The following is a 69,637-nucleotide window of genomic DNA, read 5'->3' on the forward strand; positions in this document are numbered from 1 at the left end:
GGTGATGGCAGGGCTCCGTAGCTCCAAGCCTGCACAGGGCAGTCCTGGCTAGCCCTGCTTGGCTGTGCACCACAGAAAGGAGTTTTGGAATGTGATTAAGCAGCGTGCAGCCATCACAGCTCTGTGGGGATAGCTGACAGTAAGGAACAAGATCAGATAGGTGCTGTGTCCCCTCCACCTGCCCAGCTTCCTAGCCTGGATTCTGGATTCAGCCATCAGCCTGGTCTGGCAGCAGTTCCTCCTGCCCTCTGTGCGGGAATGTGCTGCCCGAAGGACTCAGGTGGCTGGTGGGAAGCACCACACTGCATGTGTGTGTGTGTCCTGCCTGCTATAAATGCTTGCTCTATGCAGTCATTAGATGATATTTATGGCCCTTATTAAGCTGGAGGGGGGAAGGAAAAAACTCTGATACGTGCAGCGAGAACTTGAACTCGCTCGGATGTGCAGACAGCAGGCGCCATCCGCGCACGGAGCCTCGACTCCAGCAGCAGCCCCGCGAGGGCCGAGCTCCGTGCCTGCAGCGGCTGCACAGGCCGGGGGTGTTCCCGGCAGACACGGCACCATCCTGGGCAGCTGGCAGGGAAAATTCCTCTTTCTGTGCCTACTGACCATGTCCAGTGTTGGCATCCACAGCGGGGGACGAGTGCGTGGTGCCGTCCCAAAGGGCCCCTCTTGGTGTGCTGGGCCCCTCCAGTGCCACGGGAGCAATGCTCAGCCCGCAGCTCCTAGAGCATGAGCTCTCTGTGCCCGCAGCACACGCAATTGATTGTCCCGGCGTGCCGTGCCTTGCCTGGCTGTAACACGAGCGCTGTGGTGCGTAGGCCACCTCCCTGCAGGAGCCCTCCTGGGGGGCATGCTCAGCCCCCCCGTGCCCTCGGTGCCGGCCGTGCTGCCCCCAGTGCCGCATCGGAGCCGGGAGTGGAGATGCCCGCGTGTGCGGGAGACCTCCCTGTGCGGCTGCGACTTTGTAGCTGTGGATTTGTAGCCTGGCTGCTTCCGAGCTCAGCATGGAATACACTCTACAATTTTTAATTTGCCAAAAAAGCCCTCTTTTTAGTTTACAGGGACAGAAGGGGGACTTTTATGTGCAATCTGTACAGCTCTCCAGAAAGCACTTACATTTATGATGTTCATGAAATTTATAGCCAGTTGGCAGTGCTGCTCTCTCCTCTCCTCTCCACCAGCCACCCTGGCAGGATGGCAGACTATAATAAGCAAGCCACACATTCAAGTGGCATAAAAGGCATTTCTACAAGTTAGCCTCCTGCCCAGTCTTATAAACTCTAACAAGTCTCTAACAAGTAGGCAGGATCTCTTTATACCCAGGGAGAAAAACCCTTTTCAGAAATGGCCTTTTCACAAAGCCCACACCTTTCTTCTAATTAAGGTTAAATAGCTCCATGTTTTCTGGCCAATTTCATTCTTTCCCCTTATTCCCCTCTTAACAAGGCAGCCTTTAAAAAGACATCACTAATTGGTGTCTGCTTCTCACATACCATGCGTGCTTTGATAGTCAGTTAGAAAGCCTTCCCCATCGATCAAACTTCCCCTGAAAGGCTGCTAATGTGCTCCATGTGTCTGCCGCAGGACAAAGCCAAGCGGCGGGTCCCCGGCTCCCCGCTCCTCCCGGCCCCGTTCCCACCCCCCGGCACCGGGGGTGCTCGGCCGGGGCCGCCCCCGGCACCCCCAGCCCGGCCGCCCTGGGAACCGCCCGGCCCCGGCGCGGCTCCGCGACGTGTGTGGCAATTCGGAAATTAATGGGGAGTGGTTAAATGTTAAGGGTAGGATCTGAAACGGAGCGGGTGAGAGAGCAATTGGCATGCTGATGAGGCTGGAGCGCGGCCAGCCAGCGTGCCTGCGAATCCCAGTCTCCCCAGTGCCTTCTGGGCTGTAAAGTGGGAGCTTTCCGGGGAGGGGGACGCTGCCCTCGCTGGGGGCACAGCTCCTCTTCGGCCCCGGCTGGCTCTGGGAGGAGGCAGCGGGGCTCCTGGGCACTGCTGATTCACCCACACGGGCTGTGTCCACCGCTGGTGCGATCCGCTGCTGGCCGGTCCCGGAGGAGGTGGGGGGCAGCAGGCAGAACCCCCCCGCCCCGCTCCTCCAGCCCTGACTCCCCTGCCATGAGGCTGCTCTTTCAGCCCGTGTCCCAGGGAAGGTGCCCTGCCATGGGGTCACAGAATGGCGTGGGTTGGAAGGGACCTTAAAAAACATCCAATTCCATCCCCCCTGCCCTGGGCAGGGACCCCTCCCACCAGCCCAGGCTGCCCCCGGCCCCATCCAGCCTGGCCTTGGGCACTGCCAGGGATGGGGCACCCACAGCTCCTCTGGGCAGCCTGGGCCAGGGCCTCACCACTGTCATAGTGAAGAATTTCCTCCTTATGTCTAATCTAAACCTACCCTCTTTTAGTTTGAAGCCATTACCCCTTGCCCTATCCCTACACCCCCAACACAGAGCCTCAGCTCCCTTTAGGCCCTGTCAGGCCACTGGGAGGTCTCCCCAGAGCCTTCTCTTCTCCAGGCTGAACAACCCCAACTCCCTCAGCCTGCCTTCACATGCAAGATGCTCCAGCCCCTTGATCATCTTGGTGGCCTCCTCTAGACCTGCTCCAACAGCTCCATGCCCCTGGCCCAATGTGGCTGTCACCCACGCTGACGTGTACCAGGCTGTCCCCCAGGAGCTGTGCCCAGCCCCATTGTGCCTCTGAGCCATGGGCAGGACAAAGCTCCTGTCCTGTGCTGCTCCACAGCGTCCCATGGCACTGAGGGCTTACTTTTGGGTGTCTGGAGGAGATGCACCCCCCGCTGGGTTCCTGAGCTTGTGGGCTTGTGTCTGGGGTGGGAGAGACCCAGTGTCTTTCCAGAGGGGGTGGCATCAGCGTGCGCTGGACAGGAGCCCTGGGCAGGATCTCCTGTGCAGGAGGCCAGAGAAGCAGGCAGGGGAGACCAGCTGGGAGCAGGCTGGGCATGCAGGGTCACCCCAGGGCTTTGCCACACTGCTGTTGTGCCTGCAAACATCCCTCCAGTCCCCCGTGCCCAATAAATGCCAGGTCACTTAGGACGAGTTACCTTTCCCAGCTGTAACTCACTGCACGGCTGCCAGACCCTAGCTGAAGGCTTCACTCTGCAGGTCTGGAGGTCCCTGGTGGGGCTGTTAAGCTCAGCCTTGTCTTCCAGCCTGGGCACAGGGGCTTTTCCTGGGGCAGGAGCCAAGGATTCCCAGAGGAGGCTTCTGCGGGTGCCAGCCAAAACCAGGCATCTCGCCGGCATCGCTGCGTGACAGGCACGGGCTTGGCCCGAGGCACTCTGCAGAGCAGCAACCCATGGCTGTGCCGCAGTGACAAGGTGACGGGGTGTCCCCTGAGGACAGACACAGGGACACACACACACACACACACACACACACTCACACTCACCAAGGATTTCTCACTGGTGATTTGTGCTACTGAAGCCAAGGAGGAGGGAGATGGTTGGCGGCCAGACGCTGGCTCCTTCCCAATGCTCAGTGGGGCTTGTCAACACCATAGGTTGTGCAGATGGAGGCTTGCCAGGCAACATTGTCCCCAAGCCTCTCAGGCAGGCTGCAGGTGTCTTTCTGCCTCTGTAGCCAGAGACATCAGCAGGTGAGACGGGCAGCAACGTGCCGTGGTTTTGGAAAGCCTCCTGCATGCCTGCAGCCCTGCCGTTCCTCCCCAGCCCCTTGTGAGCTGGGCAAAGTGAGGGATTACCTGGCTTCTTACAGCTTCATCCCCGTTCTTCTGCCATGATACAGCCCAGGAGCAGAAGATGTTCCAGGACTTTGCTGCCCTTCCCCTTGGTGGTGTGCCAGCACCAAGGGCATCTCCCCGCTGCCCTCCTCGGCCAGCTGGAACATGGCACGGCCACTGCCTCGGGAAGCCTGCCAGGGCCTCTGCCCCTGGCCATGGCACGTGTGCTGGTGCAAAGCTCGCTGCAACAGCACTGCTGGCAGCCCCTCACAGTGGTTAAGAGGTGTGCAGGGTTATCTGTGTGTGTTTTCCACCCTGCAGCCCTTTGTTCAGTTCCCGCTGCTTCCCCGGCTCCGCTCAGGCTGCTGAGCACACAGGTTTGCCCCTAGCAGGGCATGTTCAGCTTCCCGGCATTCAGCTCCCCCACCCAGCACAGACCTGTGGCTTGGACCAGCCCTTCTGTATCAGCTGGGATGTCTGGTGGCATGAAGTGGGGCTGGCATATTGCTACCATGCTGCTCTGTCCCCCAAAGCATGCAGAGCCCTATGAGCCATGTCAGCCCCTCGGGTCTCTGGGGATGGATGTGCCCCCTTTTGCCAGTGCTGCAGGGCACAGAGGGTGAGCACGCATCGGGAAAGCCTGGGGTGCGGGGTCCCCTGATTGCACAGCACAGGGTGACCCCTGGCACGGGGACAGTGATGGGATGCTGATGCAGACAGGCAGGGTGTCTGTGCTGCCAGCCCCAGCCAGATGGCCTGGTCGTGGTCCAGCGCTGTAGAGGACAGGAGCAGCCAAGTCCCTTGCTCCTTGGGGACATGCGGGTTGGCTGAGCAGCACAAGGGGCTGTTTGGGGGTTGCCTGTCACCCTCACGCAGACGGACAGCTCTTCCAAAGCCAGGTCCTGCTCATCAGGAAAACCAGCTTCCCACCCAGCTGTGAGGATGCTGGCAGGACATCTGACGTCGGGTCTGGGGATGCCTTTTCTCCTTAATCTCTCCTGAGGCATCGATGGATCCCAACTTTCACCCCGCCAACTCCATTTTCACAGAAGAACCTGGCCAGTGGGACCCTGCAGGGCTTAGACCCCCAAGTAACTCAGGTAATGGGGCTATCTGAGCACCTACACACCTCATTGCACAATGGGCTGATCCCCCGGTATCAGCCACGCTGCCTGAACATCTGTGCTTCAGCACAGAGCCGCCACACTTGGGATGCAGGCACCACACGGCACCAGCTCCCTGGGGACTGGAGCTGGCAGGGCTTGGGATCGGAGATGTCCTCATGTTGGGCTGTTGTAATGAAGTGTCTGGGGACAGGGACGCGAAGGCGTCACCCACCTGGGTGGCGCTGGGGTTGTTGAGACAAAGTAATTACGCTGCTGATAGCAGGGGTTGCAAATGAGAGGTGTGACTCAGCCGCTCAGCGAAGGCACCTGGTGCAATTCAAGAAGCTCAGGGGGCCCCGAGCTGCCTCCTTGGGGCTGGCAGAGGTGACACAGGATCCACGGGAAACCTGCGTCCTTCTGGCGTGACAGATGGCGTCCAGGTGGGTGACGCCAGGGTGCCTGGGGGTGTCACCAGCACGGCGCTACGGGGAGCACCAGAGCTCATAGGTGCTTGGGATGTGTGGCACGTAGCCAGCCCTCCCGAACCTGCACGTGTATATTTCAGACAGCTGCCCCTCCATGCCTCAGTTTCCCCAGTTGTATTAGGGGACCACGTGGCCTTGTTGTCACTGGTCTGACTGTCCCTGCAGGCAGAGCTTGCCCTTGCCTTGCTGGGGCTCCTTGCTGGGTCTCCTTGCCCCAGCGGTGTCCAGCCTCGGACTGAATCGCCCCCAGGCACCCATTCCCTCCCAGCCTGTGCTAACGATGTGCCTCCTTTCTAAATATATCTCCTGCAGCTTCTGCTTCCAGTTGCCGGCCCTTAGTCCGTCTTTCACAGCAAGATTAAGGAGCCCTTAGTATCTGGGACTGGGTTGCTCCCGGCCACTATGTGGATGGGGAAAGTGTGGCAGGGGGTGACCAAAAGGCAGCCAGAAAGCTTCTTGCAAGCTGGGAAGAGCCCCTGGTGCTCCTTTGGAGAGAGGGCAGGCTGCTCTCTCCATGTGTCCAAGCTGTCTGCACAAGCAGAAGTGGCCTCACCATGCTCGAGCCCTGTGTGGCAGCCCACCAAGAGCCCCTCGGGCAGTGCCCCCAGCCCCGAGCCAAGAGGGGCAGAAACACTGCTGGGCCAGCACTGGGCACATGGAAAGGCAACGTGGGAGAAAAATGCAAAAATCCATCAATGGCAGTAAACAAAATGGGAGAGACATTCGCCTGAAGTGCAGCACTTGGAGCTAGGCTGGGCCTGAAGCCCCCTTCTGGCCCCCAGCCCCTCTCTGCCAAGCCCTGCGCAGCGGCTGTTGACCCCCAGCTCCTGCAGCACTCCCTGGCCCCAGTGCTTACTGGCCCCAGCCAAGGAAGGCAGGGACATTGATGCCACCCTTCACCTTCATCTTCCTTCCCTCCTGCTGGTCCCCCTTTTGCTGAGCCTCACCCCATTTGATCACCACATCACCACCAGTGATAAGGGGCACAACTGACAGCTGACACCGGGGTCTGGGAGCATCGGCACCAGGAGGTGGGGGCTGGACAGGGTCCCCCTGGGGCTGCTGTCGGCCCTGACAAGGAGCCCCCAGGGCCAGGGAAGGGCCAGCTGAGGGGAGGAGAGCTGGGACTTCCCTACCAGCCAGCATAAAGCTGATTCCCCGAAAAGCACTGGAACAATTAATCAAACAAGCTATTGCAAGCAAGTGGCAGATAACAAGGAAATGGCTAACAACCAGCCCAGGTTTATCACGAGCAGCGTGTCGCACAACCTCATCTCCTCGTACAAGGGAGCAGCAGGTGGGGAGAGGCTGGGTGCCAGAGCCTGCGCTCGGGTGGCTCGGCCTGGGAGAGCCCAGGCTTACTTCGGCATGACCCAGGGCTGCCGGGCTAAAGTAAGGCTCCTGTACCGAGGTCCAGACACTCCCCAGATACCATTTTTCTCTGCCTGGACACCTTCATTCCCAAGCTGTGGGTGCACGGGGTGGAAAGGATTGCATCCCTACCCCACCACAGTGTTACAGAGTTGGGGTTTCAGCTCTCCCATGGAGAACACAAGGCAGTGCAGAGAATGAAGCGCGTGCAGTTCTGCCACTGTCCCAGGGAGTGAAATGTTCAAACACAAATCTCACCGAGCAGTGCAGCCTCTCCAGGGAACGTCCATGTCTGCCTGAGTGAGGGGACCAGCGGTGACGGGCAGGCTTTTGGGCAGAAGGAGGGGGAGGACATGTTTGTGCCACCCCAGGTCGCTGCTTCACAGAGAAGGGAGGGCAGCCTGCAGGCACTGCCCATGGTGAGCCGCGTTTGGTGATGCCAGGGGCTGCAGCACAGGGACAGGGAGGCAGGGGGAAGCCAGGGCATGTCGGCAGTGAGCCCTCTGCTCCTTGAAATGAGGGAGGTTTCCTTCAGCCCCATGGTGCCGTCCTGGCTCTGCCCATGGGCCACGGTGACACAGCTGGGGTTGCACGGGCAGTCACCCATCAGAGCAGGGCCACGCTTGCAGTGATGGGAGAAAGCCACAGGGGAGCCGTGGGGCCAGACAGATATTCCTCGAGCATGTCTGTGCCATGTCACACCTATGGGGGTCTGATGTCCCCCAGCACGAGCGTGGTGGTCCTCGGAGAGAGATGATGGTCTGCAAAGAGCTGATGGGCATCTTTGGGCTTCCACGTTCTGCTGGAGCACCCGGCTCCTGCGGGGTGCTTTTGGAGCAAATGAGCTCCTGGTGGCCCACCCAGGCCAAGCTGAGCACCCAGTGTCCACCGAGAGCAGGACATGGACAAGATGCTGGGTGAGAAGTTTCTGCAGGAACAGGGAGGATCCACAGCTGCTGTCCGCAGACAGAAGGGCCTCAGGGTCTCCTGCACTATCAGCAGTGGCCACCCAGGAGGTCTGGCAAGCACAGGCCCTCACAGGGTGTTTGTACGGAGGGCTGTGGGTCATAGAATCATAGAATCATAGAATATCCTGAGTTGGAAGGGACCCTTAAGGATCATCAAGTCCAACTCTTGACACCGCACAGGTCTACCCAAAAGTTCAGACCATGTGCCTAAGTGCACAGTCCAATCTCTTCTTAAATTCAGACAGGCTCGGTGCAGTGACCACTTCCCTGGGGAGCCTGTTCCAGTGTGCAACCGCCCTCTCTGTGAAGAACCCCCTCCTGATGTCAAGCCTAAATTTCCCCTGCCTCAGCTTAACCCCGTTCCCGCGGGTCCTGTCACTAGTGTTAATGGAGAAAAGGTCTCCTGCCTCTCGACACCCCCTTACGAGGAAGTTGTAGACTGTGATGAGGTCTCCCCTCAGCCTTCTCTTCTCCAGGCTGAACAGGCCCAGTGACCTCAGCCGTTCCTCATACGTCTTCCCCTCCAGGCCTTTCACCATCTTCGTAGCCCTCCTCTGGACACTTTCCAACAGTTTCATGTCCTTTTTATACTGTGGTGCCCAGAACTGCACACAGTACTCGAGGTGAGGCCGCACCAGCGCAGAGTAGAGCGGGACAATCACCTCCCTTGACCTACTAGCGATGCCGTGCTTGATGCACCCCAGGACACGGTTGGCCCTCCTGGCTGCCAGGGCACACTGCTGGCTCATATTCAACTTGCTGTCTACCACGACCCCCAGATCCCTCTCTTCTAGGCTGCTCTCCAGCGTCTCATCGCCCAGTCTGTACGTGCAGCCAGGGTTTCCCCGTCCCAGGTACAGGACCCGGCACTTGCTCTTATTGAACTTCATGCGGTTGGTGATCGCCCAGCTCTCCAACCTGTCCAGATCCCTCTGTAAGGCCTTTACGCCCTCATTCGAGTCCACAACTCCTCCAAGTTTGGTGTCATCAGCAAACTTGCTCAAAATACCCTCTATTCCTACATCCAGATCATTTATAAAAATATTGAAAAGTACTGGCCCTAAAATGGAGCCTTGAGGGACCCCACTGGTGACCGCCCGCCAGCCTGACGCAGCCCCATTTACCATAACCCTTTGGGCCCTGCCCGTTAGCCAATTGCTCACCCATCGTATGATGTTTTTATTTAGCTGTATGGTGGACATTTTGTCCAGTAGGATCCTATGGGAAACCGTGTCAAAAGCCTTGCTGAAGTCCAAAAAAATCACATCAGCTGGTTTCCCTTGGTCCACCATACGGGTGATCTTATCATAAAAGGAAATCAGGTTAGTTAGGCAGGACCTACCCTTCACTGGGTACCAATGCTGGCTGGGACCAATGACTGCTTTGTCCCCCAGGTGCGCCTCAATAAGTTCGAGAACCATCTTCTCCATGATTTTACCAGGCACTGACGTGAGACTGACAGGCCTGTAATTGCTAGGGTCTTCTTTCTGACCCTTCTTGAAAATCGGCACAACATTTGCCAGCTTCCAGCCTACCGGGACCTCTCCAAATTCCCAGGATCGTTGAAAAATAATTGAGAGAGGTTCCGCGATGACGTCCACCAGCTCTTTCAGCACCCAGGGATGAATCCCATCCGGACCCATGGACTTGTAGGGATCCAGGTGGAGTATCAAATCCCGCACACGTTCAGGGTCAGTTGGGAGTTTGTCATCCCCACCGTCCCGGTCCACCAGCTCAGGGTACCCTGGGTCCCGAAGCCCATCATCGGCATTGAAGACAGAGGCAAAGAAGGCATCATCCCTATCTCAAGCACTTTCGGGTTAGGCTGCAGAAATAATGGCAGAGCAGTTACTGTGAGGAGACACCTACCAGCCAGGCAAGGACCCGCATGTTCGGTATGGCCCAAAGAAACTGGGGCAAATGAAGGAGCAGCTATTTATGGTAGGTTTTAAAGAAAAGTTCATGTGTCCTGGAGTAGGGATGGAAGCTTCTCCATTAAGAGTCATTTATGGTGGGCCTAGGTCAGCCATGGCATGGGGGTGTCAAGCAGAGGGCAACTGTCCCAAAGGGTGCCCATGGTACAGAGTGCCTCCTGAAGGCACAGAGCCAGCAGCAGCATCTTCAGAGAGCCACGAGAGCAAGGAACACTCGGCCCTGCTAGCACGGTGCCCCAGGCAGAGGGCTTTGAGAGCTTTGCGCAGGGCCATGCTCTGGGACCCTCCAGCCTCACCCCATCCCGGGCAGATGGCATGAGAAGAATGCAGCTGTGGAGAGACAACCAAAGCCACACGAGGCCCTGCTGAGGGAAACATTCGGTGTTTGCCTGCCCCATGGCATCAGTACGGCTTTTAGCTGGGAAACTCTTTGCAGATCAGGCAGCCTCGTCATCAGGACAAGGAGGTCCCTGCCCCCAGTGATGGACCCCATCCAGGTGGAACTGGGCCTGGACAGGATGAGCTCTGTGTGTGCCCAAGCAGCAAGGACAGGGAGGCAGCCTGCTCTCCTGGCCCCCAGCTTGCTGCTCCACAAAGCCGTGTCCTGGGCCAGCTCCTCTTCTTTCTGATCATGCCTGAGCTCAGCAGGGGGACAAGACTCAGGTGGTAACTCGGGGAGTGGGAAATGCTCAGGGCTGGTGAGGGAGGGATATCTGATCTGCTCAGGTACAGGTGATGGAGCCAACACCCTGAAAAGGCTCGTTGGCTTTGGCTGGCAGGGGTTTACTACTTCATATGCGTGTGTGCATAAAGCGAATGTCAGTGCAAGGAGGCACTGAAAGACTGAAGTGCTGCTGATACCAGTGTCCGTGATAACGCTGCCACCATGGGCGGACACAAGCCCTGCCAGCAGGCAGCGACCCCGCTCCCCTGTGGGTCTGGAGAGGCTCAGCCTGCGCCTGCCTTCCTGCTGCAGCTGCCCAGCCACGAACACCACAGCCACACAGCTCCCAGAGCGCTTTTGGAAGGCAGAAATTGTGTCAGCACCCCAAGAAATCCCTGGCATCGGTGAGCGCAGTGCTGTCCGCGTGCACTGGTGGGGGCGAAGTCAGCCCTTGGTGCTCCTGCTCCCATCCCTCTGGCCGTGTGCTCCCCTCCTGCCCCCCACTCGCTGCCACCAGCGCAGGAGGTGGAGGCTCCTCGCTGCCGCCCGGAGCAGCGCGCTCCGAAGTTTCTTCCAAGACTCACACCAGGGCTGCTTCTCTGCATGTGTGGTCCCTTGGACTGCGCCGCGCTCATAAATAAATAAGGGGAAAAGTTCTTAATCTTCATTCGAAAGCTCCCGGTATCACAATGCTGCTGCACAAAAGCCATCTTATTAGCCCCAAGTGCAAAATGCTGCCTTTTCTTGCAGAAGCTCATTAATTGCAGGTCACCATTCAACAAGAAAGATGAGGCACTTGAGTTCTTCAGGCTCTCATTAGCCACAGAGCTGAACAGTATGTGTGAAATTAACAGTCACCTGAGTACCTCTATAATTTCATAATTATTAGGCCTAATGGGTTAGTCTCTGCCAAATGGCTTTAACTCCTTCCTAACCAAAGCAGGGAATTGCGTGAGGAGCCAAGGTTGGCGTATTTCACGAGTTTTATAACCATTTAACAGCTTTCTTGTGGAAATAATAATAAGGAGGGGAAGTTTCCAGGATCATGTACTGTTTGCATTTTTTAACATATGTTTAGCTTTTAATTATTCATATACAGTGCGCCAAGGAAGCAGATAGCCTGTATCCCGGAGAGTGGGTGAAAGAGCTTTCTCTGCAAAGGGATTTTAATTGGTTTTAAAATGTGTTCTGCGTGTGTGTTTATATTTGCGTGTGTGAGAGAGAGTTGAGCCTTTGGTTTCTCCTCTCCTTGATGATTACATTACATTATTTCCCATCTCTTACATTTTTATTTATCTTAGGCTTAAAAAGCAAAATCAGAGCCGAGATTTTGTCTCTGCATTTGAACTCAAGGATCTTGGAAATGGCACTGCCTTTTCATGGGGATTTTCTCCTACTTGAAACCGGCTTAGAGGAGAAGCCGGAGGGAAGGCTGCTCTCACCTCCACCTCGCTAATTGTTTTCCTTGCTTTCCACCTCACAGGCAGGAGTGTGGGCACCTCGTGCCTGGCACAGCACAGCCCCCCACGCTTGGGGTGAGCTGGTGGGGGCTCTGCTCCCTGTGGGAACCCCCCAGCCCTCCCCAGCACCACAGGATTTGGTTCTGGTGAACCACATGGCACCTTCCAACACCCCTGCACCCAGCGCCAGATGGGTCACACTGGGAATGTCGCGGTCTCCTCCGGCACCCTTTCAGCCTCGACAGGACTCAGCAGTGATGTGGGGCACAGGCCACATGTGGCCAGGAAACCCAGGAACCACGGAGTTGTTTAAAATCCCCTTTAGTCCCTTTTCTTTGCATGAGATGACTCAGCTCTGGAGACAGAGGGCTGTGCTGGTGCCCACCCATATTTCTCACCGTGTGTCCAGGACCAAAGGTAGAAAACAATGATGGGGCACTTGGGCTGGCAGGGACTCATACAGCTGAGCTCAGGCAATGGACTCAGCTGTAAGCCCCTGAGAAATCTGGTAACAACCTGTGGGCCAGATGTTACTGTGCTGGCAGGAGGTGGTCGAGACCTGGGGGGAACGATGGGGGACAGCCCCTCACGTGCACCTCCCCATCTCCGGGGGATTCCTGGGGTCACCCCAAAGCAACACAGGACCCCGCTGGGCACAGAGGCAGAGGACAGCCTCCCCCTGCTGGGAGGGGATGCTCCAGCCCCGACTCTCTCGTCGGGAGGTTTGGGGCTCTTCTGACTCTCACTGTTCGTTTTGCAGGAGCTGAGGGAGCCTCGAGGCTCCCCTGGGACTGGTGTGGGACCTCACGATGCCTGTGAGCAGGGGTGGGTTTCTCAGGACCCCTTTCAAGCTGGGAACCAGCTGGAACAGCCGCAGCCCATCAGAAGAGGCAGAGGCTGGGAGGGGAGAGGGCCTGGGGGCTCAGGTGGGTGCCAGCCCCAGCCCCCCGGCCAACCCCTCCATCCTGGTGCTCGATTTCCTGAGCTGCTGGCGCTGGAGATGAAGGCTGGGAGGAGGGAGGGTCCCTCTTCACTCAGGTGCTGCAGAAATGTCTCCTTCGATGATATTTCACCTTACCTCTCCTTGCCACATCTGTCAACTTCTGCTAATTACCGAGTTTGCTATCACCCTCCGCACTGATGTGAAGGGTAGGAAAAAGAGAAAAAGGAGGTTAAGGGATTCTACAATTATAAATGATGTCTGGCAGGCTAAGGTACCATATAATGCATTATAAGCACTTAAAAAGCTAACCCATTCTGTCTTCTTTCTTTGGCATAAATAATGGCTTTTTTATGAATAAATCATGCAGCCAAGGTCTCTGAAAATAGCAGGAACCTGGAGCAGAATGTCTCCATCCTCATTTTTGCTAGGACAGCAGAGAAGTCAGCAATCCACTCCATCACCGCTGATAAACTGGGGCGAGCGCAACTCCCAGTAATGAAATAGTGAGATAAAGTTTCGGGAGGGTGAGCGGGGCAGGGGGATTTTTCTGCCAAAGCACCGATCGCACCCGGGCTCCAAATGAAGCATAATGGACTCTTAGGAGATAAGCATTTTTTCCTGCCCCATGAATAAAGCAAGACCTCATAACTCATAGACAGGCAAAGCTGCCAGCAACTTAAAAGTGCTTCCTTCTGCTTCTGGTTTGTGTTTCCTTTTAATGAAGCTCCTCCGAGCCGAGGGGGGGCTTAGAAGTGGGGCTGGAAGCGCGCCCTGCCTTTGCGTGTGTGCAGTCCGGCTGGCGGCCGGCACCACCCGGCCCTCGGCACCATGGCTCGCGGCCGCGGCGGGGGGCTGCCAGCCTCCAGGGGGGCAGTGGGGCACAGGGGGGGGGCTGCAGACCCCTGGCTCTCCAGGGGTGGGCACGCACGTGTCCCCCTTGCCAAGCCCTGCCTGGCTCCCTGGCTGGGGGTGTCCCTCTCCGGCCACCCGCAGGGATGGGGGCACGGCACGGTGCTGGGGAGGTCTTGTGGCCCCCTCCTGAGCCCCAGCTCGGGTGCCCAAGAGCACGCAGCCCACAAGGAGCCCCCGGGCAGGGGGACACTGGTGTGGGTCCTGCCCTGTGCCTGGAGGAAGGTGGCACAGTGAGGAGTGGTCACTACCCCCAGGATGCCGGGGGGGTGGGGACATGGGTGTCACCCTTCAGCTTGCACCCAGACAGGAGCAGCCCGCGCTCCCTTTGGGGACATTTTTACTGCTGGCTTCACCACCCCAGGACTGGGAACATGTGTGCAATCAAGCCCTTGCCATGCAGGGCAGGGCAGCTGGCCAGGAGGAGCAGTGAGAGGGGCTGGTGCTCGCCGTGCAGAGCAGGTTTGCTCCTACTGCAGGTGCTCTGCAGCTGCCAGGTGTGTTCGTGGCCAGGGGCTGTGCACCAGAGCTGCACACACACAGGGGCTGAGCACCTGGACACAAAGCTGAATGCCAGCAGAGGCCTCTGCCTCGTCCACCTGGCTGTGCCCCCCCCGGCTTTGGAAAAGGCAATGCACTGCCACAGCACAAGGCACATCACCAGCACTGCTCCCCAGGCCTGTGCAGGCAGCGCTCTGTGGCTCCGCATTAAAGTCTGCACCACGGCAGCAGCACAGGGCAGCCAGGAAGGCCGTGAGCCCGCAGACTCACTGGCTATTAATCAGCCGGCCACAAGCCCCGAAGCCCTGCTCTCAGGTCTGTGGATTAAATTACGGCGTGGTGAGGAGCCGGAGGGCACCGGCCCCGCTGCTGTGGGAGCTGGGGCTGCGCTCGGGGCAGCGCTGAGCAACGCTGCCACAGCCAGCACGGGCAAAGCTGCCCTGAGAGGAGGATTTGGGGTCGATGGAGGGAAGAAGCGGTGGAAAAAAAAAAAAAACTGTTAGGAAAATGGGTAGGGCTGTACTTAGCAGGGACAAAGCCTGGCCTGTGTCCTTGGAGGGGGATGGAGATGCAGCACCGCAAGCTGACGCTCCCAGGGGATAGCGTGGTGGGGACAGCAGAAGCCCGGCAGGGACAGCAAATGGGCACCGAGCGGCCAGACCTGACCCAAAGGCCTCTTGTGTCCCTGCATGGGTGGCCCTGGGGTGCCTGTGGCACTGCTGCTCCTGGCAGGCTGCATCTGTCTCTGCACGGAGCTGAGGGCCCCTATCGAGCCCCCCCGGGACGAGCAGCCCCCGCTCTCCAAGCTCTGGTCCCAGGGGACACCTCGCCGTGCCCCATGCCCTGCACCGCGGGCACACAGCGCTGCCGGCACCAGCTGCCAGCCAGGCTCCAGCTGGGGCTCGATGGGCTTCGAGCTGCCTCTGACCCCACTGGGCTTTCCCAGCAGATCTCTCCCTCTCTCCCTTCTGGCCCTCACTGCGGGGGAATTCAGGTTTCCTGGGGACAGCCCAGCGGGAGGCTCCTCGCTCCTCCTCCGGGTCTCCCAGCCTGCAGCTCGCTGTCAGCAGCACTCGCGGCGTTCCCATGCCGAGGAGGCGCAGGGGAGGCTGCAGCAGGGGAAGAAGCTCGCCTGCCCTCCCGCTGCCTCCTCCGTCCTGCCTGCGCACGCAGCCCCCGGGCCAGGTGGTTGGGTTGCTTCCTTGGGCTTAATTCAGCAAAAGCAGCTTGTGATGTTTCTCCTTCTCCCTGGGGTGGGCTGCTCATTTTTGCCCCATAAGACAATGCCCTCTTTGAAAAACAAAGAAATTATAAAGTACATATGAACATATGGTAACATATATTCTAGGCTGCCTATGTGGCCAATTTTCTGTATGTTACCATATGGTGCCGCGTATTTAGCAAAAATATAACTTGACTGTTTCTCTTTCCATATGGGGATTCTTTTGCCTTAATTAATAACATTGAGCAAAAACTCTTTCTAAGGTTTCCAAGATTTCTGCAAGGGAATATCTTATGACAGACACATGCTCCTGAAGGCTTTCCTCCTCGTTTGTCTCTAGCCTTCTGTCCTCATCCTCTTCCACATGCTTTGAGGGCGGCTGTGGATACATCTGCCCACGGGATGTGGATCTGCGCCCAGCCTCGGCTCTGCCCTGTGTCCCGTGGGTGCCCACAGGCACCGCTGTCCCCTCCCCAGGGCCTGGCACTCAGCCCTGGTGACAAAGCAGCGCCGTGCCTGGGTCCCCCGGCTCGCCCAGGGGCTCTGAGGAGCTGAGCTGACGATGCACGGGGGTAGTGGGGAGGCCGCTGGTGCAGCCGAGCGAGCATTCGTGGCCACTCGGGGACTGCTTTCTTCACAGAGTAGGAAGCAGCACACTTCTGCAGCTCTCCAAGTAAGCCTCTCAAGTGCCAGTTATCTCATGCAATAGCAAAATGTGTCAAAGCATCCTCTCAGGACAAGCCTGCCGCCAGCAATGGTGAGCAGGAACCAGTCCCAGCTCCACCGTGGCACCCTGGTTGCCTGGTGGATGAAGGCAAACCTGTCCCCAAGGCTATGTCCCAGGCACGCAGGGCCCTGAGGATGCTCTGCTCTGGTGCCCTCAGCCCGCCCCGACTTCCCCCCTCCTGGATCCACGAGGCCGATGTCCCCGTGCCACTGCCTGGTGCTACTGGGCTGCAGGGAGGGGACGGGGCTGTGGAGACCCCTGGCTGGGCGTGAGGGAGGTGGGGGCACCCGGTCTTCCTGCACCTTCCCTGCTCAGCACCCAGCACAGCCCCTGTGGAGGTGTTTCTGTGGCAAAAAAAAGAAAGCTTTGCGGTCAGTGGGAAGCACAACCTCCTCGCTGGGCTGCCATGGGGCCCTGGCTCCTCACATCTCAGCGCTCTGCCTGAGGATGTGACCAGCGGCTCCTCCAAGCCCTCCTGCCCCTGCTCCGTCCATTTCCCCATTTCCCACCCTGCTCCCCCCAGCACTGCCCCCACCCACCCATGGCCCTGCAGCACTGCAGGATGCCCACAGGCCCACAGGGAGGGGATGTTTTTTGAGTCCTTTGGAGGACAGGGCCTGGGCAAGGATCGCCAAAGAGCGATCTCTTGCGAACCCTTCCCAGGCTGCAGGAGAGGCAGCCGTTCTTGTCTCTCCTCGTGCAGAAGGAAGGGCTCTCATGGACCTTGTGCTTCTGACAAGGTCTCAGAGGGCTCCCTGGGTAGCCGGGGAAGATGTGTGTGCAGTGGCCACATCAGCAGGTGGGTTAGCTCCTGGTCTCTCAGCCTTGTTCGCCATCCCCAGAGCTTTCCTCCTCATGACCCTGGGCTTAAATCCCGCTCAGGCTTAAATCCCACCCAACCCACTGCCATCTGTTGTGCTCTTCATGTCCACCCCAGGTCCATCCTGGCTGAGGGTCTCCATGGTGGTCCCTGCAGACCAGGACGTGAGGAGAGCATTCGGAGCCGTGGTCCCTGCAGCCGTGGGTGCAGCTCCCCCCTGCCACAGCCGCGGGAGCTGGGCACCGCCAGCACCTTGCCTGCAGCTGCTCCCGGCTCAGGGCCGTGCAGCTGCTCGTGGTCCTCCTCCAGCATTTCCTCCCAAGCCCCAGAGCAAGACAGGGGGTGGGACATGTGCAGAGCATCTTCATAGCCAGATGGAAATCATCCATAGCCTGAGAGGGGACTGCTGTGTCCTGCCAGGGACTGTGCATGGTCAGCGGCCCCTCCGTTTGCAGCAGGGCTTTGAGCTCCTGGCTGGGAAGGCACAGCCACAGCCAGGGCACCAGGGCATCATCAGCTGGCTTCCTAAACCTGTGTGGTAGCTGGCTGCATCCCCACATGCCATGCCAGAGGTACCAGGGGTGCTCCTGGGATCAGCCTTGCAGGGAGGAAGCCACCACCCAGAGGCGTTGGCTTCTGCACTGCCGTTGAGTTTTGGTAAGGTGCCAGGCACACGGGGGTTTCCAGGGCCCTGGGAGAAAAGTGGAGGTTGGCCCAATATTTTAAAAGGGGAAACAGGACGACACAGGTAATTACAGGTCTGTCATCCTGACATTGATCCCAGGCAAAATAATGGGATGGCTGATATGGAATGCAATGAATAACGAATCAGAAAGGGTGATATAATTAATGCCAATCAACAGGGATTTATGGAAAATAGATCCTGTCAAACCAAGCTGATGTCTTTCTTCCTGTTTTTTGTGTGTGTTTTTTTTTTTCCCTTTTTTTTTAAAAACTGGGTTTAGAAGTTTCCCTGTTGAGGTAGTGGGGTTCACTGAGGACACAGGTAACAGCAGCAGGGCACCTGGGCACAGCGTGAAGTTTCCTCACAAGGCTATGAAAATGTGGGGGCTTCGGGTGAGGCAATACTGGGCTGGAGAGCTCCCAGTTTGTGTGGACACCACAGGCTGTGCATGGTCCCACGGGGGACTCTTCTCCTTGGCAGGTCCCACTGGATGCCAGGATCCCAGCAGCGCCCGCTGGGGTCCAACCATGATGCAAAATCCGGGCAGGGACCCTGGGGCTGGCAGCCCGAGGGTGAAGGTGCTGCTCGTGGTGAAGGTGCATCCTGGCTTCGTGTCTCTGGAGCAGCAGGAGCACCAGTGACATGGAGGAGCTGGTGCTGTGCCTCTGACACGCGCTTCTGCTGGGCACCCCTGGAGTCCCCATCCCTTGTGCACGAGTGAGAGAGTGGTGCTGGAGGGCAGCCTCACCTCTCGCAGCACGCGGAGGTGCTGCAGCACTCCACGGGACACCAGGGCAGCTTGTGCTTGGGCATTCGGTCCTGGTGGACTTTGGTTTGGATCAGGATTGAACCAAAGTTTTGCTCTGGCCTTGGAGCCCCTTGCTCCTGCAGACTGCTGAGCTCCCCCTGCCTGGCAGAGACCTGCACCGGCTGGCTCATGGCCACCACCACATCCTCACCAGGCCCTGCAGCCCCTGCGGATGCCTTCAGTGGGCACCGGGAGCTGCAGTGCAGGGCTCCTCATGGGGCACGCTGGGCAGCTTTGCCTCAAGCAGTTTCCTAAGGAAAGCTGTGAGAAGAACGCAGCCCCATGTGCCCCCCAGATAACACCACGGGTCTGCTCCTTCATGCCCACCCAGCCATTCAGCCCCGTGTGACAAACGGGTCCCCAGGGTGGCACTGCGTGCTGTGCTGGAGCCTGTGAGCTGGGGACAACACCGGACCCACCAGAGCAGAGTGGAAGATGCTCAGCCAGCAGCCAGTGGGGGTGGCTGAATGTCACCTGGCTCAGGGACTCGGAGCAGGGGTCCAGGAGGCCTGGCCCATTCCTTGGTCCCCAGGTGCTGCCCTCCCTGCACAGCCCATGGAGAAACCACCTGAAAATCTGCAGGAGGAGGACGGGCATGGGGTTTTGGAGGGGACCTCTCGGCTCAGCGGCAATGTTCTGCTTTGGGCCTCTGAGAGACCCTCAGATGGGTTTAAGCTTCTCCAGCCTGCTTGGATGAGTGGTGAGGAGCCCCTCGGGTGGCTGAGTCCTGCTTTTGGGAACAGCTGAGGGGTCTGGGAGCAAAGACCCACCCCTGAACTGAGACACATTGCCCCAAGACCCTAAATCACTGCCAAAACCAGGAGCTGCATCCACTTGGGAAGTTTCAGGAATTTTTCCTGGGGCAGGAAATGAATTCACCCACTGAAGGGGACGTTCCAGCCCAAACAGCCCAGGCAGCTGCACAGAAGGGGATTTCTGGGGCTGCACCCAGGGAACCTCCCACAGGGCAGTGGGTGCACGGCGCGGGCATCCCTGTGCCCTGGGCAGGGCAGGGCTGGCCATGACGCTGCAGCTGGCCACTAGCCTCAAAAAATATTGGCACATTCAGTAAATGGATCTATTTGCAGGCTGCCAAGGAGTATCTCCAGAGGCGTTGGCCAGCGAGGATTGCCTGGACCCCCCGGAGCCCAGCAGGGGGACAAGCCCTGCTTCCGCAGACATCGCGGCTTCTCTGTGGGTGTCCCCAGGTCCCTCCAGTCCAGCAGAGTCCCCGCCATCCCAGCCCAGACACACGCAAGCACCGAAGCCAGCAGCCCAGCCTTGTAATATTTAAAACAATTTTATTCATGAAAATATGCTGTACAATGCACTATACACAGTTCTTTACATTGCCACATACACAAACTCTAATAGCACAACCAAGAAAGTTACCATTGCCTACGATAGATGCGTGGTGAGAGATGACGCCTGTCAGAGACCCTCCCCCCCAGTCTGTACAGTTATAAATACGAGGGAAAGGACGGACCGAAGCCGCCGTATGAAGCAAACCGGTGCCCCCCCCCCAGCATCCCCTCGATGCCGGCTCCTGGCTCCAGGCAGGGCTGGGGCTCGGTGGGTGCAGGGCCAGGAGCAGCGGGTGCTCCTTGCCCCATGGGCTGTCCCGTGGGGCACGGACGGGGCTTGGGGGACAGGAGGGGCTGCGGGGGGGAGGGCTGGAGCTGGGCGAGGTGGGAGGCGATGGGCTGGTGCTTGGAGAGCTGTTGGTGGAGGTTCCAGAGTGAAACCCAGCCCTGATTTCCATCCGGCAGCAGCACAGGCAGGGGGGTGCTGGGAGCATCCAGGCTCGCCAGAGCTCTGCCGGCACCATGGGCATCATCAGCTCCCCCCACGCCATGGTCCAAGCACCCAGGTCCAGCCCATCCCCGTCCCCTCCACCCAGAGCCCCCCAGCTCCTGCCCACCCCTCCCCGGGTTGCTTTTTGGGGGCCCCACTCCCCGCCGCCTGCTGTCCCTCGCACCGCACCGCACAACGACTGTACACACGACGCTTACCAACACGACTCCACCGCACACACGACAACCCCACGGTCACGAACCACAAAGACAGCTTCGCAATGGGACCTGCCCCGGGGGTGCACGCCCGGGGCCACCGCGCCGCGGGGCAGGGGGAGGCGAGCAGGGCCGGGGCTGGGGGCTCTTCTCTTCCTGCTGGTGTGGAGGGGGGGTCCCTGGGCACGGGCACCCCCGCCTGCAAACGCCCACGTGCCGGGTGCTGGTGAGCTGCTGGGTGTGCCCATCATGCAGACACCCCCCCTGTTTCTCCCCTGCTCGGGGGGCACACAGGGCAGGACCCCCACTCTCTCCCATGGCAGCCCCAGTGCCTTCCCTGCCTCTCCTCGCCAGCTCCTTCACACCCCCATGCAGAGCTGGGGGGCTGGGTACTAAATAGCCATTTGCAATCGCAATCGGTTTCTGATGATTTAAATACGCCTGAAACAAGAGGTGGTGTATAAAACGAATGATCCTGACCCAAAGAATAATTCTTTTTAAAAAAGCATTCAAGAAAGATTATATATAATAGAATATATTAAATTCTGTACATGATCAAATAATGTAAACATAATTAATTAACCTGTAAGAATGTCTTTAGAGACTATGCCCGCTGTGTGCCCAGGGCGGAGGTGAGCGGTGGCACGTGGGGCTCCCCTGGCACGCTCTGCCACAGACCCAGGGCCAGGAGAGGAGCAGGGGGTGCCCACCCACGGGTCCCCTTGCCCCAGCTCCGAGCAGCCGTGCTGTCCCTGTGGCTTGGTGGGACCCAGCACCGACACCGCGGTGGGAAGGGAAGAGCCGGGCTGGGAAGACGCGCTGGTTCCGCACAGCAGCCCTCGCTGCTTCCCAGGGGCATGGTGTACCAGAGAGCCTGCAGTGCCCAGGAGGAAGACAAATCTCATGGGACAGAGCAGCGGCTCCCACTGCCCTCTCCTCCCAGCCCCTCCATCTCCCCTGGACCGTGCTCCTGCCTGGCTGCCCCCCTCCAGAAACCCCGGGCTCAGCAGGGCAGGACGCAGCGGTCCAAGGGCTCAGCCTTGCTCCATTCGAATTGTGGTCCCTGTCCCCACCGAGCACCAGCCCCTGGTAGACTGGTGCACCGGGGCTGACCTCTTGCTGACTCCTCCAGCCCATCTGCCCAGACCACCTCTCCAGCACCAGCGAGCTCTTGGGGCAGGAGCTCCTCCTGAAGCCAGTAACGACCCCAGGAGCTCCTGTCCCAGCTGTGAGCCCCATGGCACCTCCCTGAGCTCTGCCCATGGGGCCAGCAGTGTGGGTCACACTGGCCTGGGAACCTGGGGAGGTGAGGGCAGGGTGGGCACGACGTCCCCCCTCTCACACACAGACAGAAACACAGCCAGGGTGACCCACACCACGCCTCCTGCTTCTGCCCACGGCCCCAGCATCCAACACCACGGCCAAGCCAAGCCAGGACATGCGATGGGCGCGGCCCCCACTGGGCACACACTACCCCTGGCCTCTCTCCTCTCCCTAAGCTCGACCCTTCCTTCCAATGCAATAACTCAATGGCAAAAGAGTGCATGAAATCAAATAAATATGCCCCCCTCCCCGACCCTGTGACTCCCCCTGGCCTGCGCTGGCACAGGGCACGTGGCTAGCAGCACGTCCTCTGGCACAGCCACCGCGGCACAGCCCACACCAGTGACCATGGCACTGCAGCACAACCACGGCACTGCAGTGTAACCGTGGCACTGCAGCACGACCACGGCACTGCAGCATGACCATTGCATTGCAGCATGACTGCGGCACTGCAGTGTAACTGTGGCACTACAGCATGACCTCTGGCTTGCACAGTGCACGTGTGCTGCTGCAGCTTGCACACCCTTCCCTCCATCACCGACCCTTCCTGTTGCTTGGTAGACAAACCTGCCAGAAGCGCAGCAGCAGAGGGGGCCTGGGCGCACGGGTAGCACTCAGGTCCCCAGAAGTGTTTTGGGGGTGATGAACTCCCCGGCCCGGGGCAGGCTCCCTTCTCCTGACACTTCTACTTGGAGGACTCGCTTCCTAAGGTGGCTCTGAGAAAAGGGTCCCCTTCTGGAACATGACGCGCACAGAGCAGGTCCCTGCACCACCAGCTGCCCCTGCTCCACCACCCAGCCCCAGGACCTCCGGCACAGGGCTGAGCCAAGCCGGCACCGGTGTTCGGACCCCCTGGAGAGGGCTTCCCCTCCCGCTGCCCTGCCCGCCCTGGGACTGCCTGGCTCCACCGCTCCTGCCTGCCCCGTGTCCCCTGGCGCCGCCGTGCCCGTCTGGGGCCGGCCCCTGCCCCGTCTCAACGTTTGACCCTAGGGTTTGTGTTTCATCGCAAGTTTGACCCGATGGCTCTAGCCCATCTGAACAAATAAAGGCAGAAGAGAAAGGAAAAAAAAAAGTTTGTCTCGGCGTTCCCCTCGCGACGTCTTGGTGGCGGGCGCCCAGGCGGGCATCACCCGGGCACCCAGCTCTGGTTCGTGGGCTGCGGGCCCCCGGGCAACACGGGCACGTTGAGCGCGTTCTGCGGCGGAAGCGCCGAGTCGAAGTTGAAGTCCATCTCGTCGCTGTCCATGAAGTCATTCAGGATGATGGACTCCACGTCACACTCCAGGCTCCCGTTGAACATGTCCAGGTCCAGGTCTGCTGGGAACCTGTCTTGGCCCAACACGGGGGGGTGGACAGCCCCCGGGTAGGGGCCCTGCAGCGAATCCAGCAAGCTCATGTGTGCCCCTTGGTTAGTAGCGTAGGAATGCAGGTGCCCGTGGTGCGGCATGGCCGTCATGCTGCACGTGTCACTGGGCAGGCTCATAAGGCTGACAGGATTGGCTAAGGCACTGGTGTTGACCGCAGGGTGGTGGCTGGCTGGTGACGGGTGGTACAAAGCGCTGCTCTTCATGAGCGAGGCCGAGTGGGCCGGGTAGGAGGACAAGCCCTGCTCCCCGCCGCCGCACAGCAGCGGGGTCTGTCTGTGGCCACGGGCCGGCACCATGGGGCCAGCCTGCGGCAAGGGCAGGTCCCCCGGGACCATGCTCTCCTTGTGCGCGTAGGAGATGGAGGAGAGCAGGTCCTGCAGCGAGGCGTTCCTGTAGGAGCTGACGGGCGAGAAGGTGGCCTGCTTGTTCTCCTGGATGGTCTGCATGGGCAGGCGGCGCATGAGGCTCATGGCCGGCTGGCTGTAGATGGTCCCGCAGTACGTGTTGGTGGCAGCCCCCATGCTGGAGCACTTGGAGTTGAAGGTGAAGCTGGAGCTCCGCTGCCGCAGGGCGGCCGGGGGCAGCTGCTGCGAAGGGCTCATGCTGTAGCCGTCCTGCAGGTCCTCCAGCAAGCTCTCCCCGAGGCTCTCGTTCAGGCTGATGGTGCCAGTCAGGTCGGTCAGCCGGGGCAGCTCCACGGAGCAGCGGGCGCTCAGGGAAGGAGACATGGTGCTGGAGGGGCTGGGGTACATCAGCGGGGAGGACGGAGTGCCATCGTCCTCCTCCAGCTCGTCAGGCTCGTGGTTGGACATGATGGGCGAGAGGCGCCCGCTCAGCGTGCTGGCCGAGGAGTTGGCCCGCGTCCTGAAGTCCGCCCAGGCATCGTACTCGTCGCTGGCATGGGACGCGGGGCTCTCCGACCACTTGGCCTGCTGGGAGGACGGGCTGTCCTCCCCGCGCTCCTGCGTCACCTGCAGCTGCTTCTTCTTGCTGGCCTTCCCCTTGATGCGCAGGAACTTGCTGTTGTTGTCCATCGAGACCGCCCGCCGCCGGGGCGTCTTCCCTGTCTTGCCGCCCTCGGGGTTCAGCATCCACCAGGAGCTCTTGCCCGTGCCCTCGTTCTGCACGCGGATGAAGCGGGTGTGCAGGGACAGGTTGTGCCGGATGGAGTTCTGTGGGGACACAAGCAGAGGGGGCGGTCAGACGTGGCCGGGGGCAAGGGCAGCTGAGGGGGGCGGGGGGGGGGGAAAGGGCTCCATCTCCTGGGGCTGTCTGGGCCAGAGGGGCAGAGGCAGCTGCAGCAGGGGCAGATTCAGGCCCCGCTCTGCACCGAAGACAGCGAGGTCCATGCAGGGGTTCCTCTCTTCTCCATCCCTCCTGCCCCCACCACCCACGTGCCCAGCAGAGCCCAGCAGCACTCCCAGCCCACAGGGAGCAGCAGCAGCAGCAGCCGCCTGCTGCCCCCACCACCCCACACCCTGCACCTCCACCAGCTCCATCGGGGATGCCCTCCACCGGGTGCACACCCTTGGGTGCCAGCCCCCTGCACCCTGCCCGAGCCCGCTCCCAGCAGTGAGCTCCGAGAGGCACTGGTGCCACAGTGTGGGGGCTCTGCAAGCCCAGCTTCATCCCCACGGGCACGCTCTGCCCACATCCACAGCCCCTCGGGGTGATGGGTTGGGTGGTCCTGGGTCCTTCCTAGTGCCGGGCAGGGGAGGAGAGGGACCAAGGACACGTGCTGATCTTTGCAGCCCCCAGGGAGCCGCTGCAGCTCCCTGCTTTCCCCAGGAGGACAGAGGGATGCGGAGGGGGAAGGAACCAAGGTGCTGGGGAGAAAGTTTGGTGCCGTCGCCAGCGTACAGTGGAATACTAATGAAGAGGCGAGTGAGCTCCAGCCTCATCTATCATATTATGTAATGGCTTACTTCTCTGCACTTCATTTATTTGGAGATTGCTCCCAGGCTGGCTCCTCGCCAGCAGCCACCAAATCCAAGTCTACAGAAATCAATCTCGCGCTGACTGATTAAGCCGTGTTTAGAACTAATTGCTCCTTCGTGTGTGGGGAGAATAAATTACGGGCTTTAATTTCACATCTTTAAAATGCAACTGCAGGTATGGGCTAGCCATTAACCCCTTCCTGCATGGCCCCACGCGCAGCTGGGGAGGGGGCAGGCGGTGGCTGGGACAGCTCTGGGACAGGCTGGGACGCGGCAGTGGCTGCCCGCACCACCCACCAGCACCTCCAGCTGCAGCAAAGGGAGCAGGGCAGAGAGAGCTCCCCCTGCCCCTCTTGCCCCTCCCTGGGGACACCTGATGGCCCAAGCTCCCCTCCGTGTAACCGCACCGCAGTGCAAGCTGCAGGGGACCACAGTAGAGCATGTGGTTTTCACCAGGTTTGCAGAGCCAGCAGCCAGCTTGGCCCCGTGGTGCCACCTCGCACGCACGTGTGGACACCTGGGGACAGGGACACCTGAGGATGGGGACACTTGGAGTTGGGGAGCAGGACCGGCTGGATGCTCCCAGGGGGCCAAGAACGGCCCCGCTTCTGCCCTGCCATGCAGGTGATGTAGCAGCCCTCAACTGCCCTGCACAGAGCAGGGACAGGGACCAATTTCTGGGGTCCTTGCCTTCCTCTCAGCTGGCCATGGGGGACAGTCAGCACGGGGCCAGCCTCCTCCCCAGCTCCTGCCTGCCTCTTGCTCTCAGCTCAGGGCAGGACCCCCAGGGGCACCTGCACCACCCATGCCCAGGCTGGCATCAGGCAGGGACCTGGCTGGAGGGAGGAGGCTGGCAGGGGGAGAGGAGGTGAGGCTGCTGCCTCTTCTGCAGCAGAGCTTCATTAAGAGCCAAAAGACAGCAGCAATTAAGCGCGAGGCACAGCGAGTCCGGCTCTCTCCTCATTAGCACCCCAACACGCCAGGCCCTGGGTGCAGGGCGCAGGGCAGGGGCAGGCAGGAGCTGATTAGCAGCGGTGGGCAGGGAGCTGCTGCCACCACCCCGCTGCCCCTGCCACCCCACTGCCACCCACAGCACCCAACCCCGGGCCTGATCGCCTGCCCCAAAACGTGGGGCTCAGCGGGGCAGGGACATGCAGGGGACATCGCAGCCTGCAGGGCCGGCAGCCTTCATGTCAGCACCTGCCTGGGGCGTACCGGGGCTCTGGCAGGTTTTGGCAGGGCGCAGGGGTGCATACAAAGGCCAATGCCATTCGCAGGGACCCCACCTGCACTGCTCTGCCCTGCTTTGTCCTGTATCACCTCTCTGCCCAGCCTGCGCCCCCTCCCTGTCCCCACATGTGCCAGCTACACCCCTGCACATCCAACACCCCATGCCCCTCGCCAAGGCTCAGCATCCTGCCCCCCAACAGCCCCACGGCAGAGGGCAGGGACCCCCCATCTCCAAAGCTCATCCGCAGCATGCCAGGGCTCCCCCCAGCCACAGCAGGCCCCTGCCATCTCAGGCAGCAGCCTGGAGGGGCAGGAGGCGCCCTGGGCTGTGCACCTCGCTGCCCAAACGCTGCAGGCAGCCCCAAGCCCTGTGCACCCTGGGGTGGGGCGATGCCAGGGGCTGCCCCAGTGCTGCATTGCCCCGAGCCCGGCTGCCGGGGCTGCTCCCTGTGCCCTGGTCCGGGGCGGGTGGGTGCTCCCTTGGAGCATCCTCACCCCCTTCTCCGCCGAGCCTCATTGTCAGGGGAACAGGCAGTGTGAAATCGGTCTGATTAGCAATTAGTCCCATTGTAAAAGGATTAGCCGGACCCCATTGTCTGGATGAGTGACTCGACTGGCAATTTGCATCTAGCAGCGCTGGGAGCGTTTTCCCTGCGTCCTTTTGACCGGCCAGGGGCTGCCTGCGGGGGGCCGTGCCCGGCAAAACCCGGGGGGCTGGGGAAGACCTGGGGGGGACTCCCCTTGCAAGGACCCCCAGCACCCAGCTGCTGCCCACATGCCTGTTCCTGCCCTGCAACCCCTCCAGCCTTGGGGGGCTGCAGGCTTTGGGGTGTGGGGGTGTGGGGGGCTGACATCCCACAGGGGTGCACAGGGTATGGCACAAGTGCAACCCAAGCGAGAGCAGGAGCGCACAAGGCCCAGCTGGGCACAGGGCTGGCACTGCCAGGCAGGGCCCATAGTGCCGAGGGTGCCACCCCACACCCCCATCCCCTGTCCCGGGGAGGAGCCGCTGGGAGCCAGCACTTGGCTCCCAGGAAACCCAGCAGAGACATCAGCTGCGTTGCAGCACCCTGAGCCATGCCACAGCTGTGCCAAGCCCCTGGGAAGGGCCAGATCCAATATCATTTGGGGCACCCACCCTGCAGGACCCCAACTCGCTGACTTTGGGGTCAAGAGCAGATTGTGGGCACTTTCCCCCATGGAGAGCTGGGCAGCAGGCATCCGAGGGACCTCTCTGGAGCCACCTGTGAGTTTGCGCCAAGAGCTCGGGCAAACTGGGGCTCATCTGCAACATGCTCACTTGCCCTGTCCCTGCCACGGTTCCCGCTCCTGTGTGCTGTCCCCAGCACTGTCCCTTGGCCTGCCACCCTTCCATCCATCACCTGGGGACGTTCTGAGCAAAACCTCAAAAGTCCAACACCACAAAAACCCCAAATCCAGCCCTGTCCTGCATGTCCTGCACCCTCCTGTGGCCCCACACACTGGCCACATCTGCCCTGTCTGCAGCTGCAGCCCACTAATGAGCCCGGTGCCTGGCGGGGCCTCGCACGAAGGCTATTGGGAGGAAGCAGTGTAGGGCCACTAACGAGCACTCTGCCACCCGCTCTCCGGCAGCATGAGTGTGGCTCCGGGGGTTAATTGATGCTTATTTACTCCTCACACACAAAAATTGCCAGTATTGGAGGAAATATTTGCAGGGGCAGAGGCTGCCGACAGCCTTGATGGTGCCCTGTCCCGGGGGGGATGCCACGCAGGGGTGACGGAGAGACTGGAGGTGGCACAGGGCGCTCGCTGCCAGGTGACAGCAGCACAAGGCATCGTCCTCCCACGGGTGACAGCACAGCCCACACCAGCACTGAGGCACCGTTATGCCCTGGGCAGCCACCAATCTCCTGCCACCGTCCCCTGGGGACAGCCAAGCCCCACTGCCTGCCACCAATGTCACCGTGCCCCCCGCTGCCCCAGCGTGGGCACAGCCCCTGCGCTCAGCCCACCAGCCCTGGCACCGCTGCGGCGCATCCCGCGCGCAGCCCACGCCTGCCTGGCGAGCAGATGGCAGCGGCTCAGTGCGGCAGCACCGTGTGCCAGGGGGTGGCTGCGCCCCCGGTGCCCGCGGCACCTCCTGCCACCGAGCACTGCTAGGTGACGGCACAGAGCAGGGACACCACCCCTGTCACTGCTCCCTTCTTCCATAATGAATTTTCCAGCCTCTGCCCCATTCTCCCAGTGCCCACCCGCTGGCAGCCGGCAGCCCCCCATCGGGTGGGAAGCGGTGTGGCTGCACGTGCTCCGTGCTGCCCCATAGCAGCCGGCACTACTGCCCCATAGCACCCCCTGCCAGCTGCCCCACAGCCACACAGCCAGCCCCTGATGCTGCCCCGCAGCACCCCAAGCTGTGCCCTGCAGCTGTCTCTGCAGAATCCTATAGCACCCTACAGCCACCCCCCGCAACGCCCCACAACACCCCCATGGGGACCCAGGGCCCTCCCCAGCCCGTCCTTCCCCCGAGCACTGCTCCTGCAGCCGGGCAGGGCAGAGGGGGCTCAGGGGGGAACGGGCACCCCCGGGAAGGGCACTTGGGGGGCAGAGCGAGGCCGCCAGCCTCCCCGGGGAGCCCCACGCCGTGCGGGGGCAGCCGCCCACCACGGGGGTCTCGCCGGCGGCTGCCGAGCGGAGGCGAGCAAATTCGGGTCAGCGCACCGCTGAGCAGAGCCGGGCTGACTGCTGCTAATTGAAGCAGGCGCCCATTAGAGGCGTGACGGGCCATGGCCATCCCCAGCCCTCTGCCGCAGGTGGCTGGCATGTGAGGAGGCCGGCGGCAGCCTGGAGGCCATGAGCGCGGCTGGCGTTGGGCCTCGCCTGCCTCCCGTGTTATGGGAAGTGCAAGGATGTCAGGCGAAGCCCGGCCGGCATCTTGTTAGGGGCCGCTAATCACCCCTGGGGGAGGGGGGGGCAGAGGGGCCGCTGGGGCTCGGGGGGGGGCCCAGCCACTTGCCCTGCTGTGCCCCCCTCGCTACCCCATGGGCCTGGCATGGCCTGAGCCTCGTGGCTGGCTCCGTGCCTCCCTCCCATCCTGGCCATGAGCGGTGCCAGCTATTTTCAAACTATCAGGAGAAGGCACTGACCCAAACCCAGCCATGGCCCCCACCCACCCCCAATTGCCCCCCATGCCCAGCGTTTGCCCCACAGCCTCCAGCAGCAGCCTCCACGCAGCGTGGGGACACGCTGGGAGCCCCAGGCGGGTGCCAGAGCCCCCCAGGCGGGTGCCAAACCCCGGATAAACAGCACAGGCTGCTGGGTTCGGCCCTTCCCTCACACCAGGGCTGCCCAAAGGGGACGTGGGGGCAGCGGGGGGCAGGTCGGCCTCTGCCAGCCTCATCACGGGAGGCTCCTTGTGGCGGCAGCGGCGGCAGCAGGGGAGGCAGGCATGGGGCGGCCGCGCATCCCCCTCCCAGCCCTGGTTACCGCCGCTGCCAAACAGCTGGTTGCTACGAGTTGTGCGGTGGGAGTGTGTCCGTCGCCATGGCAGCCGATTTATTTTATTTTAGCCAGCTGCTGCCGCTCCGTGCCCCCTCTGAAAAGCATCCTCCCCGTGCCCCCACCTCGTCCCCAGCGCTGAGAGCCCCCTGTGGTGGGGCAGTCTCTCCCCGCTGCCCCCAGGGCACAAGCACAGCGCCAGCATCCTCCCTGCTCGGCGATGAGGCTCAGGGGACAAGGCCGGGTGCAAGGGGACAGCGCCAGGTGATGCTGGAGGCAGCGCCCGGGTGCCCGAATGTGGGGCTGAGGGTACCTGGGGATGCATGCAGGGGTGCCCTGGGGCTGGTGGAGCTGCCCAGGAGCTGCCCAGGGCTGGGACAGGGAGGACCCAGCCTCAGCCAAGGCAGGCACAGAGGAAGCTGAGCCCACCCCGGCTGCCACCCAAAGGGTCCAAGTGAGCAGGTGAGCCCCCCAGGGCAGCTCCTGCAGCCCGGCCCAGGGTGTGCTCCGCTCCTCCTTTGGCTTCTCCTGGAACAGACCCAAAACCCACCAAGGGCCTCCCCAGGGCCACTTCCTCCTCCAGCCACAGCCTCTCCCTGGTGTGTTGAGGCCAGGAGGGGCCAAAACAGCCCCCATGCTGCTGGGACCATCCCTACACTGCTGGGCTCTGCTGCGGTGCATGCTGAGGGAGGAACCTGCACCACCACCATCCTGCGCTGCTGCACCACCTCTGATCCCCGAGCACCTCGGGGCCGCCCTGTGCGTTCCCTGAGGGCTCATTAGATCACCGCAGGACAGACTTGGATAATTAATGTGGTGCTCCTGGGGCGGCTGGTGCAGGGCTGGGTCCCCCAGGTGTGTCTCTGAGCCCTGGCTGTGGGTCCGTGCCCACAGGATGCAGCCCGGTCCCGCGGTGATGCTGTGGGGTGAGCAGCAGCAGCAGGGGTGGCTGCAGGTGATGGGGCGGGCACGGGGTCAGGCCACACTCCCTTTGTATCCCCCTGGCGGTGCTGCCCACCCAGTCCCACACGCGGCACCAAGCCAGCCCCAGAGCAAACCACATCCTCCCCCGGCACCCCACAAATTCCACACGCTGGGAAATCCCACCAGCACTGCTTCCCCAGGGACCCAACACACAGAGCCATGCTTTCACCCCGCAACAAGACTCCCCAGAGCTGGAGAAGCCCCGGTGCCTCCCTCCGGGGTCCCAAGGGCGCCGGCACCACCAGGGATGCCATGCACGGTGCCTGCCTCCTGCAGGAGGCAGCGAGGCTCCCAGCCTTCAGGGGCTGCTGCGTCCCCACCAGCACCCCAGCCCCGGCCTGCCCGGACCCCTCCATCGCGCCACACCGGCTGGGACGCTTTGGAAAGACCCTCTCCACCATCAGCCACTTATCCAGTAATACTCTAATTACACCCCAGAGTTGGCCACCAAAATAGCTGCAGTAAATCACACGGAGCTGCCATGTAATTTTTGCATGAAATTACAGTATTTTTTCCCCTGGGTTCAATTTCCTCCACACCAAGTTCTTACCGCAGCCAAATAATTAAAGCAGCCACGCTCCCTTTTCCTCGGGTACCGTTTCAACTCCCCGCTGGCTGCCCCCAAGCCAGGTACCAGGGCGCAGCTGGATGGGGACAGAGCTGCAAACCCCCCCCCCCCCAAAAAAAAAAAAAACATTTTGGGGGTTCTCCCAAGGGAACCACAGGACCCAGCCATGCGGTGTTCCTGCTTTCTGGGCTGTGATATACTCCGGAGTTGGACTGCACTCAAAGGTGGCCCAGGAAGCTGGGCACAGGGCCATGCACCAGGGCACACAAGTCTCCAAGGACCCACAGGAGGGAGCCTGCCCTGCTCTGCATCTGCCCGGCCTCACCACAGCCCCTTGGTCCCCTGGGACCCCCATGGTGGGGGTGCTCAGAGCAGCAGCAAGTCCTTGCTCCTGCGGAACCAAACCTTCTTGTCCATCGAAATGTCCTCCTGCTCCATCCCTGATGTCCTCCCTGCACCGTTCCCAATGTCCTGCTCCAACCACGATATCCTCCTTGCTCCATCCCAAATACCCTGCTCCATCCCCAGTGTCTTCCTGCACCACCCCTGATGTCCTGCTTCTGGAGGCGAGGGGATGGTTTGGCCATGCCAGCAGGGATTGCCAGCAAGCTGGGAGCACTGGGAGCACTGGGAGCACTGGGAGCACTGGGATCACCATCACTGTCAGCCTGCGGCAGATAGGCACCAGGCAGGTGGCTGGGGCTGCGGGGACATCCCTGCCTTGGATCCCTCCTGGTGAAACACATTCTGTGCCCCAGCCTTATTCCTGTTAAGATGACCTGGTTGTTGAAGAGCCCGGAGCAGATACCTGTGTGGGTCTGAGCCCCACGGGTGCGCAGGGGAGGGCTGGGGATGCCGAGCCTTTGGGTTAGAGGAGAGAACATTTGGCACGGGGCCTGGCTGCACGGCGCAGAAATGTGAAATGCTGCACGAAGTCCCTATTTGACAAATGTCTGTGAAAATCATGCGCAATTCCCAGCCAGTGGCAGTGCCGGGTCCCCCTGCTCTGTCCCCGCCGCCCCCCTTCTGTCCCCGCTCCCTGCCCAGCTCCGCCTGCTGCACGTCGCAGCCCCGGCACCCTGCGGGCTGGCTGCGGCCCCAGCCGGTGACAGGGCTCCAGAAAAGAGCGGTGGAAAATCTGGAGGCAAAATGTCACCAGCAGCCCCGCTGCAGCCGGCACCCCCAGCATGGCCCCATCTGCCCCATTTCCCCCCCACCTGCACCAGCCTGACCACACATCAGCCCAGCCAGCCCCACGCCCACACTGGCACACGCAGCACCGCAGGTAGCCTACACCAAAAAAAAAAACAAACACAAAGTACATCCCCCCAAACCCCCACATCTCCCTTTTTTCCATCGCTACCCCCGGTGTGTGGAACATGGGGGGCACAAAGGTGGTGGCCATGCCACCACCGCCGCCCACGCAGGATGGGCAGAACGGGGCAGGCAAATGTGGCACAGGTGAGCTGTCACCGAGCACGGTGCCGCAGGGACCCGAGGGACATCGAGCATCTCCCAGCCGCACACAGCTCCTGCTGGGAGAGGGGGCGACACCGGGGGAGTCCCAGAGCCCCCTTGCCGCGAGCATCCTGCCGGGACGAGACAGGCGACACGCTCGGCGGGTCAATGTCACCTCGGCGGGTCAAGGCCACTGCGGGACCACAGGGAGATGGGGACGCTGCGGCCCCAGCAGCCCCGGGGAGGTGGGATGTCACCCCCAGTGCCGGGGATGTCACTGACTGGCAGCGGGACGTCACTGCGTCACCCCACGCACGTGTGCCCCTGGCAAGACCCCCACGTGGCACACACCCCCCCCCCCGTGCATCCCCTCCCCACCCGGCCCCCCCTCGCCCACGTGTGCGTGCACAGGCGCACAGCCGGCGGTGCGTTGCGGTGACTCAGCTGCCCCCCGGCAGCAGCTTGCCTTGCACCTGCTAATTGCGGCCCCCCCGCCGCCCCCGCAGCTCCTCGCGCCGGGGTCTCGCCAGCCCGCGCTTACTCACGGCGGGGGGGGGGGGCCTCCCCCATGCACATCAGCTGCCGAGCCCGGGGCGGGCAGGGGGCTCACGGCCCCCCCGTGTCCCCATGAGAGCGGGGACCTGTGCCATTTGTTGTGCAGGCGCTCTGCGCAAGGTGGGGGCAGCACCACAGGCTCCAGTTTCCTCCCAGTACAACCAGCCTGGGGCTCTGGAGGGGGGTTTGCAGCTGAGGATGGAGCCCCCCAGTGCCCTCCCTGAGGCTGCTGCTCCAGACCTGGCTGCAAGCAGGCGCACACCGGTGAACACAAAAAGGGAAACACCATTGACCCAGAGCCTTTTTTCAGCCTCTTTTGGCTTTTCACCATTTGGGAACACCAACTCACCACAAGCCCAGCGGTGCCAGGATGGAACATGGGGTGGGACACGGGATGGACACCACGTCCCTGAGCCACCTCTCCCCTTCCACCTCCAAGCTGCTGGACTCCCAAGCACGAGGCAGAGCCGCTGCCGGGCCACGTGCTTCATCTTCCCCCCGGGTCCCAAAAACACAACCCTGGAGCCTGCCAGCCCGTCCCCACCACATGGCCATGGCCACCCACAGCCCCCACAGCCACAGCCTAGGCACAGCCTGGGCACTGCCCTCACCCCTTGCTCCTCACCCCTCGGCCCTCACCCCTCACCCCTCGCCCCTCGCCCCGCTTTTGGGGCTGTGCCGGGTGCTCCCCGCGCCGCCCGCCCGGCTGCGGATGCTGGGTTGCCCGGGCAACGGCTGATGACATCGCGGGATGCAGGGGAACTCTGCTCGAGGTGCTCGGGATGCCATCGCTGTTGCCAGGGAAACGGCGGGGCCGGCGACATCCCGCAGGTACCTGAGGGTGACAGGGGGGTCCCCCTGCACGAAGCCCCCCAGCACCAGTGCATCCCGCAGTGCCCGGCCGGGGGCTTTGCTCCCACCCCCCAGCATCCCTGGACTGGGCTCATAAGTACCAGGAACATGACGAGATTTCCCCAGATGCCCCAAACTTCCCCAGCTGTAAACCCCAGATACATGTGGGTGGGGACATGCCATCCCCCCAAGCAGGGTGCCACCCCCCAGATGCTACAGGGTGACAAGAAATCCACGGGGAAGTCTCTGGGCTGCACTCGCAGCCACGCAGGGACGCAGCAAAGCAGAAGGGGCAGGGGAAGAGCTGTGCACAACACTTGCTCCCCCAGAGGAGCCCCCGAAATTCCCCTCTGGGGTGAACCTGCAGCATCAGCAGCGCGAGCAGGATGCGGACACACCTGGGCAGGCGGCAGCATCCCCACGGGATGCTGCAGAGCAACAGGAGCACAACAATTCCCCTCCTGCCGCTCCCGCAGGAGCTCGGCAGCGCTACCTGCCATGGCAAGAATTGCATCAGCCGGAGCCTGCCCGAGCCACCGGCCCTGCCCCAGCCCTGTGGGGCCGCCCCGAGCTCTGCCGTGGGTGCTGCAGTGGGGCCAGGTCCCCCTCGCCCACCTGGAGGAGCCAGCGCCCTCGGGGCTGTTCCTGGTGCAGACAGGGCTCTGCAGAGCACAGTACCCCAGAAACCTGCCCGGCCTCTGTGTGGCACAGCCCGCCTGCCAACCAGCACCAGGGGTGACAAAATGCCTGGCAAAGGGACAGGAGGAACCAGAACGGGGCCACGAGGAGCACGCAGGCCCCGGAGTGCAGGGAGAGGCAGAACCACGCAGGTTTCAGCCCCATCCAGCCCTTGTGGTCGCTAATTTGGGCTTTAGGGTTCTGCATGGTGGGGCGGGAGCGGGGCAAGTGCTGCAGTAGGGCTGGGGGGCAGTTGTGGGGCAGCTGGGGGCTGGAGAGGGGAAGGGCAGTGAGGAGGAGGAAGATGAGGCTGGGATAGGGGGGGGAAGCCCTGGAAACTCCCCCAGCACTGCGGGGAGGCAGCTGCCACCAGGGCGATGCCACCCACTTGCTCCTGCCCAGCGCGCACCAGGGGATGGCCGTGAGGGGACACGGGGACCCCGACCGCTGGGGGCTGGGGGGGAGCCCGGTGACATCCGGGCGTCTCCCGGGGGACCTGGCAGCCCTTCAGTCGGGCTCCATCCCCGCGGGGGCCCCCACCCGCTCCCACGCGCTGCCGGCCTCCCGGCTGCGTGACACCGAGCTCTAATTGAATTAGACGCTGCTGCCTGGGCAGAGCAGCCTGCAAACCATCCTCGAATTCCTGGGCACGGCGCCCGCTCGCTGTCTGCGAGCCGCCCCCCCTCCTCCCCCTGCAGTGACCCAGAAGCGAGGAGCCTGCGGCCCCCCAGGGCGGGCGGGAGAAGGGGTCCGGCTGGCCTCGGGGGGGGGGCTCGTTAAGCAGATAATTAGCGTGGTCGGAGGGCGCAGCGCCCGTGGCCCCGCCGGGGTCAGATGTGCGGGGCTGGCCGGTGAGGCAGCGCGTCCCCGCGCCAGCTTCCTCCACTACAGAATGTACCGAGGGCTGTGGCGGCCCCAGCCAGGGACACGATGTGCTCCCCGCTCCCGGCCCTGTTTTTCCTGGCCGGCCTCCTGCTCCGCTGCCGGCGGGGCGGCCAAGCGCCGGGGCTCAATGCAGCCTTTGTTCGCCCCGCCGTCACCTCCTTTCACACCTCCGGCCCCCCGCCGCCTGCCCCCCGCGACCATCCCCAGCCACTCGTCCCCTTTCCGAGGCTCGGGGTGGAGGTGCTGCCACTGGGGATGCTCGGCATCTCCAAAAACGCGGGCAGCACCACGCCGTGCCAGAGCCCAGCGGCTGCAGCCCCTGCGGGGGAAGGCAGCACCGGGCCCCTGCTCCTGCCCATGGCCTCATCCTGCTCCAGGCCCCCTGGGTCCATCCAAAAGTCGCCCACCCGCAGGGGGGACCAGCGGGAGGCTGGGTGCACCCTGCAAGCCCCCAGATCCACATGAGGTCGTGCACAGCAGCTGGTGCAGCTCCAGGCTCTCTGCACACTTCCTGAAGTCAAATCAAAGCGTGGCCCCAAACCACCCCCATCCCATCCAACCCCACAGGGGCTGCCTCCTCTCTGCCCTTTGCCACTTTTCTCTCTCTCTCGTTTTTTTTTTTTTTTTTTTTTTTTTTTTTGCAAATGGGCCAAATTTGACCCAAATTTGCTTTTCCTACTCAGAAAAGCCTCCCCACCAGCAAAGGGTCCCCAACTGGCTCTAAACCCAGCTCCACGCCCCCATCCCTGCATCTGCCAGCTGGGCACAGTGAGGCCGGGCACAACCCCACCAGGATAAAGCCCAAACACGGGGGCACAGCTGCCCCCACGGGCCCTGCCAGGGGTGCAGGGGTGGCGACGAGGAGGACCCACACCCCCGTGAGCACCCCGGGGCACGCCAGTGCAGGAGGTGCAAGGACATGCTGGGCTCGTGTGGCACCAAAATCTTCATGGGGCTGGCACCAAGCATCCTCGCCAAGCCTCGCAGACAGCCTGGAGGCATCCCTCCTGCCCCCCCAGAAGCCCCTCTCTCCCCATTTTGCTGCTGCCGCCCCCCTGGCAGGGGGGGGCTTTCCTGCAGCCGTCTGGCAGCTAAGCCCCTGTCGCCACGGGGGCATTAGCAGCAGCGCTGCAGGGAGCTCCCCGGGGAGGAGTAAGTGGATCAAAGGGTTTTAGCAGCAGACGGCTCCCAGACAGATCTGGATTGTCTTCAAGGCGGCCACTTGCGGCTACAAATGCACTTTCTGCCTGCAGCTCCCGAGCCAAAAGTTTCACACCGGCTTTATTTCATTTAACCCCTGGCGGCTCCCAGCCTCGCAGATGCTCGGTGCCAGGAGCTCCCCCGGCCCCACAGCCAAAACTCAGCCTCAGCCTCCCCCCGGCACAAACACGGCCCTGCAGGGGCGGCTCAGGGTGCTCAGTGCTTGTGCCAAGACCCCCAAAGAGCCCAGTCCCTGTGCCAGTCACCCCGGGGACTGTCAGCAGCACCATAACAAGGAGGAAGGGAGGAGAGGGGACAACCACGGGGACCTCTCTGGGATGGAGACAGCCTGGGGACATTGTCCCCACCTCACCGCCCTTCACAGCACCCCCCGGCCCCAGCCGGTGCTTGCCAGGCGGTGTAGGGGGAGCTGGGGCAGGGAGAGGCTTTGTTGGGAACGGCCATGAATTATTCAGAGTGCACGATAATTACAGGAGCCCCCTGGTCCTGCTCGCTCAGGCAGGCAGGAGCAGGATTTGTGCCACGGGGAGGGCAGGGGACAGCATCTGGGACCCCGAGGCCATTGCTGCCCCACGCCTCCCCATAGCAGCAGCACCCCACACTTCCCAGCCCTGCACCCCACACTGCTTGGTGCCGTACCCCAAACCTCCCCATGCCGTGCCCCAGGTGCCACAGGGTGACCCACACCAGTTGGTACAGGACCCATATCTCCCCAAACCCCTAAACCCAGACCTGCACCCCCCTGCCCTGCACCCTGTGCTGGGGGTGCCCAAATCCTGTCCCCCCTTCCTCTGAGAAGCCACAGGCAGAATTGGGGCCAGGGCCAGGCCACGTGCTGGGACACAGCCAGGACTGCACTGTGCACCCTGGGGACCCCACATGCCTCTGTCCTCAGCCCCCCACCGCTGCCATCCCCATGGCCCCACAACCAGAGCAGGGCCCTGGGCAGGAGCTGCCCCACGCAGCCACTCCTCAATAGTGGGCTCAGGCTCCACCACAGAGTGAAAACAAGAGCAGGACAGCCACGAAAAAATGTGGGGATGGTGAGCAGAGGCCAGCGCCAGCATCCCCACGCAGCCTGGCCGAGAGAGCGGGGAGGACGCCTGAGGACACGGCGCCTGCATCGGGGCTGCATGGGAATGGGGTGGGGGATGCCCCTGCACGTGGGGTGAAGGCAGCCTGGCCACATGGGGCTGGCCCCTCTCCAGGCAGCGCCGCAGGAGGGCTGGGGGCTGCCCCCGCCGTGGGTCAGGGAGGGCACATGGCGGGGCTGGGTTCGCCCCGAGCAGCCCCAGCTCTGACGCACCCGTCTGGCATCTTCTCATTACACTGAGGGCTTCTGTTCTGCTGCCCGCGTTTGCCACAGCGGTGGAAAAACTCTTCTGCAGGCCTGGCAGTGCGCCGTGGGAGCGCGGGGTGAGCGGGAGCGGCAGCAGCATCCCCACAGCACGGGGCCCCCCATGGTCTCCAAACACATCGCACCCACTGGGGCTGTGGGCAGGGGTGTTGGGGACCCTGTCACACCCTGGGGGTGGCACCGCACTCCCAGGTCCCTGGGCATGGTCCAGGCCAGGAGCGATGGGGTGCAGGATACAGCAGGCATGGGGGGACAGGAGCTTGCCCCCAGCTGATGCACCCTGCAGTGACCCTGTGCAACCAGGGACCAGTGTCCCAGGCACATCCCAAGGTCCCAGCTGTCCCCTCCAGCACCCCCTGCACCGGGAAAACAGAGCTATGGGTGGGCAGGAGCAAGGAGCAGGTGGTGGGAGATGAGTTCCAGGTATGGGGTGTGCTGGGTATGGGTAGGAGGGTGGTGGGGTGCGGGGACGGGGTGCCCAGTGAGCACAGGTGGGTTTCAGGGTGTGTGGGTTTAGGGAGTGGGGTGTACAGGAGGGTTCAAGGTACGGGTTGCACGAGGGGCGTGGGTACAGTTTGCAAGGGGCAATGGCTGGTTGGAGGGCTGGGCAGGTGGGGTGCGGAGTGTGGGGTGCAGGGTTCTGGGTGCTGGGTTTGGGGTCAGGGTGCACAATGCAAGATGAAAGGTGCAGGATAGGGGTGCACGATGCAAGACGAAGCATGCAGGGTGCACGCAGCAGGGTTTGGGGTGCAGGGAGTGGGACACAGGACAAAGCATGCAGGGGGCAGAGTCTGGGGTGCAAATTTTGGGGCAGGGGGTTCCAGCACCACTCCACAGTTTCCCCGCTGCACTGCTACAGCACCCGCTGCCCGTGGGCACTGCAGCAAAAAGCATCGGACGGGGCTGCTGCCGCGCTTCTCCCGTCTGTCTTAAAGGTCTGCAGCCCAGCGGGCAGCTGGCCCCACTGTCCCCTTGCCACCCGGTGCCCCTCGGAGCCGGCCGAGCCCCCCGGCACCGCCCGTGCCCAGGCCAACGCGGCCGGGTCAGACTGAGCTGCGATGTGCGTGTCCACGGCACAGCGTCCCACAAGAAACCTAACCGATGGGACCTGCAATTAATACCTGCAACATAATAGAGCTGATTACAATAATTGGCGTGATAATTGCGTTACACCTAGGGAAGGGTGTAAGCAGAAAGCCCTACAGAAGAGACTCTTTGTCTTTGCTTTTTTTTGTTGTTTTGTTTTGTTTTGTTTTGTTTTCTCTCCAGCTCGCAGGTAATAGCCAGGAATGGGCAAACCCTCTTTTAATGGACTCTTAATAATGCTGTAATTTCCCTTTGCAGGGAAAGTTTTCCAAACAGTCAAAGATTCAAAACAAAGCAATGATTGTTCCTATTAGCATTAAATTCTACTCTGGGAGAGAGAATAAATCAAGCAAGGGGATTCAATTCAAAACAGAACTATAAAAAATCCAATAATGATTTTTTAATATTAATAAGAAAAATATATTGTTATGCACCCTTAGCATTTAAACTTCTAATCCAATCAGCGCAAAGTGCAGAGATAAATCACGGCAGCGGAGGAGAAGGGAACAACCATCAAGCAGGCAGCAATAAAACGCTGTCTTACATCCATGGGACAGACATAGGTTTGACAGACTCGGGAAAAAAAAAAAAATCCAAATTTATGAGCCTGTCACTGCTCGAGCCTGTTAATTCCCTGCCTGCTTCTCCGCACGCACCCTGCACCTGGGGCCGGAGCACAGTGCTGCCAGCCCAGGACGTGGCACCAAAAACCCCCGGACCCAAGCACGGCCAGGTGGCCCCGCACCAGGGATGCTCGAGGCCTCGCCGGTGCAGCAGCAGCAGATGCTGGATGCAGCCGATGGTCGCTGCACGGCCCCGATCTGCACACGTGGGGTGTGGAAGTGCACAATCCCCCGTGGGGCTGGCCGTGCACTGAGCCAGGAGGTGTCCTGTCCGGGTCACAGCCCAGGAGCAGCCCCGGTGCCACCCTGCTTGAACTCATTACCAGCAACAGCCCGCGACTCCCCGCCGACGCACCGAGCAATTCCCCCTGATTTATCGGCCCCGGCAGCCAGAGCACAGCCACGTGGGCCAGCACTGAGCCCTGGCGAGCGGCGGAACTCCGTGCAGCACGCGGGAAATGCTGGATTTTGGCATTCCCGGCCCAGCAGGTCCCAGCTCCCCCTGGGTCCCCTCAGACCGTGCTCTGCCAAAAACCCGAAAGCAGCCACGTCCGGCGGCCGCGATCCCGGCCACGCGATGGCCGAGGACAAAAGGATCTCAGAGCCGCGGGGAGCTCCGGGACAGCTCGCGAACTGCTGACAGCACGAAGCAGGGTGAGGAGAGAGCGGGGGCGTTCAGGGACAGACGGACAGACAGGCTGCTCCCACTCGGGAGCACCCCGAGCTTCCATTCGCACTGGCTCCTTGCGGCTGAGCCCCTGGCAGGGGAGGCTGAAGGGGGACAAAGTGCTAATTACAGCTCTCGCCTCGCTGGTACCCCGTGGGGGGTTCTCCTCCTCTTTCCGATGCTCCGGTCAGGGGCTCGGGGAGCAGGTGCCAGACTCATCCCCGCGCTCCCTGCCCTGCCGCCAGCGACAGCTCGGCTCCCCAGCAGAGGAGCAGCCCTGTTGGTGCTTTGTGATACATTTTAAGCTAAAATAATAATAAAAAGAGCTGAATTAAACAGTGCCTGTTTTTCGGGCAGCCCCACCACCAATGGGTCTCCAGCCCCACAGAGCACAGACCCCCCTGCGAACCAACTTGCGGCACTGGGCACATCGGGCTCAGCAGCCGGCCCAGAGGCTCAGCCCCCACCATGAGGGCACACCACGAGCACGGGGGGGACCCTGCAGATGGGGACAGTCGTCAGCATCCCTGCACCACCCTGACAGCCTGCAGGTCCCCAGGGGGGCACCGCTGGGTGCTCCCTTGCACCCACGTGCACCTGGGGTCGCAGCCGCCTCCTCTGCTGGCAGGACTGGAGCCAGGTTCTGGGGGCACGGCCCAGGCTGCACGGGGGGGCCTGGCCATGCTCCGGGAAGGGGCCACGCTCTCCAGGAGCCCCCGGCTGGTGGGCAGCAGTGTGGGGTGGGTGAGCTGGGGGGGGACACGGTGGGGCTGAACTTTTGAACCAGCAGGCTGGAGATCAGTGCATTACCTTAACGCGAGTTAAAAATAACCGTCTCGTCTCTTGAAATGAGCCTGTCTGCAATTACAGCTTGGCATGTCTGCTCCGGAGCGTCCCCGGGCTGGCACCGCGCCAGGTGGCAGGCGGCTTCGAACAACCCTCGCCTTTCTTTTCTTTCCTTTTTTTTTTTTTTTTTTCTTCTCCCCCCCCCCCCTCCATTTTTTTCTTCCCAGCAAACCAAAGGTGGCTTCTCGGCTCCCAGCTCAGCTCCCCATGCCCACCGAGGCACAGCCGTGACTTCAGAGAGCAGCCCAGCCTCCGCCACCCAACAGCGAGGCCCTGACCCCTCCCTGTCCCTCGGGGACACGGGGACGCTCCCGACAACCCCAAATCCCAGGGGGCCGGGCTCTAGGGGTGCCCTCCCAGTCCTTCCCTGCGCTGCCCTTGCACGCACGACGCGTGCCCGACTGCAACGTGCGGGCGTGCACGCACATGGGAGCACACGTGGCAAGCCCTGCGCACGTGCACACGCGTGGCCGGGGGACAGCGGGGCTGCACGTGCACCACATGTGCACACACATGGGTGTGCAAGGGAGGGTGTGCAAGCTGAGCTGCTGCATGTGTGCTCAAGCATGTGGAGATGCAGCGGGCACCCCACAGAATCGCTCACTGTGCCCTGGCCATGCCGGAGCCCAGGCAGCAAAACCAAGCACCCATCCTGCATCACCACGTGTCCCCACTGCCAGCACCCCTGGGACACCTCCTCTGTCCCACAGCCACGGGAGCTGCTGCGTCCCTCCTGCAGTGGGCACAAAGTGCTGGAGGTGGTGGGGACTCTGGAAAAAGCCCCCCCTACAGACCCCACTGCTCAGCCCCACTGCGGCAGTCCCAAGGGCCCGGACACCCCCAGCCAGACCACAGCAGGGGGCAGCTCAGGACACCCCGGGGCTGGGCAGGGAAGGGACCAGCCCGCTCTGGGGGTCCCCACCCGGCACCCACGTCGCCGCTGCGCCCCCTCCCAGCGCCGGCCGCCTCCGCCCCCCTGGCGGGTGAAAGCAATCTTTGTGCCGTGCTTTCAGTTCTCCTTGCTGGCGGGCGGCCAAGGCAGCACATAATAATGAACAGATGCTGTCCAAAATGAGCTTCAGCGGCAGACAGGCAAGCCTCTCCGAGTGTCCTTCCGTAACCCAAAGTGCCTTTCACCTCGGCACTAATCAGGCACCTTCAGCGGGAGAGCAGAGCTGGCGCACAGCGTCTGGCTAATTAAAAGTAATGCGGGCGGGGAGACCCCGGCAGAGCCGTGCCTGGCTCCCGAGCATCCCCGCGGCCACGTGTGAGCCGAGGGAGGCAGCGGGGCTGGGGGATGACAGTGGGGATGGAGAGGTCAGCGTGGGACTGGGGGTGCCCCCATGCGTGGCAATAGGCACGACGCAGAGCTCCCCAGCCAAAAACTGCACTGAGGGATGGGGGCCAGCGTGCGAGTCCTGCCCCTGCCTCCACACACTGCAGGGAAGAGGCTGCCATGGAAATCCCCTGGGTTTTAGCAAAGCGTCCAAAGCAAAGTTCCTGGTGGCAGCACCCTGCCCAGGCCCCCCCGGGGCAGAGGAGCTCCCGTGGCTCCAGCCCGCTCCGCTGGGGCACGGCGTCCACACAAAATATTTATGAGGCCTTTTAAGTACAAAAGCCAAGCACCAGGAAATTCGTTTCCCAGCCCAGGAATCTGGCACTCACGTCACAGCACCGGGCTGCGGACAGCGAGCTGAAGGGAGGGACGCACGCATGGACACGCACGCGGGGATGGACGGACGGATAGACAGACAGATAGCAGGCGCCGGGCTGCGAGTGCTCATCTACTCCACAGGATCTTAACTGTAGTTTATATTCCAGCGGTTATTAAAAATAAGGTGGGGGGGAGAAGCTAAGAGCGGAGCAAGCTGTTCATTTGGAGCCTTTCCCTTGGGTTTAATAAAGCCCCACTCACTGCTGTAGTATCATTTTTATGCTATCATAAAGCCGGACCATTTAGCAGGTTTGTGTTACTTCAGCAGTTAGCGCTGCGTGAAAAGCGATTCCAGAAGAGAGGGGAAAAAAAAAAATTAAAAAAATTAAGAAAGGGAAGGAAGATGAAAATCTCCAGAAAGAGATAGAAGAGCAAGGTGGGAAGGAGGAGCGGATCCTGGGGGATCCCTCGTGGCCGTGCCCCTGGCACTCACCGTGGTGCACGGGAGCACATCACCGTGGCTCGGGGCTGAGCAAGCTGCCGAGCTGGGGACAGGGGCAGACGAGGAGCCCCCGCTGCATCCCTGAGATGCTCAAAGGGTTTGGGGTCCCCCATGTGTCGGGGGGAGCCTGGCCCTGTCCCCACTGCGGGGGCTACAAGGGAGCTATGGGCTCTGTGGAGAGGAAGGGACCGGGAGCCAAGCCCCCTGCACACCCTGACCTCACAGCACAGGGCCCCTGGGCCATCCTTGCATCCTAACGCCCTTTCTACTCCTTTTTCTCCCCATTTCATTCCCATTGCACCCCACGATGGGGACAGCAGCACTGGGGGTCTCTGCAGAGGCCCCGTGCTCCCCCAGGCCACCAGGACCCCGTGTCTCCATGCCCCTGCCTGCCGTCACGCTGCAGCCCCAGTGCCATACAGGAGGAGGTGGAGGGGAGGGCTGGGAAATTAAGGTTTGCAGCGCTGTCAGAGCCGCATCAAACAGGCATCCACCAGCTGATTGCTTGATTGTTATATTTTGGATGTCAAACCGGAGCGAGCAGAACCTTTAAAATGCATCCGTGCCGCTGCCTTTTTGACGGAGGGTGTTGGTTTCCCATTAACAAGTGGAAAGCGTGAGCTGGAGCAGAAAACTTCAAGCGCTTTGGAATTGATAAAATAACAACTCCCTAATTAAGCAGAACTGTCAGTCACGGGCGCCTGCTGCCCTGCATCGGGAAGCAGCAGCAGCAGCTCCCGGCGCACGTGCCCGCGGCGCCAGCCCAGCCGCTGCGGCACTCGGAGCCCTGGGATCCTCCACGGGGCCGGAGCACCCCTGCCCCATAGGGTCCTGGTCCCACTGCTGAGCACAGCCAAGCGTTTAGGTGCTGTGCCTCGGTTTACCTCGCAGTAAAATCATGAAACACACCCTGTGCTGGCATCCTTCCCCTACGAGGTACGGAACCAGCCCGAGGGAGCATGGCCCCGATGGACACATCAGACACCTCTGCCGGGTGCGGACGCAGCGTCCCCATGGCCGGCTGGATGTGGGATGGAGTCCTGGTGGCAGAGCCCACCCTGAGGCCCCACAGGGAAGCCAAGCCCTCGGCCTGGCTCTCCGACCTCCACGATTTGCTCTCCCCAGCATGGGGAGGCTGCGAAGGAGCTAATTAAAGAAGCAGCCCATTACCCGAGACCCCCCTCTGATGCCACTGTGCTCGGTAATGAAACGCTTTAAATCCGTGATGCTTCTCCCAGGCCTGGGGCAGGAGGGACGTGGCATCTCCAGGGGCTCTTTAATAAGCTTCGAGCAGCTCGTTACTACAAAATTGACTGCCCAGCGCTGCAGGTGCTCCCGCGGCTTCACCGAGCTGCCAGCCTGCCCTGGGCAGGGCACAGCCAGCAGGGACACGGGTGCTTAACCCCTGGTGCAACGGTGTCCAAGGCAGTGACAAACAAGTGGGAGGGTCCCCACACACTGCTCCAGTGCCAGGACGAGGGAGGCAGCACCGCAGAGCGGTGGGGGGCAGTGGGGGGACAGTGGCAGAGGCACCGTAGAGCCACTCTGGCTGGTGATGGGACTCCTCAGGACGTGTTGGAGAGCGCCAGGTCCCCGTCCTGCAGAGCCACCCCAGCACACAGCTCATCCCTCGGGCACATCACACACCGCGAGCACAGCCCCGGGTCCCCACACCCCCAGCCCCATGAACCAAAGCACCACCATGCCCTGACACCACCACAGTTCTGCAGTGTGGGGCCACGCATTTGGCCCCCCTGGCACACCCACACAGCCCCTCTGACCAACACAGCCCCCACACCAAATCCATGACGCCCCGTGCAGGACGAGTGGCTCGGTTGGCACCAGACATGGAACAGCCCAGCCGCCATCCTTGCCCCATGGGACAAGGGACACCAGGAAGGGTGTGGGGAACAAGGGACAGAGCTGGGCGCCCGGCATTGCTCCCACACGCTCCCTGCTGGAGGCTTCCCTGGGGGAGGCCCATGACTGGGGTGCCGGCGCTGCTGGTGGCCATGGGATGAGCGAGGGGACAGCCAGGTGACAGCTGGCAGAGGGTGAGGCCACACCACGAGGGTCCTGCCTGCAAAGTCCTGCCTGTCCTTGCTCAGAGGCCAGAAGTCAGAGCTAGTGCCAGTGGGCACCAGACGGGCAGCCCCGGACAGGCAGCCCCCACTGCCTCGCGCACCCACACCAACACACCCACGCATCGCCACCATCCCCTTGTGGCCCTGTCTGAGCCCCTGCACGCCCAGAGAGGACACCGGTCACCCCTCTGCAGGTGGCTTGAGCCCCAGTGACAAGGGACAGGGGGGGCTTTGCCAGTGTCTCCTCGACGGCACTTCCCACCTCCCGTGTGCCAGCACCGGCCCCAAGAGGCAGACGCGGCCCCATCCCCATGTACGGCTCGGCACATGAACTTGTTTCTACACACGGCCCCGTCCCCTCATCCTGCTCCTGGGGCTGCCCTTTGGGGACACCCAGGGGACCCCCACATGCTCCACACCCCGGTGACTGGAGCTGCTGCTGGGAGCCCCCAGCACACCCAGCACTCCCTGCCACCAGCCCAGCACCCTGCTGCGCCCCAGGCCCGCTCAGTGCATGTCCCCCACGCTGTCCTCAGCGGGTGGGAGCCCTGGGGACACCCAGCTCCCCCCACACATGCCCGAGGCCATGCTGGTTTCTCCAGAGGCACAGGCTGGAGCAGAACCACAGGACCAGTGCCTCCTGCTGCCTCCTCCACAGCTCCCGACAGCACAGGACGGGGACACGGCTGCTCCGGGACCGCTGCCCCTGCACACCCAGCAGGAGCACAGCCTCCACCTGCACCAACAGCTCCCACAGCCCAGCTGCAGGTGGCACAGACAGACAGCATCTGGCCTCGCTGTTTCCAAAAGGGCCCTGTTTGCACCCAAAAGAGCCCCCCGAGCAGCCGAGCCAGGCTGGGCCACCTGCAGGGGACGGGGGCGCGTGGTGCCAGCACAAGGTCAGCCCACCAGCGCGGCAGGGCAGCATTAGAGCCCCCAAGCCTCGTTACACACTAATCACGCTGGAGGTGACAGGGCTTAGGGGAGGGCTTAAGAGAAACCGTCTCCTTTTTACTGACACCATCTGGACACAGGCGATCTCTTCCCCTGCCCACCACGGAACCGGAGAGCAGCAGTGTGGCAGGGGGGTGGTGGGGGTCAGGGCAGCCCCCCCAGCCTCCGGTGCCCCCAGTCGGCTCCGGTGCGGCACAGCCAGGGGAAGGAGGCTCGCAGACACCGGTGGGAGAGGGGTCAGGGGACGCGAGCGTGGAGCTGTGGGGTCTGCGAGGGGCAGGGGACGCAGCCCCCGTGCTGCCACACACGGGGCGCGAGGCAGCCTGGGGACACCTGCCCGGGGACACCAGGGGACCCCGTGTGCTGCACACCCTGGTGGGCTGGGAGCAGGCTGGGAGCCCCCAGCACCCCCAGCACCGCCGGCCTCCATCCCGAAGCCGTCCCCTTCGGAGCTCCCGGTGCAGGGGGGCGCTGGGATCGCCCCTCGCCCCGGTGCCGCCGTGCCCTGTGCGGGGAGGAGCGGGGCGCCCCGGCCCTGCCCGGCACCGGCCCGAGCGCAGCCGGCGAAGCGGGGCCGAGGCGCACGGAGCCGGGGCACGCAGCGCTCCCCTGCCCGCAACCCGACCAAGCCGCGGGGCCACCGAGCACCGGCGGGGGGGGGCTCCGGGAGCGGGGCAAAGTCGGTCAGCGGGGCGGGTGGGGGTGGTCGCGGGTACCTTCCATCCGGCGGAGCTGTTGCTGTCTCCTTTATCCTTAAAGTAAGGGACGTATCGCACCATCCAGTCGTAGATCTGCGAGAGGGTGAGGCGCTTCTCCGGGGAGCTCTCGATGGCTTTGGTGATGAGGTCGGCGTACGAGAGGTTCCCCCAGGCGTTCCTGCGGGACGTCTTGGCCTTGCGGAGCTGTCCAACATCCGCACCGGGCGGCGGCGGGGCGGCGGCGGCGGCGGCTGCTCTGCGCTCGGCCGGGGCCGCCGCCGCGTTCTCGGTGCCCTCGGCTCCGCCGGCCGCCAGCGCCGGGGGGGGCCCCGCCGCGCCCCCATCCTCGTCCTCCGCCGCGAAGTCGGGGTGCGGGAGCGGCCAGGTGCAGGAGCGGGGCCGGCTCTGCGGCTCGAAATCCGGGTCGATCTCCACCTGATGCGCCTGGAGCTTTTCTTCCATGGTCCCCCCTCCCCGCCCCAGCTCCCGGCGCTGCGCTCCCACCCCCCCTACCCCCCGCCCCCCGCCCCAGCAGCAGGTACGGTCGGTTTCCACCCAAAAAAATTTTTAAAAAATCTTTCAAAAAAATAAAAATTAAAAAAAAAATAAAAAAAGAAAAAAAAAGGGAGAGGAGCGCGGAAAGGGCTCCGGGGCGGGGGGAGACGGGCACGGGGGCGGGGGCACCGGTCCGGGTGCGGGTGCGGGGAGGCACCGGGTCCGTGCGGGCTCTACCGGGCGGCAGCGACCGGCTCTGCGCTGGGGAACGGGCGGCTAACGGGGGCGGCGGGCCGGGGGGGGCGCCGCATATTCCTCGGGGGCCGCCAGCCCGGGGCCAGACGGGGCTTCAGCAGCCGCGGGGCGGCTCCGGAGCGGCGCTTCCCGGGGCCGCGTCCATCGGCTCGGGCGGCGGCGGCGGCGGAGGCGGCTCCGGTCCCCGGTCCCCGGTCCCCGGTCCCCCCCCCCCGGCCCCCCGGTCCCCGGCTCAGCGGCCGCGCACCGGCCGCGCACCTGCCCCCCGCCGCCGCCGCCGCCGCGCTGCCGCCACGGGGCGGGCGGGCCACATGCTGGGGCGGCCCCGCTCGGTGCCCGCTGCCCGGTGCTCGGTGCCCGGTGCTCGGCGCTCGGCTCCGCCGCGAATGCGGGCGCCGCCGTGACACAGGGGGAGGGCCCGGGGGGGGGCGGGGGGAGGGCGGGGCGGGGCCGGACCCGCTCCCTGTGCCCGCGCCCGGCCCCGCCCCGCCCCGCCCCGGCCCCGCCGCCCCACGTGGTGCCCCCCCCACTCCTCCGTTCCCCCCCCCCCCCCCGCCCGCCCCCCATTGTTGCCCCGCGCCCGCCGCCGCCCCCTCATTGGCGGGAGGCGCCCCGCGGCCACGCCCCCTCCCCCTCCCGCCCGCCCATTGGCGCGGCGCCGGCGGGACGCCGCCGGGGGTCGCCCCCCTTCTCGCTGCGCCCCGCCCCGCGGGTGACGTCACGGAGCCGGCCGCATCCGCGCGTCGCCCCGGGCAACGCCGCCGGGCCACGCCCCTTTACTACGGGACACGCCCCCGAGCCCGCCGCCGCCACGCCCACGCCGGAGGGGCCGGGGGAGACCCCCGCCGGCAGGCCACGCCCCCGAGGCCGCAAGGCCACGCCCCCGAGGGCTCCCCGCGGCCTGAGCGCAAGCCACGCCCCCCGGGTCGAAGCCACGCCCACTGCGCGAAGCCACGCCCCGCGGGCTGGGTGGGCGCGCCACGTGCGGGGCCCGATCCGGAGCCGGGATCCCCGACCCCGATCCCCGATCCCCGACCCCCTGTGCCCGAGCCTTGGTCCCTGATCCCACCGAGCCCTGAGCCCCAGTCCCCAATCCCGCACCCCTCTCCCCCTCCTCCCGCCCCGTTCCCAGCCTCCCGCTGCCCCCCAGCTCCCATTCACGTCCCCATTCAGCCCCGCGGTGCCCCCATCCCTCTCCTGGCACGGGCAGACCCCTCCGTGGCTGCAGGAACCGGTGCTGGGGTGCGGGTGCCGGGCACCATCGTGGCTCCTGGCACCTTGGAGCCACCCGAGCTGCCCAGCGCTGCCCATCCCGGCGTGCCCGGGGTCCCGGCCCAGGCTCGGCAGCCCCCAGCCCCACGGTGACGGTGCCCGGGGCGCAGCCCCTTGCTGCGGGGTGGAGGCGCAGAGCTGGGGGGGACAGGGCCGTGTCCCGGGCAGGGGCAGCGCGTCCCAGCTGAGGCTGCTGGCACCGGCAGCAGCAGCGCAGGGCTGGCTTCCAGCATCACCTTCCCCAGCACCTGGTTAATTATCACTTAACCGCCTGGCACCAGGCGGGAGCATCTCTATTAAGCCGGCTGCACGCTGCCACCAGCCCGTTAAGCAGCAGGCCTGGCTGCTCGTGCATTGCTGCGTGGCGAGAGCAGCCTCGGGAGCAGGGCTGGGGGCACCCGGTGCCACCATCCCAGTGACATCGAGGCTGGCAGTGGGGACATCCCGCGGGCATGCCCTCCTGCCCGGGGTGTTGGCACCACGTGGCCGTGCTGGGGGAAGCAGGGGGGTGAGTGCTGGCATTTTGGGAGGCCCTCCCCAGCCCCGTCCCACGCCGGCAGGTTCCCAGCCCCGCTGGAGGTGGCAGCAGGGCCGGTTAGCTCAGGCTGTGCCAGCGTCTCCCCAGATTGCACAAGCGGCCGGTCTGGGATCACGCAAACCTGTCACCCCAGCTGCCCTCCTGTGTCCTAACCACGGGGGTGACAGCACCCTGCGGCACCGTGTGGCACCTTGCGGCACCACCCGGCACCACCCCAGCTGCCGATGCAGCTCGGTGGGACCGGGGCTGTCACCGCCATCAGAGCCAGGTTTGTGTCCCCAGGGGCCACCCCCCCACCTGCCAAATCTGTTCTTTTCCTGCCAGCTTCCAGCAGCATTTGGGCAAACCCTTCCCACTGGGGTGTGGTGCGCCCCCCAGCTCCACTGGCTCCACCTTTCTCTGGGTGTTGATGATCATGATGAAGATGATGATGAAGATGATGATGATGTCACTCAGCAGCTTGGGTGATCCCATGAAGCTGAAGCTCCAGGAGAGGTGTCCTGCGTTTCTCCAGCCTCAGCAAGGTGCCTGCCCTCTCCAGGGTGGGAAGAACGAGGCTGAAAGGGGACACAGAGCTCAGTGGGGACGGGGTGAGCAGGGCCAGCTCAGTGACCTCCTGCCCTGCACACGTGAACTGCCCCTTGCAAATGAAGGTGGCAGAAGGTGGCTGTGACTGCCCTGTGCCAGCGCTGCCCCCAGAAAGCACCAACCAGGCCTGCAACAGCCGCCAGCAATGGGACCCCCCAGTGCCGGGGGGCTGCGGGGTGCTCCGGGCCTGGGCACCTGCAAGGCACCTGTGAAGCTGGACTGAACCTGCAGCACGAGGACCCCCGGTACCCCCAGGACCCCCAGGATCTCCAGGACTCCCAGGACCACGCTGAGCCCTGCAGCATTTTTTCCCTGGGGACAAAGCAGGGCAGCGGGGCTTGGGCACAGAGCCACCAACAGCCGAAGGGACAGGGACCGTCTGCGAGGCAGATGGGGGCGTCTGCCTGTGCAAGCAGCCCGCCCTGTGCTGAAGGGCAAAGCCCGGCATTTGGCACTGGCATGCCCTGCAAAATGAAGGTTTGCCCAAGTGCTGATCGGGGCCTTTGAAGAGTGGGTGTGTGATGGGGAGATGTCTCCTCGCCGCGTCCCTACGTTGCAGCGCTAAAGGATCTCAGGCGGCGCGTATTAAAAAATGCTTTCACGGAACATAAACTGGGAGTTAAGCGAACGAAATGATAAAGTCAAAATGAAATATTTTTACTTTCCAGAAATGAGCTTGGTGTTTTGACATGATCGGAATAAACATTTTGACACTGCTGAAACAAGAAAGTCAAAGTGATTCCGCTAGACTTCTTCCTGGAGAAAATGGCAGCAAAATCGACAAGTTCCCAGGAAAAGGCTTGATTTCAATAAAAACCTGTTTTCTGATGGAAAACCACTCCAGGCAGTGTCTTCCTGCAGCCCCACTCAGGGCACAGTGCTCCAGCAAGGCTCCCAGTCACCTCCTGGGATGGAGGCTGGGGGCTCCCCGGGGCTGGGGTCCCGCAGTCCCCTGAGGGCTCTGCCAGGGCCGGGGTCACCCCAGGGTGCAGGGACCGTCCCCATCCCTGCCCACGTCCTCTCCCATAACCACATCGTAGCGGGTGGTACATACCTCTTGTCAAGGGGCATGTCAGGAACAGAAGTTTTCAGTGGAAAACCCAAATCTTCATTTTCAAAGGGCTGAAAAACCAAGCGGATAGTTCAGGAGCACGCTCGTGTAGCTGATAGCTCCATTTTTTTGTGAGACATAACTGGGGAGAACGTTTCTTACCAGCCTATGGCGTTCGCTGTCGGTACTGAATTTTGCTCCAGAACGGCGCTTAGGGAGCGCTCCACTCTTTAATAATAGCAACACTTAATAACAGTTTTCAGTGCTAATTCTTGGTACTAATTCCATGTGATTAGATGTATCTTTGCTCAATAGAGACCCGTGTTATGTCATGCAGCCAGTTCAGGAGCCCTCTAACCTCCCCTCCTGGCCCAGCTACCGTGCCCCAGCACCGGGCAGCAAGAGCTCCCGGCACAGCGCTCGGCTCCCCGGCCCCGCACCGGCACCGCCCGGATCCCCCGGCACAGCCTGGTGCTGCCAGCTCCCTGCCATGTGCCACTGCCTCCTCAGGGGATCCCCATCCAAAGCAGGGACCATTTGGCAAGAAACCTGTGTGAGATGTGGCTGGCTCCTGGTGCTGGCTTCCTGCAGGTAAGGGCACAACACCCACCCTCGTTTCTGTGCTCCCCGGTCGGGCTTTGCCCTGCTTCCAGGCACGACTGCACCCAAACCAGGGCCTGGGTGCCCCTGAAGCTGCCAGCCCGACTCCTTGGGCTGAGATCAGCCACAGCTTCTTCCATAGCTTCAGCCCCTATTTGCATTTAGAGGTGAAAGCATCTCTCTCGGAGGGTGCATGTTAATGCAGCATCCAGGAGTCCCTGCATGAGAGCTTCCTAGTTAGTCTCATCTGCCTGAGTGAGCTGAAAACTGCTAAACACATTGAGTGTGTCAGAGCAGATATTATCAGAAATAAGACTACCTTTCGCTGGCACCCACGGCTTGCAGACACACAGCTACGAGCTATTTAAATCTTTTCCAGCTGTCTCCCCTGCTTCCAGAGAGTCTCAGCCCTGACGGGCCGTTTAACCCTTCCCTTCCTCCAGGTGATGTGACTTCGGCTTGGTTCTCCTCTGCTGGCCCTCAGGAGCCGTGGAGCTCCCAGCGATGTGGGTGTCAGCATCCCCGTGGAGTGGAGGCAGGGAGGACATGCCTTCCCCCACCTGGCACGGGTCACTTCTGGTCCCCACCACCAGCCAGCAGCCACCTTGCCCGGCTCCCCGAGCTCCAGGCAGGGGAGCTGCCCTCAGCCGGTGCCCGAGCTGTCCTCCACCGCCTGCAGCCTCATTCACACAGCCCCAGCTGGGGACAGTGAGCTGCAGGGGGCGTCTAGCTGCACCCCATCCCCTCCAGCCCCAGACTTTGCCCTGTTCTTTGCTCTTCCATCAATGACCCCAAGGCCTCCCGTGCTGGCACACTGTGCCGCCCGTCCCTGCGCTGCCCGGCCAGAACGGCTGACAGGGGCCATCTGCCTGGGCTTGGCGTCCAAGCCAACTGTGCCGGGCGGTTTTGAAGGTCACTGAGCTTGGACTGAGCGGTATTTTCATACTTCTGTGTTTTCACACCGAGATACCCGCATTGCCAAGGCGGGGAGGAGGAGCACCCGCCTGCGGGAGGGGTGTGGGGGCTGCGTGCACGGCCCCCGCCTGGCCGAAGGGGAGGTGGGCAGGGTCCCAGGTGGAGACAGAAGGCGATAGGAGGTGGCCCAGTTGGACGTCCCAGTGCAACCAGGCTGCGGGGAGGTGGTGCAGGGATGAGCACGAGCATGGGTCTTATTTGCTCTGAGCATTTCTCTGCAGGGGTTTGCTGCAAGAGGGAAATTACCTCCACCCAAGGCACAGCCCCTGGCTCCTGCAGTGACCGTGGGCATCATGGCCCCATCACAGCCCCAGGTCCCGCATAGCTGAGAGCATCACTGCTGGGGGTGCGTGAGAGCATGGGGCTGGGCTGCACTGGGAGCCCCCCGGGAGATTTGGCAGCACCCTGCACTGCTGGCTCTCTGCATCCTGCTCCCCTCTGTGCCCCCTCCAAATCCCCCCCGGCTCCTACCTGCCCCGGGCAGCCCAGCAGCGGGTGCGGGCAGGACGGGGCGTGCAGGGGAGCCCAGCTGGAGGCAGAGGCAGCTGGACAGGCTGCAGCCTCAGGCAAGCCTGCGGAGATGGGGCTGAGCTGGGGCAGTACAGGGTGCTGGGTGCTGGGAAGCTGGGTGCCCCAGGGCCCCACCACACCTGGGTGAGACAGAGGGCTGCACGGCAAGATGGGGACATGCACAGCTCGGTGCCTGACCCGGGAGATTTGTGGCCCTGCCCCTCCACTTTGTGCTCACAGCTGGATATCCCCAAAGTGGGGGCGTCCTCATGGACTCAGGAACCTCCTTCCCCTTCCAAACCCCAGCCGGGGTCAGGCATCCCAGCCCGTAGGAGCCCACCCGAGCCCTTCCCCGCTGCCTCCCACCCCAGCGGGTGGTGATGTTGTGCGGGACGAGCACCCAGCTGTGCCAGTCCCTTGCTGGGAAGCCCTGGGTGGGTGCTGGCTGCACCCTGCAGGAAGGCAATGCTCGCCCCCGCCCCAGGCTCTTGGCCCCACGAAACCCTGGCTGCGAGCCCCGAAAGGGTGGCCAAGGGTTGGGGAGGCCAAAAATGTGCCTTCATTCCGTGGAAAATTACAGATGCTTTTATTATTTTATTTTTTTTTTCTCCTGAAGGGCTTGGTGGTGTGTTTTCCCCGGCAGAGGCTCGCTGTTTGTGCTGGGGAGGGAGGCAGGTGCTGGTCAGAGGATATTTTTACCCGAGCACAGCGCTCGCAGCACGCCGTCCGACCGCCCCGCGCTCCTGCTGACCCCGAGCAGAGGGCGGCTCGGGGAGGACGGCCAGTTCCCGGCCCCTGCCCGCAGGGAGGAAAACCGTTTCCAAGAGCGCCGCAGGAACGCGCGGCTCCTCGCGACGCCCCAGGCTGCCGGCTCTGCCCTGCGGCTGCTCGGCCCCGTCCCGCGGGTGCCGGCTTCCAGCAGCAGGGCTGGGCCCCCCGCCCCGTGCGCTCACCCACGGCACCTCTCCAGCGGCTGGGCCGACACACAGCGCGGGGCCCTCCCTGTGCAGGGTGGATGCGGTCACCTGCTGCTGGCTTGCCTTGGAGACAGACAGGTCAATTGGTGCTGCGTGTATTTTACTTCCAGTGCTCCCCGGCTGCGGCAGTGCCTCAGTTTCCCCTGAGCCTGGTGCAGCATGTGGGAGCTGAGCTGTGCAAGGGGCAGTGCACGAGGTGCTGTTCCTGGACCAGCCACCTTCGAGACCTCGGCCTCAGCCCAGGCATGCTCCACACCTGCACCAGCACACGAGCCCCTCGCAAATTCTGCACAACCTCAGCCCCCAGGCTTATGGAGAAGTCCTGGAGCCCCTTAGGATGAGCTGGAGCCCAGGTTCTGCTCCCCACCCATCCAGCCCCCACGCAGCAGGACATTGTTGGTTGTACCTGGACAAGGACCAGGAAAGCTTTTCCCAAATGGTGGTGGAAACCCCAAACCCTTTGGTGGCTGGGCTTTACGTGCCATGTCCCCAGGGCTTTGTCTTTCTGCAAGGCTCATTGCAAAGGCTGTGCTTCCCTGCAAACACTCCTCTTGCCCATCATGGGTTCATCTGGCTTTGGCAATGAGCTAGGGAGACTGTGTCAAAGCCTGTTCTTGTCAGCAAATGTGGACAAATTATCTAATCTTCTGCGGGCCTACAACAAAATATATGTCTCGAGCCTCCGATGCACTGCAGACATGCCAATAGCTCTGCAATTAGCTGCTTAAAAGCTGGACAATCTGCACAACTCTTTAAGCACCAGCGAATACAGGATGGAGAATTTCAGTGCCAGGCAATCTGCACTCAAACACTGCACGCACCACTGCCCCGCCACGAGAGGTGGGGACAGGGCTGCTGCGCACAGGCTGGTGAAGGAACGCTTCGGCGATGGAAGCTGGCAGCGAAATCTTCACAAAGTGCACCGAAACTCTGCCCCAGCACTGAGTGCCCAGAAGAAGACCTGGCCCTGGACGGAGCAGGACAACAGCAGCGCTGGGTGCCTCACTTGTGTCAGAAGACGTCAGGATGGGAGCCCACAGGCGCACCCCGGCCCACGAGCAGGGTTGACACGAGCCATGTCCTCGCTCTCGGGGAAGCCCACCAGCTCAGGCATGGGCAGCCCCCTGTTGGTGGCATGTCCCAAGAGGCTGGCTGTCCATCAATGGAGATCTGACCATTTTTTCTATAGAAAAGTCCCAGAAACACACATTTCCCTATTTATTGTAACAGAATGCATCTGATGGTGCCAATGCAACCTCATTTATGGTTGCTCAACACAGCGGAGGAGGAACTCTACACCGTGCAATTACTACCCCCTTGCAAGCTGTATCACACCTAAGTAATGTCCAAATGCAGCAGGACCTGCCCCGTGCCCAGGCGGTCCCAGCAGTTGGTGGGTACACGCAGAAATGGGGGCACTGGGAGCAGGGGGTGTCCCAGAGCCCCATTGTGCTGTGCATTGCAGGCAGCACAGACAGAGGGGCCTGAAGGAGGTCAGTGGGAAAGCTCAGCAGATTTGGGCCTTCAGCACAGAGAATACCTGAGAGGAAGCCACCAAGGGGTTATGCCTGCTGAAGGTGGTGTTTGAATCTCCAGGCAGGGCTACACAGTGCCCTGTGTTTCACCCTGCAGGCACGGGGTGAGCTCTGCACAGACCCTCATCACCATCATTTCCCCCTACATGGGACAGACTTACAGGAACCCCACTTTGCACTGGTTTAGGGAGGTTTTGCCACAGTTGCTCCATAAGGATAGATACGGTGTGCTGGGGTGGGAACATTTCATCCCCCAAAACCACTTCTAGAAGCCCAGCACTGGCTATAAAGCCACACCGAAGGCTGCTTATTGACACCTCGAGCACTCCCACCACAGCTGGTGCACGCCACTGGTCCTCTGCTCCCCCAAAGCACTGAGGGGTCACCCCATATGTTTCCTTGGAGCTCAGGACCGTGGCCACCACGGACGTCCCAGGCCGACAGGCAGCAGCTCAGCGCGTTGAGCAGCGTCCCTGCAGCACGGAGTGTGCTGCCTGCCGGGGCAGGACGCGCTGGCCCCGTGCCCAGCGCAGGGCGGTGCTGCACTTTCTCCTTTCCACGGGGAGGCTGCAGCCAAGCCGACTTCCCCACCCTGAGCATCCCCACCCTGCCCGGCATCGCCTCCTCCCACCTCCCCGGGGAGCCTTCGGGAGGGGTGGCAGGCGCTGGGGCTTCGCTGCTGCCCCACAGGGGATGAATCCTCCCCCTGGGCTGCTGCTTCCTTTGGAAATGGTGGTGCTGCAACACCAGCTTCGGTTGCTGGTTTGCCCAGCGAGCCCCCAGATGGTGATTTTGATCCCCTCCTGCCTGGGTTTTCACTGTTCGTCCTCAGATCCCCTGGGTAGCCCTCGGTGGCCACCTCCCCGTGTGCCCAGCTCTGTCTGGATGGCTGAGGCCGTGCCCGGAGATGCAGGACACACGGTCAGGGTGTTTGGGAAGGAGATGTGCTCCTCTCTGCACAGCACGCATTAGACTGCACCCAGAGACCCCATGTGTGTTGGTTCACGGTGGGCACCACAAAACTGGAGGCAGTTCAGGGGCTGGCACCACGCAGCTCCAGGGGCTGGAGGGTGTTTGGGGAGAGGCGGAAGGCAGCGGGTTTGTGCAGCCAGGAAGCTCTGGGGAGCTTCAAGACCACCTGAGAGGGGGGCACTGGCAGGGTGGGAGGATGAAAGGCAACAGGCACAAGCTGAATTGGGATCGGTTCGGACTGGATATGGGGAAACACGTTTTCATCACAGGGACGTCAAATGTCGGAGCAGGTTGCCTAGGGAGGTTGTGCAGTCTGTGTCCTTGGAGGCGTTCAAGACCTAACCGGTCTTGAAAAAAGTCCCTGAACAGCCTGGTCTGACCCTGCTTGGAGCAGGAGCTTGCATGTCAGACCTCCAGAGTCCCTTCCACCCTGAATTTTCCTATCATGCTGTGTTGCTGCAGGTGGTGGGGTTTTCTTTTCCTGTACAGCTTTTCCCTTATTACCTCTTCTGTCTGAATTCCTTAAAAAGCCATTTTGCTGGTGAAGGAATGTCTTGGGAATGGCTCTCTGCTTTCACTTCAGGAGCATTCAAGATTGTTTCCATTTTCTGGTGGCTTGGGGGACTTTTCACACCCGTGATTGATAGCGAGCCGCATACAGCCAGCCCTGCATGAGCGCTGAAGTTGCAAAGCAAAGCAACTCTAACCCACAGAAATGTCACAAGTGAGATAGTCCTCGGAACAGTAACTGTGCCTTCTTATACATATTCAGGCTGCAGGGTATTTAATTACGAGATCCCGGATTATTAGCACACGCTCCTGCCTTGTTTGGAGGAGGGATGATGCATCTGGAATGACAAAGCTGCTCAGCACCTTCTGTTCCCCAGTCAGTGAGTCACAGGCTTGTCCACGTCCACGTCTTGCACCGAGCAAGGCAGAAGGGGCCCGTGCTGCTCCTGGTGTGCTGAGACAGCAGGCACCAGATGTACATTAACCAAGGAAACCTTCAGATGTAGCAGCACTACCTGTGTTCTCCTCCCTCCATCCCACTATCTCCGATCACCTCACCTGCTCCACACATACATCTGCCTCTTGAAAGTTGTCGTTTAATCCCAGGGGCAGGTCCTAGGAAGAAGAGAGGGACGGGGCAGGAGAGCAGCAAGGCTCTGGCCATGTTGATGGGGGGACGCAGCCCCCAGGCTGCCTGCACCAGGACACAGCCAGAGGGGTCACCAGCGCCTGCCCAGGCTGGTGCTGAGCCCCTTGGGCAGAGCCCAAACCCCCCCAGCAGCTGCAGCCAGGGCTGAGCCGACCCTCTGCAGGCAGAGCCATGCCGGTGAGGGGCTGTGCTCCCCGAGCAGCCCCAATGGAGCACGCAGGAAGCTGGGCTCCCTCCGCCGACAGCAGCTCCAAATCTGCTGGCATGCTTCCATTGCAGAAAATAAATAAATAAATAGATAAAAAAAGTGTCAGTGAAAACTTGCTCAGCCAAGCGGGCTTCCCTGGCACGGGGGCTGGGGCTGGGCTGTTCTCCCTGAGCCGCGGTGCCTGCCCCGTGCCAGGCGGGCAGGCACAGGCAGGGAGCGGGGCTGGCAGCAGGGATCAGCCCTGGAGGCTGCGCAGCTCCCACAGGGGCCGGGGAGCAGGGGACCTGGCTTAGCCACGGGCTGCAAGCGTTTGCTGGGGCTCAGCATCCTCCCAGCAGCAACGGTGGATGGAGAGCAAGGACACGGCAAAGAGCTGGCATCCCTGCAGCTTTGCTGCTGCCACCACCTGCTTGGTGCCCCCAGAGCCGCAGCCCCTGGGGGCCGCGTGGAGGACAGGAGGCTGCACACCCAGGGATGACCCTCCTGAGGGTGCTGCCAGCTCCATCACCATACTGCTCCGTGGGGCTCAGAGCCAGCCCAGCCCGTCAGGCAGCTCAGGGGGCTGGTTGTGACAGCAGCTGGGACTTCTCTGTGCAGGTGGGGGATCTCCTACCTGTTCCCACCCTTTTTCCCCAGTGATGCTCCCACACAAGGTGCTTTCTGGGGCACTTTTCCCACACACGTGCTTTTGCGCCCCAATACTCCCTACACCCAGCCCGGGTTTCATCCTGATGACTTCAGGCCATGCTTCACCCTCCGGTCCTGAGGGGTCTGCAAAATCCTGCCACCAGCTCTGCCAGCAGTTGTCCGCAGAAGCAGCGAGCCTCCTGCCAGAGCCCTCAACCCCCAGTGCCCCAGGCTCCGTGACACCCGCCGGCTGCTGGCAAGGGAAGCATCCTGCAGGGAGCTACAGCACAGGACCCCCTGCCTGCCCTCAGCACCTCCTGCCCACCCACACCCCCAGGCTGCTGCCCCTGCCCCGGGGCATCGTTCCAAGCAACCCCGGGGGTGTGGGCAGACCCTGAACCAGCTGAGCAGATGGGCTCGGGTGCAAGCAGCCAAGAGGCCATGCAAATACATGCCGTGTTTGGAGGACAGGGTTCCCGTCAGTGAGTCTCTGGCTGGCTGGCTGCGCATGTTTTGTAGGCAGGGGAATGCTCAGCTGCTAATCCACGTAATCCTGCTGTAGGCTGGATTCGTTTTAAAAAATAAATAAGTTGCTGAGAGCAGTTTTTTTGTCCATCTGACTCAAGTGCTGGGCTCTGACAGGGAGAGGCAGAACCACAGGAGCCTTATTTACATTGATTTTCCCTGAATGTGCTGCTTGGATCAAGGAATTAGAGGACTACAAGGCAAGAGCAACCTGCAAATCAGGCGAGGGCATCCCAGTCGGCACACAGGGTGTAAAGGTCTGATTAGCCACTTGCCTGTACTTCCACCCCCGTTTAGTGCACCAATTTCATGTTTAAATCCAGTGCCCAGACGTGCATACAAATGAAAAAGACTGCTGTGCCTAATTGCTGAGATTTTGGTCCGAGAGCCATGAGATGCTGGAACAGAAGACCCAGCCCTATCCCCGCGCAGGGGGGGCACAGGGGAAGACCCTCTGCCAGGCTCCTTCCCTGCCGTGTTGCAGCCCTGGGGGCCAGAAAATCTGCCTGGTGCTGGAGCTGGGGCGGCGCTTGCAGGGGGTCCAGGGTCGGGGAGGGTCCTGCCCACCCCAGCAAGTGGAGGGTGCTGAGCAGGGACCCAGGGCACAGCAGAGGGCCACGGGCTGGTTGGTGACACGGCTTTGGTCAGCCTCTCCCCCCACGAACACCCGTGCAGGGCAGCACAATTCCTGCTTTACAGAAAATGACGAGCGTCACACAGCAGCTCTTTGCTCCCAGGAGAGGGGCAGCTGCGACCCGCGGTGCTGTGCGGGAGGAGCTGGGGCCTGAAGGGACTTGCACCCACGGTGCAGCAGGCACTGCGGGCAGGAGCCAAGTTTCTGTGCCGATCCCGGGGCCCGACGCACAGCTGCGGCTGCTCGCAGCCAGCAGGGAGGCACCCAGCCCGTGGAAACTGGCAGCAGGCAGCAGGCAGAGCGCCCCGTGCACAAGTTTCCCTATGGTTGTCGCAGGCAGAGACAAACCCGGCTGCCCTGCCTCGTGTCTCCAGGTTCCCGGGAAGGTGCCCGTGCCCGCGTCCACCCATCCCCAGTGTGGGAAATGCCTGACCCAGATTCGCTGCTCATTAGCAAGTCAAGTTCCTCATGAAAAGCAGGTTCTCAATGCCGCATCTGACCATGAGTAACTCCACGGGGTTGCACAACCTCTGCTTGTGCCATCTCGCTTCCCCTTCCACCCTGATGAAATCTGGGGCCCGGGCAGCACCCTCGTTTTGGGCTGGCAGGTCCCCGTGGTGCGTGGCTGATGCTGCACTGCAGACCCCTGCAGGACTGTGGCCACCAGGTTTCCCAGACCAGGAAAAGCTGTTCCCTAGGTAGAACACCTTCAGTCTGTAAAAGAAGGGGACCTGACCCTAAATTCTTCTATGCCTCAGCTAGAACAGGTTGGCAGACCTCACCTGCTCTTTGCTCACAGGCCAACCCCTCACCAAAGCCCACAGACGAGCCGCAGAGCTGTGAGCTGCACGTGGGTGTCTGCACGTGGAGTGAGGTGTAAGGTGTGAGATGCAAACCCTGCCCCTTCAGGAGTTTCCCTGACTTCTGGCCAAATAAAACCCCGCAGCATTCAGCCACATCCATGTCGGAGGTGAGTGTCCATGCTTGCCTTGGGCTGCTGGCACCTACCAGAGATGTGCAAGGCACAGCCCAAGCTGCTCCCCATCTCCAGGTGGGGAGATGTGGTGTTTGCTCCCCTACTGCCCTCCTGGTGCACAGGGACCTCCAGAAACCCCAGGCTGTCAGTCTGCCTCCTCCTGACACCAAATCCACGCCCCTTCAGTGAAGCATTCACTATCGCCACCAGGCAACGGTGCCACTAACAACCCCAGGAAACCTGTGCACTGAGCCAGCAATATGCAGGTGCACAGCACATTGCAGCCTCTGCTGCACTTGTCCTCACTGCCCAGGGCGTCTGGCACACATCGACACCAGGTTCTGAATACCCCGAGCACGGCCGTGCCCCTCGTGGCATCCTGCAGCTCTCTGGGTTCCCGTGGTCCAGGTCTTCTGAGGGCAATGGGAGACACCGCGCGTGCCCACAGGGCCCCAGCTCAGCTCTGAAGTTTGAGGGGACAGCCAGGGTAATGGCACGGTGCCCCATGGGGAGGCACACAGAGCATCCTGCCCTCTGCTCAGATGCAGTGGGTGAAGGCAAGGTGCGGGCACCCCATGAGCATCCCCCTGAGGCCCCCAGTCCTTGCCAAGCAGTGACAAGTGAAAAAGGTTTGTAAGACACCCAAGGGAAAGGCTTTTTGTAGGACCCTCCTGGACACAAAGCTGGAGAGAAGTGTCTGCTCAAGGTCTTGCAGCAAGGAGTGGCAGAGCACAGCAGCTGCTTTCTCCTTACCTCTGCCGGACCAAAGCCGTGTCCGCGGGTGGACCAGCCCCATTCTCGTTTAGCACCATCCCACCACAGGGACATGGGTGCCCTAAGCCAGCCCAAACCCCCTAACCAGCCCCTGCCCTGCAGAACACACATCGTCTAACCTCGACAAGGTGGAGCACACTCTCAGAGCAGTGCTCACCCACCCTCAGGACCCCAAAATGCTGCAGGAGCCTCCCCACTCACCGCGTTCGCCTTGCACCCCCGTGCCACCTCGCAGACAGGACACCTTGCCAGAGACATTCATCTCCTCGCACAGCAGCACCTGTCGACTGCAAACCTTTCACTGCCTGGTGATTTAGCTTCCCTTCTGCTTCAAATTAGGGAATAAAAAGCAAAAGTTTTAATGTAATGGAAGTCAGTGCATTGGCCTCGCAAGTTGTTAAAATTTAAAAAGGCAGCAATAAATCTGCTGAGATGAGAAGAGCTCTCTCTCAAAAAAAAAAATGAGAGATTTGTTTTCTTTTTATTATCTTCCAGGTGATTTTCAAGGCTTGCTGATATTTTATTTCTTGTTAATTGTTCTCCTGTTTGAAGGAAGGGCTCCTGAGCCACCTCCCAGCCCTGGGCCAGGCAGGAGCAGCAGCAGGGCAGTGGCAGCAGGGCCACCGATGCCCAGCTGCCTTCCCCAGGGAGTCTGCACCGTGCTGCTCAGTCGGGTGCCTTCTCTTACCTTCTTCATCTCCCTAGCTCAAGCTGAAAGGTCCGAGGTCAGGCATCCCTGCTGAGTGCAGCTCTCCCAGCTGCTACCGGTGGCTGCTCTGAACCCCGACCTTTGCTGAGCTGCAGAGCAGCACCATGCTGCTCCCCTGCCCCAAACCTCGCCCCTCCTCAGCTGGAGATGGGGACAGCCGGTGGGAAGGGGCTCAGGCTCCGCTTGGGGTGTCACCCAAGGCTTCCAAGCAGCAGGAAGGAGCGATGCGAGCTGGGAAGGGGAAGGTGATGCTGAAGGCTGTAGGCACATCTTTCCCCCAGCAAGGGGTATCTCGTGCACACAGCTGTGCTATTTATTGCTCCGGAGAGGTGATGGCAGGAGCTGGAGCATGATGCTCAGCAGAAAACCTGCAGAGACTGCAGAGAGCAGGTCCAGGACCGGTCACCTCAGCCCTGGAGAAGGCAAAGGTCTGCAGTGAAGACGGGGCTGCAAAGCAGGGAGCAGCCCTGGAAGTGTGGTGGTAAAGGCAAAGTGACACAAGGAGCTGCTCCCCACACACAGGGGGTTTTAAGTCCAATAATGGAAAGGAAATAGTGAAGCCTGCAGCACAAATCCTTTGAGGAACTCAAAGCTGTAGGAGGCAGGGATGGAAAACCACAGTTTGAATCAGTCTGGGAGCAAAATTTGGAGTTTTCAGGGGGAACTGGTCTAAAAGGAGGAGGAATCATGTGGATCAGGAGCTCAGGACTGTGGTGTCCCTCGTTCCAGCTGTATGGATGGAGAAGTGGTTGCTCACTGCACTACCCAAAACCAGCAGCTGTTGCTGGAGTGCGCTGAGGTGAGGTCACCCCCAAACCTTCATCTTCTTGGAGCTGCCCGTGTGAACCCCTGACAAGCTGTTAAATAATAACAGAAGAATTAATCACAGCCCCAGGGATTTATGAGCGCTCAGCTCACCGCAAGCACCAGAAGCTGCCAGCAGCCCCGGGTTTTCCACCCCAGAGAGCCCCAGGCACCAGCCCAGCACGGGTGAGTGTTACTGGAGATGCAGTGATGAGGCAGGAACAAGCAGCAAGCCTGGCACTCCAAGCATGTGGCCCATTTCCACCCCAAAATCCCCCACGAAAACACCCTCTGTGCAGAAGTCACCCAGGGAGCCCTGCTGAGGTGCAGGCACTGGGGACATGGCTGAGCTCCTTCAGGGGAGGCTCCATGTGAGCCATCCCAGAGGGTGCTGCCCACCAGCACCTGCCTGTCGGGGCCGTTCTGCAGAGTCTGGACTGCTGCAGGCACAACCTCCCCTGCCCAGGGTCCAGGGGCAGGACAGGGGGCAGAAGGTGCAGCCTGGCCAAGGTTGTGGGTTGTGTCTGCAGAAAGGCAGAGGTCAAGTTAGAGGTGGGCACAGCCAGAGGGTGAAAATCAGTGCTGGGGGGCAGCTGGGCAGGCTGGCTGCAGGTCTCTGTGCTCCTTCTGCTGCTGTGGCTCCCTGGGAAGTTCTTGGGGACGTCACTGAGCAGTGGTGAACCAGGGCATGGTGTAGGGCAGTCCTGAAAGAGATCTGGGGGGTCCGAATGGACAGGAGGCAGGGGACAAGGTGGGGAGGGGTGGGTGAGGAGGGCAGAAGGACAAACGAGCATGCAGGAGTGAGTGGAGCAGCACAGGGGACACAGCAGAGCCACCTCTGGGTGGAGGAGGCAGATTTCCAATGCCCCATGAGGATCCCTCAGCCTGCGAGCAAGCCAGGGCTGCCCCATCCCTGTGCCCTGGGGACACCTTTGGAGAAGCAAACCCCAGAGCAGCAGCAGAGCAGGGAGCAGGGGCAGCAATGTGTGCTGAGCTGTGGCCTCCATCGGCCAGATCCCCACAAGGTGACCTTCTCACCATCACGGGAGCTGTCAGCTCCTGGCCACCCCTGGGCATGCTTCTGGGCATCTTTGCAAAGCCGGTCTGCAAAAGTGGTGCAGAGGACCTGGTGCTGCATGCGGCTGAGATCAGGACTGGCCAGGAGCAGCTGATGCAGGGGAACAAAGAGCATCTTCTGGTGGGCCCCCGAGCCAGGCAGGCTGAGCAGTACCCATATGCTTAGGACTTGTTACAGAACCATGTCAGGAAGCTGTTGAATCCTGTCCCTGTGGGAACTCTCTCTCCCCTTGGTGTCCCACCCCATGCACCCCTTGCACCCGACTGGCTTTCTTCCACCTGTACCCTCTGCCTCCCCCTGCAAATGTCAAGGAATTGGGTGTCTTCTGAAGGACAGGACCTCAAGGCCTCCCCAAGTAGCAGCTCATGCCCTGATTCCAGAAGATGGCCTGAAATTCCCACTGGCTGCCCGAGATTAGCTCCTGCTCATCGCAGCACCACATCCCCTTGCACCCCAGAAGCAGGTGGGAACCACCAGTTCCCCCGATGGGCACCGTCCCCTTCTCCTGCTCCACCACCCACCTCCCAGGGGAGGAACCACGCAGTGAGACCACCGCTGGCAGGGGATGCAGGCAGCAGCCTCCTGGCTCCTGGGGCCCTGTGGGGGTCTCAGCTCACAGGACTCTGCCACGCCTGGAGCTCTCCGCGTGCCAAGAGGCAGCAGTGGGAGACATGAGGTGTGCCCGCAGCTCCCAGTGCCCCAGCCAGCTCCAGGGGCTGAGGTGCTCCTCTGCCCACAGCGTTTAGGAAGAACTACACACTGCAATCTGAACATCGAGGTCCCTGTACAGTCCTCATCCATCCCGTGTGGATGACAGACCAAGTCCGGCCAGGAAAAGGCCAGGGGCAATGCGTGCTGTGACATTTTCAGTCTGTGCATTAGCCAGGGTCTCCTAGTTTTCTTTTTTTTTTCTTTCTTTTCTTTTTTTTTTTTTTTTTCCTGCAAACCCAAGTGAGATTATATAAAGACCTTGGCAGGGCTGAGCATTCATCACATCCCAACACAAACCAACCTAGATTTTTACATTTGTATGAAAAATTGATCAGCTCCTCGCTAATACCACAAACTTAGAATCTAAGACTGAAAAACGCACCACCCTTTATTTTACAGGGGTTATTTCCATTCACAAGCTGTGTCATTAAAAGCTTTAAAAGCTGACAGTGAGACCTGGTAGCTCCTCCGCAGATAACAGTCTGTGCTGCTTGGAGGCAGCTGCGCCTCTTAACCTGCCTTTCCCCCGCGATCTCACCGTGGTGTTATCTGAATTTCCCCCAGCCATTCAGTTATCTGATGAGAGAGTCCTGAAGCTGGTACTGTTGACTTCTTAAATAATATCCAGAGCTGCTTATTGATTGTAATGTCCCCCCCACCCGCTGAAGGACTTGGGTGTAATCAGCGGCTCTGCTCAGTGTCACACGAGTGCTGCTGGGTGCCAGTGGCAGCTCCTGCCAGCCGTCTGGCTCGAGCATCTTGTCATCAGCCGTCTGCAGCCTGCGAGCATCCAGACGAAACCCTGCGTCCATCCCTCTCCCCCTGTAAGGCTTTCTCCTCCCTGCACGGGGGGTGTGAGCTGAGGATGCAGGGCAAGGGGAAAGCTGGTCTGCTCACTGGCATGCCAGCCCAGACAATTAAATGCCACAGGTGAAGTGCAGGGGTCCCTCTGCCACCAGCTGCAGGCAGCCAGGGCTGAGGTCTGCAGAGCTGCCCAGACACACAAGCCTCCCTCCTTCACCCCGGGGCACCCCAGGCACCAGACTGCTGCTGTTACCCCATTCTCTTTGGGCTCTCCCTTCTCGCTGTCCTGTTTCTGGGCTGGGAGGAGGCGACGGTGAAAGCTGACATTGCCACGGAGCTACCTGACTCCAGAAACCAAAGCTTTGAGTACCAAATGTCGCAATGCAATGGGAAGGTTTTGCCCACGTGTTGCTCCAGGAGCGCAAGAGCCTGGGGGTGTGGGGGAGATGGCAGGCACAGCAGCAGGTTAGCTGGGACCAGCCTCCCCCAGCACGTAATGGAGTGGCACAAAGGCAAGTGAGCTAAATATTAAACCCTGGCAGATCAAGCCAGGAAAGACTTGGAGGAGCAGCTTGCTAATGGTGTAAAAGCTGGTAATAAAAGCTTTTTCAAATACATCAGAAGCAAAGAGCCTGCCAAAAAGTCTGCTGGGCCAAGAGATGGTAAAGATGTAAGAGAAACACTCTGCGAGGAAAAGGTCACACGGATGAATTATCTGCATTATTGCTCACCGGGAGAGCTTCACGCAGTCCCTGCGCCAGAGCTGGTCTTCAGGGATGGGGTCTGGGAAGCATTTCAAACTGAAGCATCAGTCAGAAGCATCGACAGGAGCAAATCACCAGAACCAGGTGAATTTAACTGGGGAGATTCAAGGAGTCCAGTCATGAGACCACGGAGCTGCTGAGCAGCAAAGTTTGGGGAGCGCAGACGTGTCCCCTGGAAGGGCTGGAGAGATTGGGGCAGGCAGCGCTGAGCCCCGCTTTGTGCTGGGTGGAGGGCTTTGTGGGAAGGTGCAGCATCAGCTCGCTGTGCTTGCTCAAACAGGCAGGTTTTCAATGCAGAAAACTAGAAATCTGCTGTCAGCATTACAGGACTCCCTTCTCATTGTCTATTTTTCACGTCCACCCCACATCTTGCTCACAGACCCGTGTGCCCGGAGAGGGTGACGGCCGGCCAGTAGCCAGCAGGCAGCAGCCAGCAGCCCTCCTGCTGTGCTGGTCATCAACCTGCAGCCCCTGGGGGCAGCCCTGCCACCACTGCCCACCCTGTCCAGGATGCGTCCCTCTGATGAGCTGTGCCCAGTGCTGCTCACCGTCTCCTTCCTAGGGAGACCTCGGTGGCCAAGTGTCACACAGCAGCCTAGGTTTAAAGAGATGAATCCAACAATTAGTAGCTAGGAAATAAAACTGCAGATGAAATTCAACACCACTGAATTTAAAGCAGCGTGCATTGGAAAGAACAAGGCTACATACATCTGTGCAAGAATGGGCTCTAAATTTGCTCATATTACTGAGGGAAGCAGGCTGAGAAACGCTGCAGAGTTTGAACCACCAGCTCAAAGCTCAGAGGTGGACCAAGTGGCAAACCAAGGTAGAGGGGTGAAGAGCCCAACACCACACACCACTTCGCAGCCTTGGACTCCTGCAGCTGACGTGCACCAGGCATCCCTGCATCAGTGAGGGAAATGCAAGTGATGAAGTCACCAAAGGCAGACCTAAGGATTAGGGAATGAAGTATCTCATGCAGGTGGAAGGAAGCCACGTCTCCTCCAGCGTGGGGCAGGTGAGAACCAGGGGTTTGGCAGGGGTTTGTAAAACCATCGGCAGCACCAGGAGGGGAGCCTTGGTGTGTCCCACATCACAGGGGCTGAGGCTACCCCACAGAAAGGTCAGGTTAAACCAAACCACCTGTAATCACCTTGAGATTCATGGCCACTGGTGCTGTGGAACTGAAAATGGTCTTTGGGCTCAGATTAGGAACCGCAGAAACAGAGGACCATGGACAGATTTCAATGGGAAGAGTTGTCTGGGGGTCTCCAGTGCAGCCTCCTGCTCCACGCTACACCAGGTTGCTTGTGCCTGGTCCACTCCGTTTCTAAAAATCTTCAGAGCTGGAGTCTCCATCTCCTTGGTACCTCTGTGACAGGTCTGTACTGCTCATGTGGTGAAAAATATTTTCCTCATGTCCCTTTTTGCAATTTGAGTCCAATGCCTCTTGCCTTTTCCCTGTACACCTCTGAGGTGAGACTGGCTCCATCTCCTCTAAACCACTGTTTTCAGTAGCAGCAGAAGAGATTTGCTCCCTCCCCCCCTCCTCACCCTTTAAAATCTTTCCTCCCAGAAGAACAAGCCTGGTCCCCACAGATGAGCATCAGGTGCCATGAGCTGCACCCCCTGACCATCCTGATTGCCTTCTTCACCCTGTTGATGTCTCTCTTGTACCGAGTGCCCAAAACATTACCCCAGAAAAACCATCACTAGTGCCAGCAAAGGTCCACTCCACAAGATGGTCCAGATGCAACCACAGTTGCAGGAAGCCCAGAAAATTGCTGCTAGATGAGTGCAAAAGAAAAGGTTCCTGTCCACATTACCATTTCCCCAGGAACCTCTCCTTGGCTGTAAGCTTGGTAAGAGTCCAAACACCTGTCCACAGAGTGAGGGTCTGCAACTGGGGAAGATCCAAGATCTCCAGTCTTATTAGCTTGAGAGTCGGACAGGCTGCTGAGCAAATGGACGAGTCACTGGGGTTCTTTGTTCTTCAGGCTCGTTGTCTTGAGTGTTTCACAGGACACTGAGACAGCCCTGCCCCAAGAGGTTAGACGTGCACGGTGACATCCACACAGGCTCTGTGAGCACACGGGTGAGGTTTGTGTGCACACTCCCATCCTCAGGGTAGCAGCAACAAGGTTTTGAGATGGGCTCTATCTCAGCATGCCTGCACCGAGCCACAAAAACACTCCCATGCACCTGGAGCCAGCACGGGCTTACCCCAGTAAGTCTGTGAGCCCAGTGGAAAAGAGGCTCTGCTGTGCCCCTGTGGGCAGCTCTGGGGCTGCTCTACCGTCAGGCTGTGGACATCCAGTAGGCTGGGGCTGAGCAGAGGCCAGGACCGTGGATGTGACCCGGAGAGCCAGCCCGGGACCCAGGCTGCTCTGCCAAAGAGCTCAGCTCAAGGACAATGAGCCGGTGCTGAGAGGCGCCAGTGCAAACCACAAGAAAGCCAGGCTGGGCATCTTTGTAGCACTCTGAGCTTGACAATTAATGCACGCAAGCCACTGAATTATAGGCTGGAGACACTGGGAGCCCAAATGGCAGCTAACGAGTGTTGTTGATTGGCTTTCCGGAGGCCATGGAGACACAGACACTTATTCTTGGAGAGATGGATCCCAGAGGGACCACGGCGGACACCGGAGTCTCTCCGCAGCGCTCGCATCCTCTCTGTCCTGGCGCTGGCAGCAGGCACATCCCCCTCCATCAGCTGGGAGCAAGGCAAGGACGTGGGGAGGAGGTGCAGGCAGCCCTCACCCCCATTTCTGCCT

At 61.4% G+C, this 69,637-nt stretch overlaps 1 protein-coding gene across 1 annotated transcript; it reads right to left on the reverse strand.

The window, feature by feature from the left end:
• Positions 1–19,722: 19,722 nt before the first annotated feature.
• Positions 19,723–47,787, reverse strand: FOXO6 (forkhead box O6). Its single transcript, XM_084300452.1, has 2 exons — positions 47,341–47,787; positions 19,723–24,178 (listed from the first exon to the last, which is right to left on the reverse strand). Exons 1-2 carry the CDS (start codon positions 47,782–47,784, stop codon positions 22,766–22,768), a joined length of 1,857 nt encoding a protein of 618 aa, XP_084156578.1. The 5' UTR covers positions 47,785–47,787; the 3' UTR covers positions 19,723–22,765.
• Positions 47,788–69,637: the final 21,850 nt, after the last annotated feature.

Source organism: Netta rufina (genome assembly GCF_964035555.1).
Source record: "Netta rufina genome assembly, chromosome: 23".
Lineage (NCBI taxonomy): Eukaryota > Metazoa > Chordata > Aves > Anseriformes > Anatidae > Netta > Netta rufina.

Coding starts and splice junctions, on each gene's coding strand:
- FOXO6 (XM_084300452.1), bottom strand. CDS start 47,784: ATGGAAGAAAAGCTCCAGGCGCATCAGGTGGAGATCGACCCGGATTTC. Junction 24,179..47,340: donor ACAGCTCCGCCGGATGGAAG/GTACCCGCGACC, acceptor GTGTCCCCACAG/AACTCCATCCGGCACAACCT.